Source organism: Poecilia reticulata, linkage group LG12, assembly GCF_000633615.1.
Source record: "Poecilia reticulata strain Guanapo linkage group LG12, Guppy_female_1.0+MT, whole genome shotgun sequence".
Lineage (NCBI taxonomy): Eukaryota > Metazoa > Chordata > Actinopteri > Cyprinodontiformes > Poeciliidae > Poecilia > Poecilia reticulata.
Genome location: NC_024342.1, coordinates 1,515,536 through 1,587,105, shown reverse-complemented (window position 1 = coordinate 1,587,105; position 71,570 = coordinate 1,515,536). Strand labels below are relative to the sequence as shown.

Genomic DNA, 71,570 nt, shown 5'->3' with positions numbered 1-71,570 from the left:
GTTTGTTTGTTTTGTTTAGTTGATTGCTGTCAACTGACTTTGTGAACTTTGATAGCCCTGATCGCTTTTGTTAGTTTTTGCAAGCTCTTACTAGCTCTTGTCCCTGTGAGGGATCTCTGAATCTCTGTTAGAGATTTGTAGTTTGTTTTTGTTTAATCTGTATGGAAAGTCCATTTTTGTTTAAGATATTTGGTTTACAACCCTGATTGTTTTGTGGATTTTCTTATTTAGTACATTTTTTTTTGTAAGTCCCTAACTTTTGATGTTAATTTTTTCCTTTTTTTTTTTTGTCAAAACCGTAATAAACTCCTACATTGTTAAACCTTACCACCTAGGTTTCTTTAATGTTGCTTCCCTTTCCCCTGGCCGAGCCGGGTCGTAACAAATACCTATAAGGCTGAGGAAGGGTGAGGAATTGTTTTATTTACTTTTAAATCCACCAATGGCCTTGCCATTGGTGGATTTAAAAGTAAATAAAACAATTTTAAAACTGACCCTAAAATGTTTATGCAGCCAGTGAAGTGAAATGAGGAAAATGATGTGAAGCAGCAGAGCTTAGTGAAATCTGAAGACAAAAAGAACAAATACAGACACAAAGCCAGAGATTAGCTGCTGATTTAAAGTGGATGTGTTTCCATAAAAGTGCGCAAATTGAAACTACGAAAATAAATTAGCTTAATGAAAACAGGTCCAAGCTTTTTGCTAAAAAAATTTTGTGCTAGGATGAGGGGAACTGAAAGCTCATGGTGCACCGTGTCAAACTAAAAGCACAAGAATAACAGACTGACACAGTTGGAGTCAACTACTAAAAAAGTAGCAGTAAAGACTCTTAAAAGAGCTGATTTAGTCCTGGAAGGTTTTAGACTGGAAAACCTCAAGAATGTTACGCTTTTTCCAGATAAACTCTTAGTTGGTTTTTCTCAGAAATTTTGAAATAAAAAATCAATTAGACATTGGCCTCAAGCTCGCAAAAACAACAATATCTGGTTACGAGACTGAAGAATCAGTCTTCAATAGAGGGAGTCGTATCATTAAAGAGATGAAGAAAATCTTCACACACTGTAGGGGAGGACTCCACACAGACAGTCTGTGGGACATTATGAAGGCAAAACACACAAAACACAAGGCTTAAGACAGACAGAATCTTTTCAGAGAAACAATTGCTTTCAGCAGCTTCAAAGTTTTCTGATGTCAGCAGTCCCTAAAAATTTTAAGTGAAACCTGCTGTTGGTTCCTTTCCACTTTCTCTCAGCTGTGCAGCACCAGTGTGTGACAGACCAAGTTGTCATTCAACTAGCATTTAGTCCCAGACTTCCTGTGTTTTAGTGGAGCCATGGTGTCTGGAAGTGACCGGCAGGTGGAATGAAAGATCCTCTGCATCATTCGTCATGCTCTCAGTGACACAGGTGTGTCTGACTGAAAGCAGCTCAGACCTGAGCAGCAGTGGAAGTTAAAGCTGCAGTCAGTAACTTTTATAAAAAATAAAGAAAAAAAAATTCCATATTTGCTAAAACTGTCGGCATGTTGTGACAGGATGGCATGAGAGAGATCATCTGTGGAAAAAAATCCAGCTTCTGCACCTCCTCCAAAAGCAACTGCTGTCTGAAGAAATTCAAAAACAACCAATCAGAGGCAGCAGGAGGGTCAATCATCCTCAGGTAGGCGCTGCTCAATGTGCTAATGGCAGATAAGTCGTTACAGGAAAACTGCTATCATCTGTGGCCATGCTAACTAGCATGCTCTGATGGGGTGAACCAGTTGCAGTGCAGCAGAGAGCAGGGGGGTGGCATGTGAGCAGCATGTACATGAGAGTGATTGACAGCGATAAGACCCTCCTCTCAGCTCTGACTTATTGTTTCTGTGTGTACTTCTGAAGTTAGTACCAAGAATACTGAGAGAAGGCAGAGCAACTAAATTTTTTCACAGATTATGTGTCTTATACTGTGACAACATAGAGATAATTTCAAGAAAATATGTAAAAAAAAAACAACAACCTTGTTTTTAATAAAAGTTACATCTTGCGACAGTGTGAGGAAGCGGTGCAAATTTGAACTACATTACAGGTGAGAGTTGCCGCAAATAAAACAGGAATATGATCAGGAAATGTTGCATCGCAAACCTTTGAAATCAAACATCACGTGTGTGTTTGCTTTCTTGTGTGGGACCAGACACAAGATTAAAAGTGTCTACAAGGTTTAAAAAGTATTTTGCTATTGGCTGATAGGACGGCACACATGAACATTAAAACTCAGACAACACGGCCATAACCAGGCCTCGGAGCCATGGAAGTGACTTCAAAAGGCTTATTGTATGGACCAGAACACACAACACACTGTGACAGCAACAGTCCAAATTCTACAGCCATTTTCACAGAACAACTAATATGGAGAAACAAAACACACATGGATGTATAAAATGAAGCCTAAGATATTTAAATGGCATGACTTTAATGAGCTGCAGCTGGTGGAGCAGCACCTGCCAGAGAGAGACAGACAACCTGGACCCAAACCTGCACCTGCCCAGTGGATTGGACTAGACCATGGTCTCCAATAGTCCTGCTGTTCTGAAGAACCCAAATAATCCTGCTGAACTGGCAACAGCTGTTTTCATCAAGTCAGCATCATTATCCTAAAATATTTGGATTACATGAGTTACAACATTTAATTTCCCTTTTTTGGATAAAACAAGTATTTTTGAATTGAGTTAAGCAGTAAGAGAGGTGAAAGGGTCAACACCAAGGCCCTCCATGCTGGACACCACATCTCCAGACAGATCCTGCTGGACTCCATGAATGCAGACGCAGAGGGAAGCAAACAAAAGGCCGCCTTGCAAAAATCTCACAAGGCGAAGGCGACTTCTGGTCTTCTGCTTCATAGTGGGGTGAAACAGAAATGAGCTCTTTTAGTTGGATAACCTTCATTTGAAATAAAGGTATTCAACCACAGGCAAGCATGGTGGAGGAAATATAATGTTACTGACCCAAAATATAGGCTATAGCAAATGAAATAAATAGCTGAGAAATATAATAACAAGGCATGGAGCACATCAGGTCAAAGATACAAGGTGAAGCGGTACTAGGAAGGTATAGAGAATACAGACACTTTTCTGATAAAAATCTCCATATTTACATCTGTAATGTTTACAGTACAGTGATCTGGGTAATAATCCCAGAGGGGCTCAGTGGAATGGCGAGGCTAACGCTGTGACACTGCATTTATTTACGCCGTCCTGCCTGGTCTCAGACTGGCTCTGTCGTAACACTTTGAGCTCCACTGTTTCACTCGCAGGCTCTCTGCCTTACCTAATGGAGTGGAAATGAGCTGATGAGTAACTAGAACAATCCTCCCACACCCTGCTGATCATCAGAGAGCATGAGGAGCCCTTCCCAGCCTCACTGACAGCCACCGGCTCTGTCAGAGATCGGGGGGGAAACATGGCCAGAACCAAACGGCTTCTCTAATTTATGAGATCGCAGAGTGCAACCGAGACACTGCGAGTTAAGTTTTGCATTTTTCATGTGTCCTCCAGTATTTTGATGATTTATCTGTGGTGATGAGCCCACCACGTGGGCGCTGAGAACCGCCCACGTTAGCGGTTCTCAACGTGGGCGGTACCGCCACCCAGGGGGTGTTCAGAGGACGGCAGGGGGCGCTGGGATGACATTTTTACAAAAGGGGGGCGCTGGGATGCCTTTGGGGGGCGTTTAGTCGAAGGTAAACTTTACACCTTAAATGCACAACAATACCAGTTTAGACTTTGAGCAACTTGGTAAAACTGTATTGTGTAACATTAAATCATGCTTGGCTACAACTGTATTGATGGTAGCTCTTCTTCTATTCAGTGTTTGTAGCTTCATGGCTCCACTCCGCATCAGTTCAGCATTACAGCTGCTGATGACGCTGCTGTGATTCACTTTGTCTGGTATTTATGTAGGCTACATATGTTTTGGCAGTTCTGTGATCATGTCAAAGCAGCAATTTATATTAAAAAGTTTTTTATTTCCGTTTGAAAGCTGCCCGCTACCATGGAAGGACAGCAGAAAATCGCTCTTATAAACATGTAATTACTAAAATCACGACTTTGTATCCCTCTGAAAAATGAACCCATTTAAATAAAGAAATCCCTCCATGGGTGATACCACAATAGAGAGCGTTCATTTTATAGCGTTAACACCGGAGCTGTAAGTGGTCCGGTATGAAACGGGTGTGATGGAACAACACAGCACTTTTAAATTTCAAAAATCAGAATGCAGAAATTGTTTCCGTTGTTTTAAAAGGTTTATGTCAGTCTGCCTTTCCCCCATTGATGTTTCCCGACTGCCCTGCACCTTAGGGAGCTAAGAAAAAAAACAAAAAACGCTGCGCACATTGCGCAAAACTCTGAAACATGAGAAGCGGGCAAAATGGAGCGACGAACTAGATGTAAATTATGGCATAAAAACAGAGAATCTGACGCTGAACAGTGAAAAATCAACACATGATGTGAAACACATGATGATTAGGAGGCGCAGCAGGTGATGAGTGAAGATTACTGATGGTCAATAAACGATCAAATAAATGTAGCAACAGGAAAGAAACTAAAGTGGACATAGCAATAAACCAAGAGAGGATAATATTAATCAAAGGAAATTAAATGGAAATGAATGAAGAACAAAATGCAAGAATAAACTAAGAAACTAAAGTAAATACAGAGGAATAAACTGGTATGGCAAGACCTTTCGATCAATAATTAATACAGAGGACTGTATGGAAAGAATAAACAGACACTATTTCCAGATAAAAGGTAAAATAATATTGTTGAAGTGCCATGGGCAGGGGCGCAACTACACATTATTCAGGTGGATGCGAAAACATAAATCGGGCAAAATTAAGTCGGCGGCTGCTTACCGTAGTTGCTAGACCTGTTGTGGCTCAATATTGGTCCATATATAAGACGCACTGTCGGCTTTTGAGGAATTTGAAGGTTTTTAAGTGCGCCTTATAGTGCGGAAAATAAGGTACTATTTTTACTTATTTGAGTTAACAAAAATGGTTTCTCAGTTTCAGTTTTTGTTATTTTGTTAGTTTTAATTGTAATAACCTGGCAGCAGAGCACAAGAGTTAAAAGCTCGTTTTGATCATTGACATGTGAACCAGCGTCTTACATAAAACACCAACCCATCGAGCAAAGAGCCGCCGTTATCTGACAGACTGGATCTGTCTGCTGAGAGCGTGCAGCTCCGCTCAGGCATGGTGGAAATGTTACAGGTAAACATTCACAGCTCTGGTTTGCTATATAAATATCATAAAGACGTCATAAAAGATTCTTTATACGACAGAAAGACTGAAGAGAAGACATGATTTTTTTTCTGTATTTAAATATACTCTTTTGACTTTACTAACATAATTCTTTATAGCTGACTAATTCATGCGTAAAATATTCAGATCCCTGATATACCCCCAACACAAAGCCCAGATCATATTTTACATATTTCCCCAAGGCTTCATAAATATATATCTGTCCACAATGGCTGAGCTGACACAGCTGACTATTCTGGGATACTGACGATCTGCACTGAGGGAGAAAAACAATGTGAAAAGACACGCAGTCTTCAGGTTATTTCTTCCATCAGACATATTATCACATTTTAATTTTAATGGGTCACCATATGCAAAAGACCTCAGGCCAGTCATATCAAAGGATTTACTTTAGCACTGATCACTGTCTGTCAGAATGTTGCTTCTAAAGTCTCCTCAGGTTCTCCTTTCCTCTGTAACAATAATGAGGTTAAAGGTGTTGAGGTGCTTCTGTGGAGAAGCTTCATGCCATCCAGTAATGTCACTCAGAACACCAACTTGTTGTCAGTTGTAATGGATTGAGAAAATCCACCGAACCGAAAGGTGGAATTCACAATCCAAGTAGATGTGCATCCAATTAACAAGTTTTAGCAGTAAGGTGCTTAACTCGGAAACAAAACTGCTGTGAAACGACAAGCATATTGGCACAATTATTATCAGTCTTTCTAAAAACAAAACTATGGGATGTACAGACCCAGATCCAATGGAGACCACAACTGCCTGTCAACAGCTGAAATCCAGGAATATTTAAGACCTCCCCTAAAAACACTTATGGCTGCATATTTTCACAGCAAATATGCCTTAACATGGAATAATGTGCACAGTGGAGCTTTGGCAGCTCCACTCAAATTAACTGAGCTTATAAAAGTCAAACGTTGTGACAAAGAGGGACGGAAGTACGACAGAGTATTAGGTACGACCTCAATCTTTAGTCACAAATGTCTGAATCAATAATCTCCATAAACGTCTGAGTTGTTTTCTTACAGACTTATGACTTTTCAATGCCAGATATTATCCTAGCTTTAATATTGTAAATGTATTCCTTCAATCAGTATTGTGATGGTTTTTTACTTGCAAATTTTTGACTTTTCAACAATTCAAGCTTTTCCTTGTAAATATGTAAATAATAAAGAGATTTTTAGTGAAAACATACTCCTCTGTAGCCAATTTTTCTTTTACCTACAATGGCTCAAATACTGACATATTGTCCTTTCACACTACTTTGTTGGTCTGTTACATAAAATCCTAAAGAAATACGTTAAAGTTTGTGGTTTAGACAGTTCAAAATGTCAAACAGTTGAGGGGTGCAATGTGCTGTAAAGTGACAGAGTAAGTAGAAATAGAAATATTGTGTATCGATCACACCAACCTTCACATGGGCAGTCAGTTCATCTGTCCAGTTTCTGGACCTGTCACTACTCAGGGTTAAGGAGGGAGACATCACACTCCTCTAAAGGTTATCTAATGAAAAGAGCTGTCATGATGGGAAAGAGAAACTATAACAAAATAAATACCCTGAGTTGTATCAATTTTCTCTCTGGAGTTCGGTTCAATCAATATTTGATCCCCGAGGCTTTATGGACCAAGCAATCTGTCTAAAAATAACAGGGACTCAGTCAGATGTATGAGGCACCATATTGATCCCAGCCCACTGACAGCTGTTGTGCAATAATCGGTCTGGTTTGGCTGTGAATGTCTATAAGTATTTGCTCTGGGCAATTAAAAAAAAAAAAAAAACTAGCAACGTAGACCAAAATGACCAAGACGGGGAATCTTCTGATCATCAGGAAAATAACAGCCAAAGAGTTCAGCATGAGTTATTGTTCATTAATGCTGTTAAGGAAGAATTTTTATGTTACAATTAAATTTAGCAAAACTCTGGCTCTGATTCTTCCTTCTGATCCCGGGTTCTCTCGCGTGGCCACGTGCGGGGACAAAAACACAACAATGCGTGTTGACGTCACAGAATTACAGAATTTAATCCAATCAGAAGAAAATATAAGATAGTATAGGAAACTGAAGAAACACAGATACAAACATTGTTACCTGAGACAAGAAGACAAAGAAATATCAAGGACGTCCTTGGAGAAAGAGCTGGTGCAGAAGTAAAATAAATCAGCTTTTTTCTGAATTGTTTCCCTTGTGCACAAACTTTTATACCTGTAGGTGTGTTTTCCTCTTTAATGTATTCAAATAAGGCGTATCTCTACTTGACCAATTGGAAGACATCTCTGGCCCTTTTTGAATTTAGAAAAAGTCCCGCAATTTGTTCACAAGATCAAACACCTTTTGTTAAATAAGGTGGAAGCAGACTCTCCGAATTCATGGTGGTTTATGGCTTTCACAGATCAGTGTGAAAAGCTGGAACTTCCTACTGATTGTTTCCAGACAGACAAAGAGCAGATCAGAGATCTTGACAAACAATCTGCTTTAACTACAGTAAAATAAGGATCAATAGGTCAGAATATGTTATATATTTTAAAACTATAATTATGGTATGTCAATCAAGTCATGATAAATTCTAAAACTAACTTATTTTAAATTTATTTTCTTAACACTATCCGGCTCTACAGCCATCTGGGCAAAGAGAAACAGATGCAGGAACCTCACAGGTAGCTGTGAAATTCTGGTTTCTCTTCTGCTCTGCCAGGAACAAACCTTTAATACTGTATTTTAATTCAATGAAAAGTTCTCCAAAAACCCAATTTGTTCTTCTGCACTCAGCATCTCCAAAGTTTAGTCCTGATATCAAACCAAAAGCAATAGATATAATATCAACAGAAAATAATGAAGTACAATTCCTGTTTCTAATTAGAAATTAGAAACAAATAAGAATCAAGACATTCATTCACCATAAACCTAAGTATTTTCTAATACTAAACAAAACATTTTCATTTGATTCTAATATAGTCAGAAATAATGCAATTTCAAATACATTCATCATTGACTAAATTAATTCTAAAACAGGATAATACAATTTTTAGTCAAAACATGTTATTAATAACTAAGAAAAATGTCTTACAAATTAAATGTTAGTGATTTTTTTTCACCATGTCAGATGTTAGTTTGGAAGACTTCTCATCCTGGTTACGTGAACCGACCAAAGTTCCCTTTCTCAGAGAAATTCAAGTGATAATGTCCTCCACCTTCCTGCATATGTTAATTTATGACCTCCTGTCTTGCAGATCCTCTATTCTCCTTTGTACTTTAAATACTTAACCCAGCAATAGTTCTTCGGGTTTTAAATCACTAACACAAACCTGTTCAAGATTAAGAAATTCGTTCTAAAAGGTTTAAACTGCGTTAAACACTAAAAATAGTCATTTTTCCTCAACAATGCCTCCCTGATAAGAATTAGGTTTTAAAATAACAAGCAGTTTGAAGGATTAAATATCCTGTAGATCACAACAAAACAGTGAAATGGACCATTGAAAATATTGACATTTTAGAAAACTTTAAGACTAAAATGTATCTCTGTCCGGACACAAACCTCTACTTGAGTTAACCCTGAGAATCAGGGAAATTCTGATAAAAGAGTCTGAGCTGAACCCGGAATCTTCGTCTCAGATCCAGGGCTGAACTGCAGTCCTGGAAGCAACAGCAGCTGTTCAGTTAGCAGTAGGTATGGGCTGGCATGAAATTATGACGGTACCATAACCTCTGGAAAAAATATCATGGTTTTGTGGTATTACAGTATTATGATAGCAGCTCTAAAATGCATTATTTTACATTTTCATTAGCATTCTTTGATGTGCATGCACAGAAGATTTGCTTGTTAAATGTTTGCTGAATTCTGGTCTGACCTTCGCCCGCCGACATGGCCTATTGCTGCCAGAGTTCTAGCAGAATAATCAGGACAGACGTGTGAATTTAATTAGAATTTCCAGTGAAGAAACGGTCAGATGGGGGTTTCAGGAGGTCACGCCATGTCTTCTCCTAACAACTACACCATTAATGGGGCATATTCCTTCTAGTCCCAGACTGGTATAATATATAACAAATAAAAGCAGTGGAAAATGATTCATAAAGATATTGACAGCTACAGACACAATATCACCATATGTTCCAGAAGCTCCTTCAAAGAAAAACCAACATTGAGGAGAACTTGTTTAGAGAGAAAATAGATTTAAATTTTAGGTATCTCAAACATCTGAGTTGAGTTAGACATGGAAAGGGAAACATATTGATGGTATGTAGGCTACTATGTAAAACATTAAAGGGTCAGTATCAAGTAAAATTGACTTTTTTTTAGTTCTGCATAATGTTATAATGTCCCTCATGCCTCAGTATAAATCTTTATCTATATGGGTGCATAATTACTGTGGAGGTGGTTCCGTGGCGTAACGGAGACGGCCTCACCAGCCTCTGCATCCGTCAACATGAGGTGCCTCTTCGGTTTTTCATACAGAGGCTACAGTCCTCAGTGCAGTTGTTCCACTCCCAGCCACAGACTACTTGCACTTGTCTTTCCTCTCTCTCTGCCTTACTTCCTGTTTACTGTTGAATAAAGGCCACTAGTGTCATTAAACCTTTTTTTAAAGAACTGTTTTAGATACATAAAGATACAACAGCACCGTCTCAGTGTGCCAAGCGACTCATTTGGTAATTTTCATCAGTTAGGTAAAAAGGTTATAATGATCAAATACACATGCTGGAGGAACTTCTTCCTGTTCCACCAAATTCAACCCTTTGTAGTTAGTCAGTTTCAGGAAGATGTGTGAGAACTCTGCCTCTATGTGCAACATTTACCATGAGGGTGAAGCTTGGCTGCGTACCTCAAACCCAAACTGGATTGGTTTGCCCCTAATAGCTGTTTGCAGACTTGTTTGCCGTAATAGGCAAACACGTCATGCTTGATGAAAGCATGATAATGCTTTCATTATCATGATGAAAGCATGATAATGCTTTCATCAACTGAAACCAGTTGTGTGTATGGCAGCAACTTATCAAAATCATTCAGTGCACTGATGATGGGCCGCACTTTGTAGATAGCATCCTCTGTTGCCTTTAAGTTATTCACCGGATAAATTGAAGCCATTACCTCCCTGAAGTGGCTTCTTCTCAAGATGGCTTCATTATAGACATCAGGATCATATGACCAATACTTGTGTCTCTGTGACAAAGACCCAGAGCCAGAGCTGAGCAGAATACATCAACATGAACAATTCAACAGGGTCAGGTTTAGCTTCTTTCATCAATCTGCTGCTGTCAGGTCATAGGTCACAAATTCTGATCCACTGGATGTGGCTGCTGGTTGCTGTGATGTTTTAAGAACCCTGTCTCTATTTTGAAGGGGTTTTTTGTGTTTTTTATTGCATCAGTTTCATTTTCATTTGGGCATTTTATTTTACTACACTGTGGAGTATTAGTATCTGTTTTTTTATGACATTTGGGGTTCCACTTTCCTCAGGGCTTTTACTTTTTTGCCACGATGCAGTACTCTCTATCTGGGCAGTCGCCATCACCGTCACTTTCAGTTGCATCTTTTTCAAATGTTGGAATGACTGTGACGCATCACATCATTCTGGGGTTCTTTCAGGTCTAAAAGATCGAAATCATGCAATAGTTTTAAGCTTTGTGGACAAAAAACACAAGATGAAAACAATTAACAGCCAAACCTTTGATACCTAGCATAGCGCTATGTTATGCTAGCGGCAATAAGTGTTGCAATGCTTACATTTACTTGTATGACAGTCAAAAGATGCATGCAAGTATAAAATTCTGATTATATATCAGAATAAAGAATGAAGACTATAAAGAAATGCACATTGAAAAAAAAGGTACTGAACAGAGAAGATTGAAGAGCCAATGTAGCAGCTAATTCAGTAGGTCATCAGCTTTACAATATTATTGAGTATACATGTTTTTTTTTACGATTTACGCTTGATGAAATACAGTAAATTTTGTCAAAAGAAAATGTGTCATTGCATCTATTGCATGTCACTTACAGAGTAGTCTCCTTTTCATTTGCCAGCCAGTCAATGAGATCAGTAGTGCTAGGAAAATACATTTCAAATATGCTAGTTTTTCAACTTAACTATATGTAGTTGAGGACAAGTTTGATTATATTGGTTTTAGCAACAGTTAACCTTGGTGCATGTGAAATATTAGATAGAGCATGAATATTTTGAGTAGATTTTAATGTAGGTAGATTTGGATAATGATTTTTTTAAAATAACGACTTATTTTCTTAACTGACATAAAATCACATATAACAGGGTTTTGAAAAGGGCCTTCAGTAGAGAATGTCTTCCCCTAATAGAGGAAACAGATGTGCTGTGCTAGGCAGTTCACAAAAACAAAAGTAATAGGGAAAAAACAGGATGGGAGAGATAACTTATGTGTTTACTACCAGGTCAAATTCTTTGGTGTTTTCTATGAGGTCAGAAGAACAATAAAATCTTGAGAAAACAAAACTAGTATTTGGGAATCAGTCCGGCAGGAAAACGAGTAAGGTCTAGGTGAATTAGAGTCTTGGTGCAAATGTTTAGGAAGGAAGAAAGGGAGAGACTCCAGATGTAACTGGCATGAGAACATCCTGTCTTGAGAGTGACCTTTGCTCTATCTTTCTCTTTATCTTTGGTTTTGAATAGGTCTCCCATCCTATCCAAGTAATTTGAAACTGCTTAGAGGTTTAGAAGAGGATGCATATATTAAAATTAGGAATACACCTCTTAATAAAAACCTCCACTTCACAGAAGCAAATCGAATTGCTTTGTTTGCAGCCACAAGCAGTTCCCAAAGGCGCCTTTGCTTTTTCTCTTATTTTTGTATTTTGTTCATTTTTTTTTACTTTTCTCAGGTAATTAATGTCTGTTTTATGGTTTGGACTTCTTGATGGTTTTGGGTGTAATGTTGATCTGTTTTTCAATGCATTTAATTGTCTGAATGAAACCCTATATATGTCTGAAGTTGAATGGCGACTGGTTGTTCTCTGTGTGGTTTCCGCTGTTGTACATGCAGAACTCTGAATTTGGGGAAATAGAGGAAAATAATGAGCAAAGAAGTTTAACATTTTATTCCTCTAATTCAACAGTAGCTTTGGAATGATTGGCATTATGGGTAGTTTTGACAGTAATACTGTGTAATATAGCATGGGAAGAAGAACTTCCAGTTATCAAACTCCTCTCCTTTGAAACCATCATTCAATTGTACTCCTAAAGGGGAGAGGACACTGGCTCTGGATGTTCGCCGTTTCTCCTACCGCTTCTCCTACCGTTTCTCCTACCGCTTCTCCGCGTAAATCAGGTCACATCGTGTGACTTAAGTCGCTCTGCTGTCATTTTCTGTGTCCTTGGATTCTTTCCTGCTCCGTCAAGTTATGCTGTGGATTTCATTACACTGCTTGAAGATTTGCTTTGGAACCGTGAGTCTGCTGTTAGCGGTTAGCTTGCTACTAGCCCCTTCCGGCCAGACTGGCTCGTCAATGTTGACCTACTCCGCCTCCCAGCTGCTCGAACTCAACCACCAGTCTGCCCCTCCTTGTGTTTCCATCCTGAAAGGACTCGGCCTATTGCGAAGACCTCGCTATGTTCACAGAGGCTCTCGGAGGAAATTTGTTTATTTTCGGTAGGCTGGGCCCGGCTCCATGGCTTCCTTTTGGTCTGCCGAACGTACTGCACATCCATTAAGTCATCAGAGCGCTGCATCTGTAGTCCCTGATATGGCAGGAGGTGCACGTCGCCCGAAGAGGCAGCAGAAACGTGGAGTTAATTCCAGTGTGTTGAGACCTTTGCAAAGCTTCTATCCCATCCAGCGTTCAGATGGAACTTTTCAATGTGCAATCCTTATCCAACAAATCTTGTCTGATTCATGATCACATCCTGGAGAAAAACTTGGACCTCATGTGCCTAACGGAGACTTGGCACAAACCGGACATGTATTGTTCCCTGAATGAAGCCTGTCCCTCAGGTTATAGCTACTTGCAGAGGGCCCGTCGCTTGGGCGGCGGCGGTGGTCTGGCTGTCAGTGTTGTGGTCAAGACCACCTAACCCGAGACCAAGACAAGACCAAGACCAGAGTGTATTGAGACCGAGACAAGACCAAGACTTTTAGGATTCGAGACCAAGACCGAGGGAAGTCAAGACAGAGTCAAGACCAAGACCATCGGCCCGCTCTACGTGATACGATAAAATGTGAAATATGATCAAAATTACTTCTCAAATTGATCTAAAAGGTCTATATTCCCATAAAAACACCTAGATACTTGATAAATTTTACAAATATTGCAGAACAAACTCTTTGTTCTGCTTTGGTTCCATCTCTGTGCTACAATCCGCGGTGGTCTCGTGCCATCCCTAAAAAGATAACGAAACCATTAAACATAGCACCATTCTCTCTCTGCACCATTAAACATAGCAATTAAACATACCATTAAGCATAGGTAATACTGACCAAGGAGCAATAAGTAACCAAGCACAAGGCGCTCATCGTGACTGTTTTCACTCTCTCTCCCGCTACATGAACCCAGGTAGTCTGACACCATGGCAGACATTACAGCTGTCACTTTCAATGAAAACAATGAAAGAGTAATGTGCATGCTCTGGGTGCTCTTTCATTCTTGTGTTTTGTTTATTTGTTAATTAAAAAATATCAATGTACATAATTAAATAAAATCCTCATAGCTACTGCAGTGTACGCAGAACATTACAAGAACAAAGAACAATGTTCTGTCAGGTCGCCATGCGCTGTCAGATTGCCATACGCTTAGCACGAACTCATGGCTATATCTGTCAGTCATTACCATATAATTTAATTTAATCAGCAACATAGAATCATGACGTAGATCGTCATACACTTTGTTATCAACATTTGTATCTCATCCTGACTTAGCAGTAACAGAAACACGTAATTGCTTGATTTTTAGTTGGTGCTTTTTGCATCCACTGAAAACAAAGATGTTAACAAATAAACTGGACAGTATGCTGTACGTTTAGTGATATTTTCACATTTGCGGTTTTGACCGGTCTTGAAATAAAATGCCGAGTCCTCAGCGCCCGAGACCGAGACAAGACCGAGACCAAATGCGGTCAAGTCCGAGACAATCAAAAATTGGTCTCGAGACCAGGACTGACCTCGAGTACTACAACACTGCTGGCTGTTATCTATCACAGTAATCTAAAACTGTCTCAGCTGGCTCTTCAGGACTTCTCCTTTGAAAGTTTGGCTTTTAATCTTAAAGCCCCGTTCCAGGCGAATATTACTTTGCTTTACAGGCCTCCGAAACCACATGTTTTATTTCTTTCAGAGATGCATGTCCTTCTCACTTCTTTTTGTGCCTGCTTCGGAAATTTAAATAATCGCATTGATGACTCATTTTCTCTTTTGGTGGCAGATTTTAAGTTTCTTTTGGACTCGCTTAATCTCATTCAGCCCCCACTCACAACAGGGAACACATTCTGGATTTGGTGATCACGACACTATAAGCATTAACAACTTATCAGTTTATGATCTGGGTGTTTCTGACAATAGTGTCATCTCATTAGAAATTCCCTCAAGTTTGTCTGTTCTGGACACAAAACGTTTTATTCAGTTCCGTGATCTGAAAAACATCTCCCTTGAGGCTCTGTCCTCTGACCTTCACTCTGTCTGCTATTAACCATCTATCAGTAAGTGATTCTGTGGACTATTAGAATCAATCTCTCCAGGAGCTTTTGGAGCTCCATGCTCCTCTTAAGTCGAGACTGGTGTCTTTCTCCCGTTCTGCCCCTTGGTATACAAGTGAGTTGCGGAAGATGAAAACCGTTGGTCGTGCCATCGAGAAACGTGTAAAAAAATCAGGTCTCTCTGTTCATAAACAGGCATACAGTGAACATCAGAAAGCATATGCCTTTTCCCTCAGGAAAGCGCGATCTCAGTACTATTCCAACATTATCAATGAAACTCTAAACAGCTTTTTTCTACAATAAATCACCTCCTTAATCCCCACAAACAAATCTATGCTGAAGATATGACTCAACAATGCAATTTGTTTCTGTCATTTTTCAAAAACAAAGTAAACTCGATCAGATCTCAGTTTCTTGGCATCTCTGATTCCCGACTGACCTCTACTTCTGTGCCTTTTGGGTTGAACTGCTTTGATGACGTTTCTCAAAGCGAGGCAGACTTTCCTTAAGGGAATGAAACCCTCTTTCTGTGCACTTGATCCTTTTCCCTCCTCACTTATAAAATCAAATCGCGCTGCGACACCCATTAATTACTCAAATTATAAATAAATCACTGAAATCCGGCCATGTCCCTTTGTCTCTTAAAATTGCCATCATTAAACCCCTTCTAAAAAAAACCACTCTGGATCCTGATTCATTTTCCAATTATCGTCCTATTTCTCATCTTCCTTTTCTTTCTAAAGTGCTGGAAAAGGCAGTTACTGCCCAACTCCAGCGCCACCTTCAAAGAAATTCTCTGTATGACAAATTTCAATCTGGGTTCCGTCCTGCTCATAGTACTGAGACTGCCCTGCTAAGAGTTACAAATGATGTTCTCATGGCTGCTGATACTGGCCACACTTCCATTCTTGTCCTTCTTGATCTCACTGCTGCATTTGACACTGTGGACCAAGACATTCTCCTAAATCGTCTGCATGTGGAAGTCGGTCTCGGTGAATCTGTTTTGGATTGGTTTTGATCATTTCTTTCTAGTAGGCTGGAATGTGTCTGCCTTGGAAACTCCAAGTCCCAGGCCGTTAGTGTGTCCTGTGGTGTCCCGCAGGGGTCAGTTCTAGGGCCTATGCTTTTTTCTCTTTACTTGCTGCCTGTAGGTAAAATCATTAATCGGCACAACATTTCATTTCACTGTTATGCGGACGATTTGAAACTTTACAATAGAACGGGATCATCTTCTACTTCACCTCCACTTACTGCGCTAACGTCCTGCCTGGAGGAGATTAAGACTTGGATGAACCATAACTTTCTTCAGTTGAACTGTTCCAAAACCGAGGCCATACTGATCGGAACGCCTCACCAGGTTCAATCCTCGACTCTTGACGAGTATTTCATTCTCTGGACAAGACATTCCCATTTCCTCCTTTGTTACAAACCTTGGACTTCGAATGGACTCCCATCTCACATTTGAAAATCACATTAAGTAGGGTGCTGTTGTGGCGCAGGGGCAAAGCACAACCCATGTATTGAGGCCTTGGTCCTCATGCCGGTGGTCACAGGCTCAATTCCTGGCCTGGTGACATTTGCCGCATGTCTTCCCCGTCTCTCATAACCCTCTTTCCTGTCAAACTACTTTCAAATAAAGGCCACTACAGCCAACAAAACCTTTTAAAAAAGAAAATCACATTAAGCACCTGTTTAAAACCTGTTTTTTTCATCTTCGCAATATTTCCAAAATTTGTTCATCTCTCTCCTGTTCTGATGCTGAGACCCTCTAACCCTAACCCATCCATTAATTTTTATTAATGAAAAGTGCATTATAAATTAAATTGATTATTATTATTATTAAATGTGGTACATGACCCCAAGCATCACTCATTCCTGAAGCTTTTGCAGACTGATGTGTTATGATCCACAAATGATTGTGTTTTGGTTCTCACTGGTTGGCATTTAGGTCATTGTAGTGTAATTTGTGCTTCCATTTGTTTCTAATGTGTCTGTTATTTGAACTGTTCTGTTACTAGTTAATGTGGTTTGCAAATTAAAAACAAAAAGAACATTTATTAAAGTGCTTTGGAGATACCCAAAACCTGTGACATGACTGTTATTGTTCAGTGGTTTTAGTCATTAAATTAACTTTTGCTTCCCTAATTTGCATTTAAGGTGATTTTTATTTTCGAGTCTGTCATGGTTTGTTGTTAGAAACACTATTAGGCACAAGATAGCAATTATCTAAAAGATTTCCAGTTGCTCTAATGCCTTTGTTATTTAGTGTTGGTTTCGCTGCTTAATGCTTCTCTAATTTCTGCTTGGCACAGGTTTTCATTTCAACTTTTGCTGTAGTTAATAAACATATTGTTACAAACACACAGCATGAATACCACACATTTACACTTCAATCTCACAGCATTGACTCAGTAAGGACATTAATCTCATGGTACAGTCTGCAGTTTGCCTTACAACAGTGGCTAGCCATACTTTTCAATTAATTTGGGTAATAATTATCTGAACACTTGGGGCAGAGGTGGAAAAAGTTACAAAATTCTGTATTCAAGAAAAAGTAAAGTTACTTTGATGCAATTTTACTTAAATATAAGTAAAGTTACCAGTGTAAAATGTTACTCTAAAGAAAAAGGTATCTCTTTAAATTTTTACCTTAAATAAAAGTTACTTTACTTTTTTAAGTGCAGAAAAAAGTTCTGCTCATGGATTTCACAAAGAAAATGAGAACATAATTGGTCTCAAACTGTCTTATTTTATTTTATTTTATTTTATTTTATTTGTTTGTTTTGTTAAAGGAGCCCAAAGCTCAGAATAATGGAGGAGCCATGTTGTGATGACCTTCTGAAGGCTTCTTAAAGGGACAGAGGCCCAATTTTAAGGCACCAAATTGGGAAGTAAATTTTTTTTAAGTTATGTTTGATATTTACTGCAGTTTTATAGCACAAGCAAGCAATAGCAGTATATGCCTGGAAAAAAATATAATAAAATCCATTTAAGATGAAAGTTGAAGTATTTTGTTAATTGTTAATAACTCTTGTGTTTATTCAATGTGTGCAAGGACAGCCAGGCATTCATAACATGAAAAAAGGGGAGCTGTTTGGCTGTTATATTCTGCCCTGACTTGTTAACTTTGATCAAAATTGTCAAACCAACCTTTTGATGTGCAATTTTAAACATAAAATGTTCAGGAAACAGCTTGCAAGTACAAAAAAATGAAATAAACAAAATGGAACCTGATCAAAAGTGCAGAGCTGCATTTCTGCTGAATTTCTTGTAAGATAACACCTGTTCATTTCTCAAGCCAAGACACTCACACGTCTGCGAACACACCCCCTCCTGCACACACACACATACTCTACACACCACCTCATGGGGATTTGCCTTGCGTCTCCCTCATTCAGTTATATCTACTCAATGTGACCATGTAAACACATTTTGGCCCTTGGGAAGACATGTGTAAGACAAGTACACACACACACGCACACACACACACACACACACACACACACGCATGCATGCATGCACACAAAATCACTGACAAAAGCTTCTTGCTAAACTACACTTTGATATTGATGGTCCTTAACTGGAGCTGGAATGAGCTAAAAGAAGACATTGTTGGAAAATGAAGCCCTGAACCTGAGTGTGTGTTAGCCTGTAACTTATGTTTCTGTATGAAAGTTAGTTTGTACTTTTACTAGCAGCTCAAGAATTAATACCCTTTTTCTGGCAACCTGAAAATATTCAAGTTTTTATCAACATCGTATAAGGTGAGATGCTATGAATTTTCTAATATTGTTAAGCCACCCTGGATGAATACAGAGACAGTGTTAAACCATACATATTTTACCCCACATTTCTTCCCAAAGATGCAGTGGTGAGGTTCTTTTTTTAAGTCAAAGATAAAGGCATTTGCATAACAAGATTCATAATAAATGGACTGAAATTATATAGTGAGTTTTTAGTCAAACTGACCACTCAAAGCAGTTTTACTCTAGAGCTGCATTTACCAAGCCGAACTCAAACTATCACAGTAATACAGTTTCTGACATGTCAGTAACTTCTTTATCACCCTGATTTATTTTTATTTATTTTATTTTTTTACAAAAAAAATAAAATCACAGGAACACAGGGACCCAGAGCAGAAAAAACAGGACTGCAGGATAAATGAACAAAAGGGAATCAATGGGAAAGTAACAGGGAAAAAACAGAAGGAACCAGCAAGAAGTGACCGAGAATAAATCGTATTTGTACTGGGGAGGCTGATTACTGAACAGGGAACAGATGGCTGATTAGAAACAGGTTGCAGGTGTGAGGGGAGAAAGCAGAAGGCTGAGGAGACAGAAAGAGAGAGAGAGAGAGAGAGAGAGAGAGAGAGAGAGGGAGAGGGAGAGAAAGAAAGAGAGAGACGCTTGTGGAAAAAAACCCAAAATTATTTGAGCCAAGCTTGAAGAACAATTCCACCAAATACTAAGGAATTGCAGGGAACGCATCTTAATTTGATTAATGATTTTTAAATATCTAAGAAAATTATTTCACATTATTCTGGTATTTATAAATAGGAATAATTGTAGTAACCTTAATGTACCTAAAACAAGAAAAGTTGCATAAATACATAAACATGGTGTATGAAAATGTAGTGCCTGGTTTTTTCCTGCGTTCTCATCATGAACTGAGGTTGCAATTTATCTCACTATAAATGACTCAACTGTTGTCATTCCTGAATTACTGTTTAAATGTGTATGTTAAAGATATAAAAATGCTCACAGAAAAACATATAAATGTTGACATTTATTTTTCATTTCTAAATAAAACCCAACAAATAAGGGTGCACACCGAGTGTCATAGAGCCCTTCCTGAAAACTGGGATCAAAGTCAGATGAAATGAAACGAGCATTATTGGAAAAGAACCACCATCCACATGCTGGCAGTCAAAAAAACAGCTGGTGGTTTCAGCCGTGTGTTTTCTTACATCTGATCTTCCCACTCAAGCTCGGACAATGAGCATAAGCCGAAGTGATGGAGTCATGTTCTGAGTAATTTTTAATTTTTTTTTTCTGGGTGAAAACAGCCAGCCAACACAAAACAGAGCAGGGAGAATGGCAAAATTATCTTTAGAATATTTGGCATAGCAAGTATTTATGAAAAAAGCAGAATTCCTCCACAGCAGTTGATATCCGTTGATTGTTAAATTTGATCCAGGGTTTCACCTAACTATGTTTACCTCATCATTTTACCACCATGTGCAGTGAACATTACACCACCACAGAGCTGCTGCAGTAGCTGATATTCATGTGTTATGAGTGTGATTCCATCAGCACATTTGCATCTCAAAGTAACACACACTGAATCGTCTGATATGGTTTTACTGTACGCTCTGACTGCCAGCTCCAGTTGCCTCACAGGGACAGCAGATCCTCTCATCTCACCTCAAATTTGTTCATCCAACTCAAATATTTACAAATGGGACACAAACAGAGCACTCATCTTCTCAGGATTTTTCTTGGTAGCAGTGTGATACATAATATTAGTGCCCATAAAACAGGACCTAACGAGTCCTTAGTGATCATGCACAATATAATCCTTCAAATTCAAACTGGCTGTTTCTTTTTTTATCGTCAGAAGCAACAGGTTTTGAGCTCAATCTCTTGATTGACTGTCAGCAGGAAACCCTCCGAAAGTTGAGCTGTTTGCTCCAGCAGAGATGTGGAGCTTACATTCTGTGGCATCGAGCCACAGCGAAGAATCCACTCACCATCAATTAAACACCAATTAGCCTGTAAAAGCCGCTCCTGTTTCAACTTTGCCTTCATTTGAATTTTCTGCTAATTGGGGATCAGAAGTTTCCCTCCCAGGCAGGCAGCGAGCGGCTGTGTCGGTCAGTGATGGAGCGTCTGGCGGCCGGAGCGCGCGCGAACAGCCGGGAGAGTCCACAGTCTGCGTCCACTGCACGGACACAACGAGACAAGACAAACAGGACGGAGGGCGGAGGACAACATGGACAGGTGGACTCACCGGGTCGAGTCGCCAGGTCGGGACTGGGTCTGCTCACCGTCTCAAAGAGAGCAAATAGAAATTGCGCACGCACGTGCAGGGTAGCTGCCGCACGCGCAGCCTCCGTGGAGCCAGTACCGGGGCTCCGTGCCGTTTACAAGGGAGGGAGGTAAGCTTTGGGTGAGGCTGTGGAGTTCTGTCAGGTTCGGTCCTCTGAGAGCGGGTCTGAATTTACTGGGTCAGGTTCGGACAGACAGTGAGGTAATAACAGTCAAACCCCCCTCCAAATAAATCCCACACAGGTGCAGTTTAAAAAGTGGAACTTACTACAGTTCTACATTTCAGTCATTTCATTTGTTCTTTTTAACTACGGCCAACGAAAACCCGAGATATCACAGGAAACGGGAATATTTCACTTTCAGAATCTGAGAATGTTCGGCACAGAATGTGATGCTATAAAATGATTGTGAAGACTGCTGACATGACCATTAGAGATCAGAGGGTCAGTCCTCAAGAAGCTGGTCGTTCACAGAACTGCTGCATCCGAGCATGGTATTGGAAAGTTGAGTGGAAGAAAAAAGTTAAAAAGTTAGAAAAATACACAAGAAACAGGAAAAGCTTTGAAAGGATTGAGAAGCAAAGCCCACTGAATAGCTTGAGGGAGATTCGCAAAGCATGGACTGCAGATGGAGTCAGAGCGTCAAGAGCCTCAACACACGGACATCTCCAGGACACGGACTGCAGCTCCTGAGTTCAGCCAATCCTGAATCAGTGTTAGGAGCATTTTAACCGTGCTAAAGAGAAAAGGGGCTGAGGGAGAGTTTAAAGAGTGGAGAACATGATGTTTGAGGTACAGCATGATGCTTCAATTTGTTTTTAGTTTACATGGAGCAATCCTAACTGAATAACCTCTACTGCAGAGGAGACTTCAAAGTCCAACAGACTCAGACCCCTGAGGCTCAAGGAGTCACAGAAGATCAGATCAGCAGGACTTTGACTTCTTGAACAGGAGGGTAATTATGACCCTAATTAGACCTGCTGCAGTGATGAGGAGGTCAGAGATGTATGAATAAACTGCTGCATCACAGATCCCACAGTGTTAGTGTTTGATGTCCATCACTTCAGCGCACTTTTATTTATTGTCGAAAACAAAATATCCCACTTTTTTCTCTCAAATGTAAAATGTAACAGTGCATCTTATTTTTGTACATTGCAGTCACACCTGAGCTAGCGTCCGTTTTGTGTTGTGCAGCCAGGTCTGGCTTTGCCTTCTTTAAATATAGCAGTCATGTTTGGTTTGCAGTTCCACCTGTGGTTCTACAGCAGTGACAGCTAGCACTTGTTGGGATCTGGGTTTCACCATTTTTCTCCATCAGATGGCGTCAGGGAGCACAGCTGGCTGAGTAGGTTCCAGCAAACATGCAAATCATCTAGCCTCATCAGGTCAAGAGGAGTCTGCTCCCAGTCTGTCAGTGCCTGAGTGCTAACCTACAGCAGTAACGCCGCTGTGACTTATCTTGCTCTGTGCTCCTTCTTCAAGGTTACTCCCAGTAGTGTACACAGTATTAGTGTACAAATAGTACTGTGTACACTAATACTGTATTGGGTTAAGAAAAGAGCGGCTAACACTTCTGCAGACCCCTCACATCCTGGACACAATCGGTGTCAGGTCAGTGAATCGGAGCTTTCTTTGCTAAAATCAGTAACCATAGAGACAGTTTGTTTTTGGTTTTGATGAACACTTTGCAACCAGAGTTGTCAGCTACTGTGCTTTCAAATAAGATCATTTACAGTACCACAATATCCATTTTTTTGTTTAAGAAAAAATGGCTTCATACACCTACAGATACATAGTGCTTATTTCATTCCTTATTTTCTTTCCTCTACAGTGTATTGCTCAAACCTTCAGGGGCAGCGGCCACAGACGCATGTCTTCTGGATGGGCTGTACTGAAATAAAGTTGATTGTGTTTTGGTACAGTAACGATAAAAGCATTCTGCTTCTGATTACATTTAATGTCTGTACACTGCGAGCAAATAAAGCAGAGGTTAAATTCCTGGTTTGTGCACACAGTCTTTTCCAAGAAAGTTGATTCTGATTCTGTACCTGGACTTTGTGTAAAGCAGCCATTTCTAAGCAGATGAAATTTTTTTCAGAATGTAGAGACATGAAGACACAATAGTGACTGGTGAGCAACTCAGAGTAATTTACTGCAATTATGAATTTGAAAATCTTCATGGCACAGCGAGGAGAGGTTAAAGCAAGCAATGAAGCACAGACGACAGAGTTATATAACAGAAGATAGCACACTGTGTTCTCCTCAGGTTTTGTCCTGCACCATAGTGAAATATCTGACTCTCAGAAGTCAAATATCAATAGGTGTGTGAGTTCGGGACAAAAAATATGACAGATGAGAGAAACAGATCAGTTTGAGCAGTAATTGCTTTTACACCAGTTGTAAGGCAAGTTTATTATTACACAGCACAAAAAAGCTAACTCTACGATGGTGTATCAGGGCCATTCTGGACAGAAACAAAAGAGTACATTTCCACCAAAATCTCAGAAAATTTCTTAAACAATTGAAAATTTGCTAGAAAAAACTGTAAAATTATAAGCTTAATCTCAGACATTTTCTAGAAATTTCTAAAATTAATCTAGACTGTAAATCTTAATCCCTTCACTTCATATTTAGCAGAGTCACATCATAAAGAGCATAGATCCTTTGTAAGACACTGGTACCACCATGGAACATGACAATGTTGCACAATCTGCACTTCAGTTCAAGTGTCTGACTCTACGCTTATATGAAAAACGTGTTAAGAAACACTGACCGGTATAGCAAGATAAGGAACTGTGATGGCAGCTTTAGACAAGATGGCTCTTTCTACAAAGAGAATGTCATTATCTGGAAATTGAGTCAGAGTCTGCAGAGAAAGGGTTGATTATTCTGGTTGGAGACGCTCCTGGTCATTACCTTGACTGCTCCACTACTTGTAGCAACTCCATAACCCCTCTTTAAAAAACAAATAGCTGAGCTGTTGAAGTTGGACATCTGAAGACAGAGTTATGTTTGTATAGATGTTTTGTCATAGTCTTTCTTTTGTCCTGAAATATATTTCCAAATTTGTTTTTTTAGGTCTCCACTAGTTTTATTCAAAACTTAATTGAACAAAGACATTGGTAATCTTAGATGGCTTATTTGATGTGGGGTCCATTCAACCAACTTTTTAAAAAACACTGTATGCATCTTTATGTGGACTTTCTTTACTTATGAATTATTTAACAATATTTGGGTTTTTTGGCTATTGGTTTTATTGTTTCCTGCCTGGTGGGTGGGCTGGTCCTGTCCTGGTGTTGAGTCAGGGATCTAATATGCACAGGCACACACAACCACACACAACCATACAGACGCACGCATGCACACACACACACACGCACACACCCCTACACACACACACACAGGTGATTAAATTAAAGTGTTTCCAGATATACTCTTTGTTGCACTTTGGTTACTTTTACATATATCTCGTATTAACTTGTGCCTTGTACTGTTCAGTGATGTTGTAGTTTTTATTATATATTTATGTAGTTCGTTGTTTGGTTTCTCATTTTTTCCCTCCTTCTGCAGGTGTAGAAGCTGACTACTCCACATTCTAAAAACAGATTACCACATTTACATATTTAAAGAAACAATAAAGTCCTCTTTTCTATGTTTTATCGTGAAAAATTTTGCAGAGAGAGCCTGTTGTGAAAGAATCAAACATACACATCTGGTCTCAGGCCTAAATCAATATTCTGTGGTAGTTCGATGTGAGAGGTGCACCGACCGCCAATATGTTTGCCTCCTGACTGAGGATCTGAACAAATCTTCTGAAAAAGAATTGAGTAGGGCTGCTAGGGCACACGCCTGAGTATTGTCCTGCCTTTTTTCTTTGTTCCATCTTTCTCTTCTTGTCCATTTCAGACTCAAAGTCTAAAAATAACATAATTGACACTGGTAATTTGCTGTCCACTCAGGGTTGCTCTCACTATATATCTGTGGAAGTCTGGCATCTAAAACAGTTAAGCACAGTGTGACATGATCAAGTCCCATATGAATTTTAAAACTGCCAAATGTGTACTGAGTTTAAGTCATATTTGGTTAAAAGCAGAATAATGACTTTACATGTTAATCACGGGGTTTCCCTCAGAGTGTCATAAGCCTGGCGGGCCTCCAGGCTTTACTTGTGTCTCCACCAGGCTAAGCATCATTTGTTTATTTATTAAGGTTTTTTCTCTACACCTTTGTACATTGTAAATGTAAACAGTGTTAAAGAGTCTCTGGTGAAAAGTTTGGAAGCATGATGGCAACAAAGCATGGTCAGTATGTGTTCACATAGGGAGGTGTTTTTTTTCTATTGACCATCTTTACTGCAAAAAATGTAAATTTATTTATGTGCCTTTTTTAAAGACTTTAAAGTTGATGTTTAGGTATTGTTAATAGTGTCTTTCAATAGCTCATATTTACCTCGTCATATTCTCAAAATTTCTGACAACTTTATTTCAGTATCAGATGTAATCCACAGTGATGTATTCATATTTAAACTGTCCCTTTGTGCATTGTAAATGGATATGAGTGATCGCTTAGTTTATCTTCAGAGAGGAATATTAGACCATTTCTCGTGAGGATTGCTCTTTGAAAGTAAAGTGACACTGACTGATGGTAACAGCAGTCTGCATGGAGGAGCCTGTCATTACTGCTGAGCAGCAGCTCTTATTCCAGGTGGATTATACATGATTTAACTATGCACCAAATACCTGATTTTTTAGTGTTGTGCAACAACAGGGTAATCGTTTGGTTATGAATAACTATAAATAATTGCTTAGGGAAATTATTAACAAAACTAGTAATTTACATCAAAATTACAAAGCTGGGCTGCCACATAACTATCAGGAAAATTATAGCAAAATTGTTCAGACTCGGTTATTGTTCTATAACCACCTGCCTGGGAAGGCTTTGGTATTAAAATAATAAATGAAGGCAGAAGTCCAGCACTGGTGTTTTTCAAACAGTAAGACTTGGCATGTCTCAAAGAGTTACCACAAAATCTGAGCCTTAAGGGGCAGTATCATGTACTTTATTGGCACATAGTGATATTTTATAGCACATTCAAGTAATTATGTTACATTGGTTGTTTAAAAAGATGCTGTATGCAGTGGATAAAATAATTTTACATGAAATGAAATCTTTGCCAGGTGTTTGTAGCAATCAAAGTAATTCATTCTGTAAAAAAGTAATGAACACGCTCACTGATTTTTATTTAATACTTTGTACAAAAGCCTTTGCTGGCAATGGTAAATATTTTTGGTTTGTTTCTGTCCAATGCATGAGTTAGTTTAGGTTTTCACCAACACCTGGTGAAATTTTATGTTAATAGCACCTTTTTCTGAACACATCACAGACTGTGTTCGAAAAATCTGTGATATCAGATTGTGCTGTGTTCAATACCTAATTTTCTTGCTGTATGTTTTGAAAACTGCAAAATAAATCTACCTGCAGGTATAAATAAAGTAATCCGTACTAATCTTCAGACCTCTTTGGTGAGACTTACCTGCTGCAGGTGAGGCATCCAGTCCTCATATCCTCTTAACACCAAACTGCAGAAAAATGTCAACAATCCATCCTAAGTTGTTTGAAGTTAATTTTGCTTGATATTCCTGGAGACATGATCGGTTAGGCAACAACAGAACCAGAAATAATAAGCCCTGCTTCTCAACAGCAGCACTGAACAGTCTATGCATCAGAATATCATTTGCATGATTACAGGCATTAATATTATTCACATAATTATGACAGGATTACACGCACATTGCATTTTAATAAGGCTCCTAAACTCCGAGTAACATGCACAGTCTCACATTTTCCACTTAACTCAGACGGACAAAAATTGAAAGCCAAATATTAATCTGAGCTACTTTGCCAGCATTCCATGGAACGTGTCCCGGTAACCCTGTGACTGTCCTATGTTTTATTAAAAAGATAGTAAAAAGGAGAAAAAACACTTTTTTTTCTTTCGTGTGACATATGAAATATCAGAATTCTCTTGTTGGAAATATCTTCCAGCGCTGCAGCAGAGGTTGATAACATCTGTCACCTCAGAACAGCCGTCAGTCCCGTCTGTCTGCTGCTCAGCTCCGTTATTAAAGAATTACTTGCTACTTTTCTGTTCCAATCGCTATAATATATTATTGAATTCATTAATTTTTGATTCACGATCAAAACTAAATTTAATATATGAGATTAAAAAAAGAAATAAATAGTTTAAATAACTACAATAAATCAAACTTCTTCACTCATTAACAACACAAATTAGACACTAAGAATAAAACGCTTTAGACATATTTAGCTGCTCTGGATCAGATTATTAATGTCATGTAAATGATGTGGAACTGGCACAGCTACAGCAGCAACAAAGGGAATACAGTTTGATTACAAGCTGAAAAAAAACCCTGCTAAGTGACCTGACTCTTTAGCCAAGAGGCTGCTTCAAACTGCTTCAGTTTGTGATTTTTAAAAAGACACATTTTATGCCCAGGTTTTATTTATGGTGGGTTTTCTAGTTTGTTGGTCACAATGACTTGAATCCTGTCATGTCTATCTGAATTCTCCAGCTTCTCCTCACATCAACAGCTTGACAGTTAAAAACTAAGAGATCCAACAGCCGTCAACGTCTTCCCTGTTCCTGCCAGTTCCCATGATGCTCCTGTGCTCTGGCCCTCCTACCTCTGCTGGCTGTTCTCTCCTTTGCTGCCTCCTGCTCTGACTCACTCGCTGTGAGATCATTCGTCATCCATGTCTTCCCTTCCACTGTTTTCATGTCACAAGCACATGTTCAAAATGGTTTATCTAGCATTATTTTATTGGATATAAACAAATAAATTTTTTTAAAAGTTGTTTTTTTTTTCATAAAGAAACTGGCTGTTTGTAACTTTCCTCAGTCTCATGAAGGCGGATTTCTGACTTCTCTTTGAGATGTTCTGGAAACCACAGAACATTTTGGGGGTTTTTGCTCATTTTCCTCTGAATATCCCATATTTTTTGTTAATGTTTCTCTCTCAAGTGTATTTTTCCTCTGTCCCTAAAACTTGCTTGCTCCTTCTTGTAAGTATATTTTCTGAAACGCTTCATTTGCTCACTGGCAATCTGGGTCACCCGTGTATTCAGCCGTCTCCTCACTGAGCTCCAGGCCTTTTGAATCGTTTCCTTCTGGCTGTCGCTGACGTCCTCTGGGTGTTTCTTCAGCTAAGTATGTTGGCTGTAAACTTCCCACATCTCCTTGAAGGTGAAATCTGCAGAGCCCTGTTGTGCAGATATTCCATCGTCTGTTTTGGGCTTCAGTAGAGTGGAGATCTGTAGAAAGCTTTTGACATATTCAGTTTCCATTTCTAAACAAATGAGTAGTCGAAAAATGATTAGAAACACCATTTCATGTAGCCCACATCATTTGTCACAAGCCAGTGGAAAGATGCATTTATATATTGTTCAAATGGCACCACAGGTTTTTTTTTTCATATTTTATATCACAGCCATAAACATCCATCTTCTTTCACCCTTGTCCCTTAATGGGGTCGGGAGGGTTGCTGGGGCCCATCTCCAGCTAACGTTCCGGGCGAGAGGCAGGGTCACCCTGGACAGGTCGCCAGTCTGTCGCAGGGCAACACAGAGACACACAGGACACACAACCATGCACACACACACACACACACACCTAGGGGCAATTTAGACAGACCAATTAACCTAACAGTCATGTTTTTGGACTGTGGGAGGAAACCGGAGTACCCGGAGAAAACCCACGCATGCACATGGAGAACATGCAAACTCCATGCAGAAAGACCCCAGGTCGGGAATTGAACCCAGAACCTTCTTGCTGCAAGGCAACAGCTCTACCAACTGCGCCACTGTGCGGCCCCCAGCCATAAACAATATTTTTTAAACAATAAAACATTTCTAAATATTAGAAAGAGAAAGCAGCTGAAAAAACATCCTCCTCCTTCTATTTCCTGTCTTCTTCTTCGTTGTTTTTGCCAGCAGTAACATCCAGCTGTTGATCACGTGACTAGTGATGGGAAAAAAAAATTTTCCATTGCAGTTTTGCTAAATAATTCTATTTCTATACGGCCGGATAAAAAAAACCTCCAACGCAAAAAACGTGAGCGTTTCCATTAAGTGAATTTATGTTTGTCATTTTAATTTGCGCAGTTTTATGGTTAATGGAAACACGGCCACTGACATTTCTTTTCCACTTTTCCGAAAATACATTTGGTTGCCACAGAAGTAGAAGAACCACACTGAGAAACAGCAGAGAGCAGGAGGTAAAATCTTTATTGTTTCCTTTTTTTCTCCTCTTCCAGTGTTACTTTCACACTCCTGCACATTGTGCGACAGCCACCTGCAGCTCGGTTCACACTGAGACCAACACAAAGTCATCAGCGGCACAGAAAATACCACGGCCAATCAGCAGCAGCCTTCTGGCATTCCACTGAAGAGCCTTTAGAACTATACGCTGTCATGCACAGCTTGGCATGGTGGGTCTTCCTCACTGATCACTGACTCACAGCCACCATCACCTCGCCCGCACTCACAATAGCAAGGTGTTGCTCTTTCCCCAACAAAGCCTGGTGGCAAATTAAAATGCTGACATCAAAAAGACACATAATAGGACTTGGAAAGAGCCGTTTTTGTTCAAAATGCCACCTCATTTAAAAAGGTCTGTGTCTGATAATGTCGCAGCTGTCCCAGTTAAAAGCTTCCAATCCGAAAGGCAATTATGGAGCCGATAGAGGGGGGTGATGGCTGGGATAATTGCAGTGATTTAATTGTCTGTTGACCCAAACAGAACACTCAGTGAAATGTCGCACCTAACAGCAAGCTGTTTTATGATAATGTGGCACTAGATCATATTTCATAGTGGTGTTGAAGTGTTCCTTGACTAGAAATGGAGGCAAAATAGAGGGAACGAATGATTTACTGTGAAATCAGCAACTTAATCTCTACACTTTTTTAAACTCTATTCATTAAACTTGAAATCTATGATTCATACACTCTAATAACCCCATAAAACTATTGCTGCTAATATCAGCTCAGATGCTCAGTAATACCATATTCACGTTAATGCAATGCCACGAATATGTGAACTGACCAAGAGTCAAGCTTCTGGATGACAGAAGCTTGACTCTGAAAGGGAAATTGACGACATTTGACAAAAATAAATTTGCTTAATGGAAACATGGAATTTTTGTGATAGGATGAGGTGTTTATTCAGTCATATCGAAACACTTTTTCCACATCACGAGTCACATGATCAACAACTGCATGTTACTACTGCAGAAAATGACAAAGAAGACAATGGGAAATAGTCGGAGGATGTAGGTTTGTTATTTGTGTGTGCAGCAGGCTCCACCAGAGCTCTCACATCAGTTCATAAAAACGTGTGTGTAATTCCAACTTGGTGAAGCTCTTCTATAAAATCGCCACATATAATTTCTCCAAAACACAGCATATGCAGCCTCTTGACACTCCAACACCTGAATAAGACACTGACATCTCCTCCGATTGGCTGATAGATGATGAGCTCTAGCATCATGGCTGAATTATGAATCCTCCTGACTACTAGTAGTTAATTTTTGTCCTCTGTAGAGGAYATTTCTAAACTTGAATATCTCCCACCCCCTGCATTCTACTGAATTAATTCCTTTTGGTATCTACAGAGGACATTTAGGGCTTTTCAATGATRCCACATGTGAAGGGGTGGGRCTTTTGTACSTHCCTTTTTCTMATTCATAAAAATGACGTTCATCAGTAGAAGCACATTTTATGGGGAGAGACAAAGTAAGTGCATAAAASTTTTTATTGTGCAAATTTTGATTTAAAATTTTGTTGGCATATTCTAAATAAGTCTCTTAGCAGCATATTAAAACGTTCTATGAATTATTTTGACTGTATTTTATCGTAGTGTTTAAAAGTTAAAAAATTGTCCTGTGTAGTGGACATTTGTAATTATTTTCCTGTATCCATCCACCCACTCATCCATCCATTCGCCTATCTCCAGCTAATGTTCCGAGCGAGAGGCGGGGTCACCCTGGACAGGTCGCCAATCTGTTGCAGTGCAACACAGAGACACACAACCATGCACACACACACACACCTAGGGAGAATTTGGAGAGCCCAATTAACCTGACAGTCATGTTTTTGGACTGTGGGAGGAAACCAGAGTACCTGGAGAGAACCCACCATACACAGGGAGAACATGCAAACTCCATGCAGAAAGACCCCGGGTCAGGAATCGAACCCAGAACCTTCTTGCTAGGCAACAGTGCTCAGTTTTGTCAATGTGAAATTCATTCTTATGTTGATGTTTGGATATTTTCTTTGGGACAAACTGGTTGCCATCAAGGTTCAATTTCAAATGTATGGGGTTCCGATGTCCACTGTAGTGGACATATCATATTTCAAAAATAAAAACTTTTTTCAAAAAAAAAATGTTTTCAGTATTCTAATTACCTTACAAAGATTGTGGAATTAAAAAAAGGGTGATTGGACAATATTTTTTTTCCTGGTAATCAAGAATATATCTCATGCAACTGTTTATATGTTGCCATGATTTTTAACGACTTATCACATGAAAAACCTTATTCACATGTGATTTTAATTTCATGTCTCATTTCATTGAAACATCACCATTGTGAAATTCCATATTAGCAGAATATGGACAAGTTAAAATATTTGTGCACATTTATAATGGATATTCAGCTACTGTGAACTCCATCCCCTTGACTCCACCTTTTACATTTCTTACATATTTCAAAATTAAAATCCGAATCATCTAACTTATTAGCAATCAGCTAAGTAACAGTGATGGTTACAACTGTGATTGACTTAAAGCTGAAGTCTTCCAGAATTTTCAATACTGTGATTTTCCATGAGAAAATGAAAGCTCTCGAGTGTTGGCGCTTCTAGAAAGCACAATATACCCACCACCTTCCTCTACTAATGACATTCTCACTGTCCCTCACCACTGGAAGTGACTCGTCTACGACTTTTAGTGGAGATACTTTGTTCTTCATAAATTGGTCATTTGCTGGACAAATTGCAGCTCTTTGTGTCCGTAAATACAGAGACTCAGAAAACAAGCAGAGTCTCAGGAAGCTAATTTAAGCCGGAGCTAGAGCAGACTGTACCGGGAGGCAGCAGAGCGCTGCTGTTCCCCCTCAGTTCTACTGCCTGTCATGCATTCAGCCCATAGCAGAGTTCTCAAAAACACATTTCAGATATTGACACAAGTTACAAAGTGGGAAAACATGTCAACCTTTTAGCACATCAGCATGTATGACATCAACTTTCTTCTGTCAAATTTAAAAGAGAACTTGTTGAACTGATGCAACATACATCAGAAGCTTACATTCTTCTCAAATAATTGTATCAGTAAAAACTTCAACCCAAACATATATATATATATATGTCATGCAATCAAGAAATGAGGAAGCGGTGCAGGGCGATGTGGATTCAGAACATTCCAATGTCCAGTATGTCCAGACCAAGGTGATTAGAAACAAGTTTCTCCCAAAGTTTTCAAACCAATCAAACTTTTTCAACCTGTGCAATGAACGTATGTTTATGTGAAGACTTTTTAACAGCCTCTAACATTTAATGTGTGGGCTGACAGAGGATTTATATTTGATTAACTGATAAATATAGGGATGCACGATATACAGGCATATACAACAGTATCCACCAGTGTTGGTTGTTTCCTAACATATCTGTACCAGTCATTAGTGCTCTTCTGACTCTTCCTTCCTGGACGTGTTTGTTTGTTACATCCACATGTAAGTTCAGGAACCCCAACAGGAATCCACAGCATGAAGCTGTATCCAACTCTGCAGGCTGAAGCAGAAAGGAAACGATAACTGGGTGTGTGTGGTCTCCTGCATCATCCGCAGGACTGAGCACGCTGGTTTGTGTAGACCAGAGGGATGTGCACTGCATTCCAATTAATCAGCACATGGGGCTCTGAGTGGCAACACACACTTATTTTGAGCTTTTAACTTGCTGTACATGTGCAACGTTATGCACATTACCCTCCAAATGTCACAGTCGCATAGGAATGTTTTGGACAACAGGGAGCTCTATTGTGCCGTTTTCTTTTTAATAACAACACTAGAAATGGGGAAGTAGGGCAGAAATATGAGATAAATGATTTTGGAGCCATTTTTATTGCTTGATTTTTAACTTTTAGCATCGGCTTTAAGTAGTAGTGCATTTGGAGATCTAAGAAACTGATGTTACAGTGGAATAACTGTTTGAAATATTCTGTACCTGTAGGATAAGAAGATAAAAGCGTTGTTTCAGCGGTACTGATTAGATTGCTGCACCATTTCTGATGACTCTTCTGTCTGCTTTTGAAGTTTTTGATAATGGGACCTTTTTAATTGGTTTCTGTATCACCAACTGAAGCAAATAATGAATGTTGTGGATTCTGTTCCAGCTGCATAATAATTTCTCTGAGACACAATGGAATAATTAAAGATGCTTTTCTCCTCCTGTCGCCTGTCTCCAGTGATAAGACATCCAAAGATCAGCTTTTCACATTGGAATCACTGGGATGAGAACATTTGCAAGGGTGGTTTTTGATGTCTATTATTTATCTCCTTTCTGCTGGTTGTCAGCTGCCTGCTATACAACGGACTTTTATGTGGGTTTCTGTTACACAAAATAAATCAAGATGAAGCACTGAATAAAAGCTCTTTTGAAGGAGCTTTAGGGTGTATTCACACCAGCCATGTTTGGTTCATGATAATCAAACTGCAGTTTGTTTCCATAGAAAGTCTGGTGCATTTTGCAGGTGTGAATGCACAATCAAACTCTGAGGTGGACCAAAAAATGAACTCAGTCCCGTCTACAGACCTAGGTTTTAGTTCAGTTGAAGTGAACTCTGGCGCAGTTCAAATGCACGAGTGAACGCCAATCTGAAACATTATATATTTTAACCATTCGCCTGGCGGCTGGGGGGAGCATGATAGAAGAATGTGCCATTGAGGCAATTTTCAATGGCACATCCATTGTGAGGTTTTAACTCTTCCATTTGAGGTTTAGGAGCTCAACACCTGGATGGTTAGGCAGACCGTCACCAGAATGAGACTCTGTTTGACGGTAGAGGAGAGATGAGGGGTTCAAGAGTGACGGCTAAATGCAATCAATGTGTTCACATTGAGGGAGGTACGAGGAGGAGCATGTTGGGTCACTTCATCACTTGCCTTCTTCAGCTCGGCTGGCTCACTTTTTGCATTATCCATTTTGAACAAATATAAATCCTTTATTTTCATTCTTCATTGTCACACTTTCTAGCTATGATCTAAGACTTCAAGTTGTACTGATGGATGGAGAAGAGACAGTGAGGGTAAGGCTTATCCAGCTGTGTCAGACATACGCCTCTGGTTCAGTAACTGTGCTTCTATTATTCCTTTCACATGGCTTTGTTTAACAGAAGAGTTGAGCAGGTGAATTTAACGTACAATGTGAGATGCTCTGTCTCTGGCATTGAACCCACAACCTCTTCTTTCTCTCACCTTCCCTTCGCCTAATCTGCAAAGAAACCCAGTTAAAAAGTCGAGCTGCAGTCTCATTAACTGCTGAGATGAGGCTGTCCCAATCATCACACATCAAAGTTGGAACCTGCCAGGGGTGGGATGGTGGAGAACTGTTGCCATGGAGACCAAGTGCAGTTGCAGCCCAACCTGGTTTTTAAGAGAGAGCTTGTTTTGTGTGTGCTGTGAGGAACCTGCGTGTGCTCTTTCAAGCTCTCAGGTTGGTTTTTCATCTTCCTGCCTGTTATGTAACGCTCCAGTGTCTGCTTCTAAATGTTGGCATCACTTGTTTCTCTAAGATGAAGCTGAAATGCTAAACAGCAGAAGATGGAAAAGGAAAGAGACACGGTGATGTCAGAAATTCACCTCCGCTCTTGTAACACAAACGTGAAAACGTCCCTGTATTTAAATGGAATGTGACAGATCAGATCAGAATAAAGGGGTGCGTAAAATATGAACTGCATGTTTTACGAATTAAAATCTGAAAAGTGTGGTGAGCATTTGTGTGCAGCATCTCTGAGTCGATATACTTTGTTGAACCACCTTTTGTTGTGGCTACAGCTTCAGGTTTTAATGGAAATCTGCTAGGCCAGATGAGAATGGGTTTTTTTGTTTGTTCTTTACATCTCAAATTTAGTCAGATTAGATGGAGAGCATCGGTGAATTTATTATATATGTGGAATTTGACTGTCCCATTCTAATACATGAACATGTTTGCTCATGTAGCAAACCATACATTTGATTTAAAGTTGGTTTCTAACTGAAGGTTTGTTCTTGTTTTGGCCTGTAGTTCCATCCACCTGGCTCCTCGCTCCATGCTGGATTCTTCCATTGCTTCATGGTTCCTGGTTCCCTGTACCTTACTAGGATCCCTCATTATTTGTAAATTATTACCTTTATTGTTTAATAAAACCTCAACCACCCCTGACATTTTGAGCGAGAGGCGGGGTCACCCTGGACAGGTCGCCAGTCTGTCTCAGCACCAGCGGTGTTGGTTTTTCAAAATAAAGTAAATTTTAGCATTTTATGACATTTAAATTCATTTCAAACTCTGATTATGGTTAGAACAAGTTTTCAAATATAGTCTATATACATGTATGTGTCAAAAGCCTTATTTCATTTAATATAAATTATTACAAAAAAATGTAATTCTGAAGGTGCAGAGCTTCTACAATGTGCACAGATAAAAGCTACATTAGCTAAACTAATTTTGCTGGTTTGGCAGTAAGTGCTGCAGTAAATATCTGATATATATCTTATCACAGAGGTCAGCAGAGTACTTAAAAATTGTAATCGAGTAATAGTTGTAATATACATAAATTGTTTATAAGTTAGGAAGGAGGTTGGGGCTGATTTTGTGCTGTTTTAGCAACTCCATAGCAACTGCCTGTCAAGAGGGCTGTAAGGTTCAAAGTTCATGGATGTGTGATGTCACTTGAGAAGTAAATATTCAGGACATTTAAATGTGGAGTTTAGATATCTGTCCCTTCATAGTGCAAAATGTCGACAGAGATCTGAAGTAATCAACATGTCATCTATCAAAACCATGTGAATACAAAACAAAAGATTACTGACAACAAACAAAACACTAGCAACCTAAAAATAATAAACATTTAAGCAAGAAAACAGGGAAAAAAAACTCCAACCATAGAAGCTGATATTTACAATACACAATACAATATAATGCAATTTTACTTATAAAGCACTTTAAAACAACACTATTGGCCAGCACAACATCAAAAGTCCTGTTTTTAGCTTTTCCCATTACAACCAAAAAGATTGTATAGCAGCACCAGTTCATATGACATCAGAAATGCCATTATTTGTCTTTTTGACTCGTCCAATTTCCCTGACAATGGCGACGTTGAGTATGATGACAATTACATGAAGACATTTTGGTATCAACATGCCTGAGACAGATTTTTTGAAACTAATAAGCCCTCTGGTCACCTTGTTACCTTTGACCTTTTGCCCGTGACGCATGATGCAGTTGCCTCTCGCACATTGAGATAAGGCGGCTAACTGGAGCTCAACATAGCGAACGTTCCAGGTTACAGAACAGTTTTTGGTGAGAAAAAAAAAAAGTTTTTGGTGAATAAAGTGGAGTAGACTTACTACTTGTCAGATGACGGAAAATGTTGAACATATCGTTTCTGCTTCAGCTCGGAGTCGCTGTTTAAACAGAGAGGTAATGAAATACAACAGACACTGACAGGCCTCTGCGTCTGCCTTTCTCTGAAGAACTACTGAGCGGGAGGAGACAGCCAGGTGAGGAGGAGCTGTTCTTATCTATCGATTCAGTGTTTTTATCATACAGACATTAGGCTGTTGTTGTTGTACTATTAGCTAGCTGATAGCTAACGACTTTGCTAGCAAAGCAAGATAACTGAAAAGCTTCTTCCGTGTACCGTTAATGATATCAGTCATTCTTTAGTAGTTATTATGCAATAAGGGAACATCGCCCATCCAAAACCGATCATCTCCATAATGGATATATGTCCGATCTTCTAATTTCCTTTGCTGCATAACGTACATTTCATTTATTCTGGCGTTAGGTAAATTTATCTTGAAGGAAAATAACACTTAAATAAAAGTCCAACAAGGATATTCATTTAGAATTTAAAATAACTCACCCTGAATTACCATGATAGATACAATGAATGTAATAAAAGTGTCATTAATGAAGGGGAAAAAAACTCAACCCAGACTTTAAAGTAAGTTTAGGGTCTGGTTCGCAGAGTTTGAAGTATTTTTTTTTTCCCAATTATTCAATGGGGGGAAAAAACTAACCTCAGTTAAGTAAAATAAAATTCTCATGGTGACAAACATTAACAATTAAATATTTGCTTTTGTTTTTTTTCTCCAGTTCCACATTAAAGTTTGATGCAGCTCTGCTTTCCTGAATGGACCATCTTCATCTCCACTGCAGCAAACAGGCAGCTCTTTTATAGATTACAGTCACTAAAATGTTGCATTGTGCCCTTGTTTATATTTTTAATAGTGTCATTCTGTAAAGACAAAATATGTCTGGTGGTCCAGCTCTGATTTACATATCTTGCTAAATTGCGGGTTTGAATATTGTAATACTTTCCTATAACAAAATAGACCTGCAGAAAGAAATTACTAATAAAATATCTTACATATGCATAGTGTTATGGTTCCACATAATTCCCAGAGCTCAGTGAGTCACCAGGTCTTGCTGGGCGGCCGCGTCATCTGACCGCAGCTTTCACTCATTTAGACTTCTCTAGTCCACTCACCTCGCTCCTGCTAATTTATGAGCAGTGATCTGCACTTAAAGACGACCTCTGACATATTCGTCTGCTGCCATCTGTTTGCCCCCCGCTGTGTGCACCAGCGTTCCTCAGCAGCCTGTTGGCAACGTGTTGCTCCTTGCAGCCTGTTTTAATCTGTTCCTGCCTCCAAGCATTTATGACCAGCATGTCGCCTGCCTCCTCCATCTCTGTCCCTCTGTGAAAATAAAATGCTGCTGACTTGCAATGACTTGCTGATTATTCGACCCCGTGCTGCAGGTGAAGTGACACAGACTGTTGCTCTGCAGCTCAGTTGGAACATCAGCCTCTCTGTGCACCTGCCCCCACAGCTCTGCACTGCTTTGACCTAGAACATGGTTCTGATCCAAAGCCTCACCGGCTGGTTCTCTGTGTCAGCTGCGTCCGCCCGCAGGCGTGAAAACTCACACTCCATTAAAGAGACGAGAGGACAGACGGCAGTGCGGGTCCACTTGGGCCTAGCTACAACAAAGTCCCAGTCTTTACTGAGCGTGCAGCATTAGCTACTAATGTTTTAGCTTTCTCTTTGTTGCTGTTTGACATTTAGCGGCGCCTTGCTGATGTGTGAGCTGTTTGCAGGCATAAGCCACATGAGGGCAGTAAAATATTCAGCAGGAGTCTTTTAGCTGCAGCTTCCTGCTGGGAAGTTTGTGGGAGATCAACAACAGCTCTGTCACTTGCACTCGGGGTCGCGCTGGGGGTGGGCTCTAGATCTGCAACTGGTTTTAATTCAGGGTCTAGCTGCAGATTTTTCTGATAATTTTCTGTTTTTCTCGTGTGAAACATCTAATAAAGCTCTCACATTCTGAGGGGATTTACGTCTCTGTGTTTCTTCAGTTTCTTTCTCTTTCTCCTCCAGCTGACACCAGCCTCTACATTTGCGTCATTAGTTATCCCTTTCTGTACAAAAATGCAATGTTTTTTTTTATTGGTCTGACATATTTTAATCTGAAATGTTGTGTTTTCATCTACTGTATGCAGAAAATGATCAGAATTAGTAAAAATAAAGACTTGACAGTGTCACTCTGTGTAATTACTACATGTGTTACAGTCGAGGGGTTCCTAAACTTTTCCAGGTCATGACCTCAAAAACAGCATCAGCTTCTGATCTGTGATCCCCTTTGCAAACCCATAAACAATACAAATATTTAAAGAAACATTGACATTCAGAATGTTTTTTTCCACTGTATTATTGTTATGTTTGTTTAGCATAAATGCTACTGTACACCTTCTGATTTTAGCAGTTTTTAGTGTTTGTCCAGCTGAGTCCTCCACAGAACGGATACTGGAGGATCTTTCTGTCTTTTTCTTGACAGAGACTTTAGCATTTCACACTAGCTATGCTAGCTTGAAGAGCAAAGCAGCTTAATGCTGTGTTCAGACTAAAGGCATTTCATGCAACAAAAAAGCGTCTGACGGTTCAAATTAGATGCGTCAAACACTTGACCACTTGCTCTAGATACGCATCAGGAAGAGTTGTTGTTTTATGTTGCTGGCCTATTTGTGCAGAGGTGGATAAAATTGAGAGAGTGGCTTGGCTGTATTTACTTTGACGTGCGCTGGGAAGAGCCTCTTGTCTTTTTTTTCCTTCCCCGGTTACTTTGAGCAATGATGGATGAAATATTGAGAGAGCGTCTGTTCTGAAAGCAACAGAATGTTGTTGTGTTTGGACTCGGTTGAAATGCGTTCAATGCTCAAAATGGTCGAAAGGCTTCAGGCGTGCAGTGCTAGACTTTGCGTGTAAACCAGACGCCCATTCGGTCTGAACGCAGTATAATACATTTTATTGGCAGCCAATCAGAAGGTTGAGCAATGCAAATCATATTTCAATAAGTTATTCTAAGTTATGCTTCACATTAATGACAGTTTAAATACTATTATAAAAATATAGAACTGGTGGTGTGCTGTGGCGGTGCAGGGGTTAAGCACAACCCACATATGGAGGCCTCAGTCCTCGATGTGGCCGTCGCAGGTTTGATTCCCGACCTGGTGACCTTTGCTGCATATCTTCCCCCTTCTCTCATTTCCCACTTTCCTGTCAATTAACTATCAAATAAAGGTCACTAGAGCCAATAAAACCTTAAAAAATATATATAGAACTGAAATGTTATCATATAAAAATGGCTAAATAAATTTTTTTATTAGTTTTGCATTTTCATTTTTATTTCTTTACTGTCTCACTGAAGTGAATGGACTTTAAAATAACATTTTTGATGTACTTGTGTTCTGTAGCTCTTGTCTTTTATGAATTACATTTGATTTATGACATCTGTTACTAGCTCAACAACAGCATCTGCCAACGTCTTTGTTGACATGTTTCTCTATGATAGATGTGTGTACCTTGGTCTGATAGCCACTCAAGGGTCACAGTCAGGGCCATTAGGCAGCACTCAGCCTTGCTGTAATATTTTTTGACATTCCTTCATCTCCCAGTGGCTGAGATATGAACCAAGTTTACTTGAGCTGTGGATTTTGATATTGGATTCTTTGAGCTTGTTGTTGTTTTCTTGGTTTCCCCTCCACATGTAGACACGATGAAGCTGCTCTGTTTTTTGTTTTGCTGCCTGCAGCCATCAGCAGGGACAGCACTGAACTGACATCAAATTTCTCTAACAATCTTCTGTGATCATGCAATGAGCCACTGGAAATGAAAAGCTCTCCGAAACGCCATAGCCTCTGGTGAGCTATGGTTCCCATAGCAACCAAAAGGACAGAGATTCTCAATTACCCAAATCCTTAAAACCTATTAAAAACTACAGTCACTGTTTTAGTGACGGTGCTGCATTTGACAGAGAAACGGTGGCATTGTCTGGTACTGCTACCAGGATTACTGTGTGTTATTTGGTGATCAAATCTAAGCATGTAAAAGATCACATGTGATCACATGTGGGGAACCTCAGGGTCCTGTTCTTGGTTGTCTCTACTTTTTTTGAACCATTACCTGAAATTATGGAACACATTTTACAATATATGATGGCACAACTTTATATTTGTGCCATCATTGGCCGTTGTTCTCTAGAATTACTTCAGACATTTATAAGCAGCTCCAAAACCAGGACAGTCCTGCTTTACAGCCCAGGTGAAAAAAAGTATGCATTAGTATACTAAATTTTAACATACTTTAGTATACTTTTATCGATTTACTTAAACTGTACTATTTTGGAACAACTAATTTTGTTCTTAGTATACTTTTTAAATATATTTCAGAGCTTTATTATTGTATTTTGATATTATTATATTTTGAGTGTAATAATTCTGTCTCAGATTTATATTAAAAATATATATTTCATATACTTCAAATATATTTTAAATATATATTAGTAATGTATTTAAATTACACTTAATTTTTATTTTTGATTTCCTGCTATTGATAATAAACTACAATTTTAATTACTCGTGAAAGTCTTTATTCCTACGTACCTATTTTGTAAATGACATGCATAACTACACTACAGTACTAACATTGTTTTAGGCTAAAATTACATGGAAAGATTAATTACACAGTAGAACTTAGTTATTTACAATCTTGGAGTTAGCTTGATTATAATCCATTATTCAGCAAACATAGTTTACTCCAAAGTCTGTGGAACCCAAAAAGTAGAAGTGAACAAAAATGTTTTGTTCTTTAAAAAAAAAAAACAGACAAAAAGAAAAGGAGGAAACAATTTGTCTTGACCAAATAGATCAAGCGACAAGAATTCAAAAATTGACAGTGACAAGGGAAATGTATGTAAAAAGACTGAAACATCACCCAGAGGCTTGTGGTGACTCTGGAGCTGAGCCCTGGTCATGAGTGCAGACGTTTGGCTGTGAGAGCTGCTCCTCTCAGCAGCCTGGCTGCAGCTGGCCGAGCCTGAAAGACGACAAATGGACAGCAGCCCACATCCTCCATGTTCACCAGGTAATTTATGAGATGATTTAACTGACACTCTCTGCTTCCCTTTCAGGAGCCAGCGTAATTAAATTGATATCAACAACACCCAGCGGCAAAGAGCTACGACCGCTGCAGCATCTGTGGTTTCAGACACACTAACACCTGAGACTGAGAGCTGGACAAACCTCCGCAGACGCCAGTCCTTCTGGAATGCTGGAGGAACTTAACTCTGAGTGACAGGAAGTACCAAATACAGATGAACATCATACAAGCTTTTAGTGTAAAACCAATCCTCTCCTCCACTTCAGCACCATGTTGGCCTATCAGCTAACCTCATTCAGCCCCCAAAATATTGAAGCTTATCCTTGTAATGTGACAAAATGTGGAAAAGTTCAATTGGTGTTTATAGTTTTCAACACATCATGAATTTCAGAAATGAGCTGGAATGGAGCCATTTAAAGACAGACAAAAAGATTAAAACGACATATTGGAATTATAAATATGTAATTGTGACCATATTGTTTTGTAGTGTTATTCTTAGGGAGGTTGTTGTAAATCTCTACATAGGTTACACTCACAACTACCAGCTAAAACTTTAATGTGTAATAAAGAAGTCTAGGTTCCAGCCACGGAGCCCACTCTCGTTTTGGGTGGTTTTGGAGCCTGGCTCCCCCTCAGTGTCTCATTAACCATTGTTGACTTCTAAATCTGCTGCAGCCTGTTTCCTACCACCTAATGAGCTGTGCAGATGTCTCTGCGTCTTATGGTGCTCCTCTTTGGTCTATGTCTTTTTCTGCAGGGCTCTCCTTTGAGTTGGCAAGTATTCAGACACTTCCAGTTAACTTTGAGTCAACCCTGTGCGCAGAGAGGGAGTGCACCAGCTGAGTTATTGTAGCTCCACTTTTCCAAAAATATATTTCACATCATGTTTCACAGAACATCATGAAATGTCTGTGAGGAACATCGGGAGGGGGCGCTATTGCGCAGGATAGTGAATTTGAGTTTTTAACTCATAAACCATAGACCCTCCCCTAAAACCCTTGGGAGATTCTCCATCGCTTTTACTCTGGCCACACCCACTTCCTCCTAACTATATATATTTGGCTATAACACAATAAAGACAAAACCCAGTTTTGATTACATCTCACCTATGGACTAAACAATATAGAAAAAAAAAGGAAATAAAAAAAAACTGTTCAAGCAACAAAACAGTGACTCTTGGTGATCACAACCTTTCATGATTGCAGAACAAACACTCAGATCCTAACGGGGGATGGATGACATGTTGCCCCTTTGGTGACTTTTATGCAGTTTTAGTTTTAGTGAATGTCAGAAAGTTTATGTCTGGAAAACCACTTGGCAGATTTACACCAAACTCTGCACAGATGTTTAAGACCACACCCTGAGTCCATATCCTGAATATGATTATGAAGTGGACATGGCTTATATGCTACCTCATATTGGACCTTTGATCTCAGTGCACTCAAATGTTAATATGGCAGCTACACCTGCTGCTGACCGGATCTCAACCTGGTGAGCACTACAGCGGGACGAAATGAAATTGGCTGTGCTCGTGTTGCAAATAAGACATCAGATCTTAACAGATAAACAGGATGATTCACCAGTGGGCATAAAATATAATGCAATAGTCAATTCAGATGTGCAGGTTTTGAGTTATATTGTGAACAACAGACAGAGTGCTGCCATGGTGAGCAGAAGCACTGAAAACCGAATAATCCATGATGATTACAAAGATCTTCTATAATAAAAAAAAAAAGTCTTTCAGATTTGAAGCACTGAGGTAAATTCAAAGGTTATTTAAACTTTGGATGAGAAACTGTCCAAACTTTCCACTGGCATATGAGTAGGCAAAAAGTTTTGGTAGACAGCGCTCTCTGCTGGTAGACTGAAGAACAACACAAACACGCCACAAGTGAAATCCTCAGTGATTTGATTAAAATGACAGGCTCAGTTCATTTGACCAGTCCAAAAAATATTACCAGCAAGAATAGAACTGCAGACTATGGATCAGAAAGAGGCATAATATTTATAATCCATAAAGATTATGGATCTTAAAAAGTATGTTCTATTATGTTCCATTGAGGTTCTGTATGACCAACATGCGATTCGTCAGGGCGTTTACTTGAACCATGGTCATAATAACAGCTGCCCTTAGGAGTCTTCCTCCTAAGATTGCTTCAACTCGATATTTAGAAGCACATTTTACTCCTTTCACAGCTGATCCTGGGTCAGAGTATCAGACAGTAACAGGAAAATGTAGACTATAACTTTAGTTCAAGTTAAGCTTTTTGTAGTTTAATGAGAACCTGTAGTTGATTCAGAACTTTAGTGTCCAGCAGTCACTGGTTTCATTCAGAACCAACGGGATCCAGAGGAAACTGCATCAGTAGCTAGTTTGACAAGTCATTAAAAAACAAGCTGATCCTCTACTTCCTGTTTTCTTCTTTGTGGTTTGCACCAGTAGTAACATCCAGATGTTTTGACTTGTGATGCGAAAAAAAAATTTTCCATTGCAGTTTTGCAAAATAAACCAACTTATTCCAGCAAAAAAAACTTTTGGCGCAAAATTGCCATGTTATAATTTTATTTTGAAAATGTCAAATTGCGCAATTATATGGTAAATGGAAACAACTATTGTCTTCAACCTGATTTAAAAATAAAAAAAATCTGAGCAGAGACAAATGAGTTCAGAACTTTATTGACTGAACAATAGGAGTGGTCCGAATGTAACATCATACAGTACAGTCAATGTAAACTGAAGCTGAAGGTCCCAAAACAAATCTGAGTTGTTTGGAAATGTAACATGTGAAGCCAAAATTGAGGTTAAAATGTAGATCAAGTGCTAAAACAGACAAAATAAACATCAGACCAGGAAATACACCAAGCCCAAACAACAAAAAGACAGCGTCTTCAAGCACAGTGAAAACTTAAAACACTGAGTTTTCTTGGTCTAGAGATAAAATTAACATTTCAAAGAGAAGCCAAATTGGTACTGTAAATACATTTACTAAAAGACTTAGTTTTAAGTTAGTGGGAGAGGTTATGGGGCACCAGTTTGTAGTGGGCACCACAGGAGGGGCAGCGCTGGGGCTCGCCCTCATGAAGCCAGAACCAGATGATGGCAGTGTTGTCTTCCTCACCTGCACAGAGAAAATAAAAACATGAGCCAGAAGTCTGGAAGCTGAGGCTGCTGAACAGCTGAACTGTGTTTTTAGAGAGCTGGCTTCGTTTCTGCCATGTTAGAAATGTATTTAATAATTCTGTTATTGTGACTTACAGATGCAGCCCACAACCCTCTTGTTAGTGATGGAGGGAACCAGGTGGGGGTCGTTCTTGGAGCCAGCGTAGCTCTTAGGCTTCATCATGTTGTAAGGATCCTGCAAGGAGAAGAGGAGGAAGATGATGATGATGATGACAGTAGGACTAACGGTCCTGCCATCCAGGAGCTTGGTCTCAGCTGGGATCAGGGTTCTGTGTTGGCTGATTCTGAAATAGCCTCTGACAACAAACATTATATCAATAAACAGGTTTCCTTAGTAATGGATGATCTAATTAAGATAAGAGCAAGTAGCGCCATGGAAACAATGCACTGAGAAATAAGCTGACAGCTGGAATCTGAGGCTAGATAATAAATCTAATAATAAATTTCAACAGAGCTGATCCATGTCACTAAACATGGAACTCTGATCCAGAATCGCTCAGCATTCTGGGTGATGTAGGCAGAGGAAAGACTTTAGCTGCTCAACCTCTCTTGGTGAGTGGCATCAGCTAACTCACTCTTTGGTTACCTAGCAACAACCTGTTGCACAACCTGCACAGCAGCAGTTTCGGGTTTCATCGACAAGCCTCATGACATAAAGAACAACGGAGTGGAAAGAAAACTGTGGATGAAACAGGAAGTGACGTCACTAGCTTGGCTGTGTTTCTGGTATTTAAAACAAAAAAACTAATCAATAATTATCCGTATTGACTGATACAAAATCCTTATATCGTGATAAATTTTCCACCATATTGCTCAGCACGACTGGAATCTGGACATTTTCAGCTTGAACAGCCCTGAGGGCAGCTGGTCAGTGCCACACCAACGCTCCACCGGGTCAGACTGGACACAGCTCTGTGCTGAACGGGGAAAAGTTTGAACACAAGAACCAAACATAAAAAGGTAAGACACTGTGTTACAGCTGCTGTTCTCTCAGTCATGGTGATACTGCCTATGATCCCAGCATATAATTAATAATCACTCAGGCAGGAAAACCAGGCTAAAAATATTTCATTGTTCTTCACGAAAATCCGAGATCATTCATCGGCCACAACAATCTAATTACAGAAACTCCAGAAAACAGGAAAAAAAAAACTAAAAAACTTCACAGTCAGGTACGGTGGTGGAGATCTGGGCTTCTTGTGAGGCCCAGAGACCATTACAATAAATAACAACTGTTTGGGGTCATGAACCTGAACAATTGCTATCATGCTATGATGGTTATAAACTTGGTAGGTCAGGATTTGAAATGCAACACTAGTATGTTGATGTAAAACAAGATGATCAATAACAGCCAGCGACATCACTGCAGTGTCAAAACAAGGACAATGTCTGAAGATTCACTGTTGTGTTCCTGAAATGAGTTTAACACATTTTAACGTGCCTATTAGCATGTTTTTATAGAGACAACTGAAATCAGACGTTTAAGATACTTTTCAGTTTATTTTTAAAAAGTTAAATCTACGATTATAAACTCAACTTTGATCAACCGGCACTTCCTGGTAATGCTGTACCAGGAAGTGATCTCACTTAGGATCAAAATAAAACTTGAGCTGTTTTAATTATCACTTCAATTTTTTAGAGGTACTGTTTAAAAGCCCATCCAGGGACAAGTGCTGCGAATTAGCTGTTGCTATTACACCATGACTCAAACATGGGACTGCTTTCTGTTCAGATTGTCTATGTCGATGTCTGTCTGTCCCCATCAAATTAATTTAATAATAATAATCTTCACAACTAATGAATGATTAATTTAAGAGGCTTTTTCTTCAGTACAAAACCTGAAAAATAAGCAGGTGGGATATATTTCCATCTCTTAAAGGAAAGACTTCTTCTAACCAATTATTTCACAGAATATAGTTTCATCTAAGTGTAAAGCATAACTACATGATGTAATGTGACGTTACCTTTCCCTCCTTCATGGCCTTCATGATGACCTTCTCCAGCCCAGTGGCCTGCTCCTCATCAGTGGGAATGCCTGGGAGCAGCAACATGACAGAGGAGGAAACTCAGAATGTACCACAGAGCCGCTCACTCATAATTTCACAGAACTATGAATAAACTACAAGAAACTATCAGTCAAATCCAAACCATTATGTTTATAATAGCGATAAAAAAAATTAAAAAAAAACACGATAAGACCCGAGTAATCACTTTTCTGGGAGATGGGATTGGGTCATGAAGGTAGCAGCTCTGAATAGAAACAAATGTAAAGCAGATGAATAACAGAACCACCGACCCTCAGTTATCTAAACAAAATGTGACCTCTTTGCAGTCACTGTTAGCCTAGTGCTAAGCAGCAGGTTAGCCCCTAGCTTTGTTTAAGAACATCTGGATATTCAAAACCAGCTGAACACAGACAAGCAGAAAATGAACTTATTACAACCGAAGACATTTTGCGGGTTTTTACTACAAGAACCGAACGTGTCCTGGCAGAACTTGGCAGAGAAAAAGCGTTCCGCGGTCAGACGGACTAGCCTAGCTAACACTTCAGTCTGTTATCTAGATGGTTGTGTGTCCGTGTCGGCCTCACCTCCAGCCGCCATGCTGCGGCTCAGAGCCGGAGCCCGGACAGCCTGGCAGGTTGTCACGGCTCTCAGCCCGGAGCGGAGCAGTAACCTTGCAGCCATTTCTCCTTCAATGTACTGTTGTCAGATAGTAAAGACTGATGGACTTCTTCTTCTTTTGTGTTTTATTGGCGAATGGCAACCAACTTAAGGTGCATTTACCGCTACCTACCGGACTGGAGTGTGGTCATCAATGATATTCAGAGGGAATTTAATAATTCACATATGGTGAATTATTGTGTATGAGTGTACAAATTTACACACACTCATAAACACATATGTATGCACATGCATACACACATATACACTTTTAAATACGATTAAATAAACATGTCATTAATGGACTACTTCCTCCGAAGAAGCTTTTCTTCTAATTTAGTTACATTAGCGCCCCCTGTCGGTCTGGTCCATCATAGTACTTCCAGGGCTCTTCGTAACCTCATTCACCACCTTCTATATTCTGTTTTCATTTTGTGTTATCTAAAAAAAGTTTTATTTTTAATAATGATTTTCTCATTATCCACTTCTGTTCTTTAAATTTCCCATTGACTCCGTTCTTTTCCCCTCATTCTCTCGTTAACGTCACATATTTATCTTCATCAAAATATAATACTTTCTTTGTCTCCTCACCTATCACAATTATTATAAATAAATAATATTATACTATAAATAAAAATTCACTTATGTATGTATAACCTACTCAGTCGCCGATCTGTTTTCGCATCCACCTGAATAATGTGTAGTTGCGCCACTGATTAGACCTTCTCTTCTGTTTTTTTCTCTATAGTTCTGTTACAGATTTTATTTTTTTTACAATTGCCTTCCTTTCTTATCTTCATTCCATCTTTTTTGCATTTCTATTTCTTTTCCTTTAATTATTGATTTACCCTCTCTGGAATCTACACTATTTTCTTCCCCAAATCTCTTTCAACAAGTTTTTTTTATGTTTAATTTCGAATTCAACAGAACTGAGTATCTATTCTGCCCCTGAATAAATTGTATTTCTGAAAGATCTGCTATTTCCTGTAGCTTGCAAGTTTTCTATGACTGTCTTGGAATTTGTGCAGTTTCACCTACATCTACAGTAACTTACCCCACCCAGTGAAGGCTAATAATTATCTCTGTTGTAAATACAGATAATCGATTGTTTCAGCATACATACTTCAAAACCTGGAATAAATTATAGAATTTGAATTTCTACATACATCAGTATACTTTTTAAGATGATTATACAGGCTACATTAAACATGTTCAAAACTCCTCCATTGCAGTGGAATTAAAACTATTCTGTAAAAAACAGGTTACTGCCAGAAACTGACATCTGGTTCTCTTGCCATCTTTGTCCGGAAAGCTTAGTGAGATGAAAGCTGCACTGAGGAGCTTGTGGAAAACCAGGACATATCTCTCATGTTGAAGCCAAATCCAAAACTCACCTATTCCCTCTTGTGGACAAATGTGTTAGTTTGAATCCATTTTATTATAATAGTTTGACAGTAAAATCTGATTGTAGAATGTTTGAGGAATTTTCTAATATGCACTTTTTTATTCCTGGCTTCACAGTGCAGCTACCAATACTTCCTGTCATGTTTTTGCATGTGCACCATTAACTGTAACATTTATCAGATAAAACATGTAATAAATAGTGCCAAGGAGACATGCATGAGTAGGAGTTCTCAATGTTTATTGGTTGAATAACAGCAGTAAAGTGGACCCACTATAACAGCGTACAGTACATAAACCAGAGTAAACTGCCTGAGTCTTCCAAACACATTGTATCTGTGTGGAAATTTAACATGTAAAGCAAAGACTGATGAGGTCAGCAGGTAGATCAAGTAGAACAACAGAACAAGACGAGCGGACCAGGAAGGACGCCGAGCTGGAAACATCCTGCAGGACGTGGATAATCTCACTCTTCTTGTACTGAAGGAGGAATGAATATTGCGACAAAAAAAAAAAAAAAGCTGTAAAAGGTACAGATGAGTGCTGAAGGCGTAAACACACACATCTGTACAGGTTACAGGGCTGCAGGCTAGTGGGGCAGCTCATGAGGCACCAGTTTGTAGTGGGCACCACAGGAGGGGCAGCGCTGGGACTCGCCCTCATGAAGCCAGAACCAGACGATGGAGGTGTTGTCTTCCTCACCTGCACAGAGGATGAAGGCAAACATCGTTACGAGCGTATGTGAAATCGCTCCCCACAGCGAGCTGCTACAGGACGACTTACAGATGCAGCCCACAACCCTCTTGTCAGTGATGGAGGGAACCAGGTGGGGGTCGTTCTTGGAGCCAGTGTAGCTCTTAGGCTTCATCATGTTGTAAGGATCCTGTAAAGAGAAGAGGAAGATGCCGATTATGCGAAAATGTAAAATAACTTGTTTTTGTTCATGTTTTATTAATCTAACCCCCTGCTGCAGATTCATACAGCTGACTCTACACAAGAACCCCACCGAGTATTTTTAAAAATTTGTTGGGTTTTTTATGTCACTTTTCTGCACTGCTGATTGTAACACTCACCGTTCCCTCCTTCATGGCCTTCATGATGGCCTTCTCCATTCCTGTGGCCTGCTCCTCATCAGTGGGAATGCCTGGTGGAGCAGCAAATTATTCACTCAGGTAGCATTCATTTTAGTGACATATAGTGATGGTGACAACATTAATGAGATCATTCAGCTGTTTTTTTTGTTGTTGTTTTTTTTTTACCTCAATTGTTCTGCTACACTTTAATTACTATGATTCAAGTAAAATCAGGAATTCTGCCCTAAAAAGTCAGATCTTAAAAGTAACAAATTCTGTTTCTGTATTCCACCTAAATGACATTTATTAAAGCAGATTTAAAAAAAACCCCACTGAGATCAAAACCTCTTTCAGAAGAGTGACCTGGGCAAGAAAGGCAGCAGCACACATCACCATGGATAAAACAACAGAAGTAACAAAAACAGACATTAGAAATATATAAATGCCAACAGTTAGACAATGAAGGGCAGTAATAATTTAAGATTTAAAACAACTGATACTGTTGACAGTGTATCCATTGTCAGTTTTGTAAAACTTTGCAAAATGCATTCAGTGAAACGAGTTCTGACAATTTTAGTCGACACAATATACCACTAAAACATCATCATTATCTGTTCTCTCAAATTGCAACAATATTTTCTGGAAATATAGTTGCAACATGTTGAGCACCAGTCATCAGCTATTTGCTCTGTATTCAATGTGACGTCTCTCATGAAACCAAAATACTATTTGAAAACCTATTTCATTATTTTCAAAACCAGCCGAAATAAACTAAAGTTCCTACTTGTTTTGATAAATAAACGACGTGGCTTTATAGAACTAGATGAAACTATATTAACAGAAATGGGCAATTTCCCTATGAAGCCCGAGGTCTATGAAGGAACAAACAGAAAGCGGTCCGCCGCCATGAATTTCATTTGTTCTAACTACGGCTAATCTCTCATTTCAGCGGCTTTTCTGGGTGTTCCTGTCGACCAAAGTCCCATCCTCACCTCCAGCAGCCATGCAGCGCCTCAGGGCCGGAGCCCGGGCAGCCCGGCAGCTCGTTGTGGCTCTGAACGCGGTGCGGAGCAGTAACCTTGATGCCATGTTTTCCTGGTATTCTTCGTCGTTTTGTTTGGGCGGACTAAACGACTCAAAAGCGTACTGCTGCCACCTTCTGTTTGTTTTTATACCAATCGGTCTGTGGAGGAGGTCGCGGCCACCACAATGTGGCTTCACAATGTTGAAGATGAGAGAAGAAAAATGCAAAAATAAAAATACTGACTTAGTTTTTTTTCTTTACAAATACATTTTTAATTGTGTTTTTATCATAAAACCTACTCTGTTTTTCAATCATTATTATAAGATATGATATAATAATTTATTGAAATGTTATTTGCCACACTCATCTTTCTGATTGGCTGCTAGTCAAATAGCATAGCTAGCAAATGCGAAATAGACATGTTTCTGATAAGAAAAAGACAGAAGAAACTGTCCAGCAGTGAATAGAAGTGTGACATTTGTTTGTTTACATATTTTGTAGCATTATCTGTGTATTTACAAAGGGGGTCCAAGGTCAAAAACAAATGTTGTTTTGGGGGGGTGGCACCAAAAAGCTTAGGAACTCCTGGGCTAAGATATACAGTTTAAAGGAGTAATGTCTCCTTTAAACTGTTATGCAGTTTCTGCCAGGAGACATGTTGAAGTGTGTCTGCATTAGAGTCATGGTGGACAACTTCTATCATTTTCTGCGGTCTAGAGATGTCCCAGAGGAGGATATTATGCACACGCAATGAGACTAGTTAAATATTACTAATTATATGGAATAATTTTAAAACCAATGCTTCATAACATACTTGACTATCAAGTTTAGCTATCAAGTTTGATAGCCTTAGCCAAGAGCTGCTTTGAATGTTATCAAGAAAAAATTGTTTTATTTCTTAAAATTTGATCACGCATTCTGCAATTTTTCTTTTTAAAAATGTGTTACTATGGCAACGGTACAACAAATTATGTGACCCATTGCTAGCTGTGACAGCAGTGATAGTGTGCATTTTTCTGTATGCACGTCCTCTAAACCTGGAAGAAGAAGATCATTTAAGGTCTTACCATCGCATTTACAGATAAAATATTTTTTTATGATCAGCAAGTATTAAATTGAATAACTCTTGATTGTAGAGAGGACGTGGCAGTATTTTCAAAAGAAGAAAAAAAGGGAGATGGCAAGAAGGCAGAAGAGAGAAGAGAAGACATCAAGAAAAACTGAAATTAGGTGGCCTCATTTTAACATTGATGAATACTAACAACTGAGAATAAGAAATGGAGGCGGAACGAGGAATGCAGCAATGGATAAAAGTACAACCGTTTCTCAAATTCTTGAAATGGGAAAGGAGTAGTTGTTCTGATGGGAACTCCACCGAAGGGTGTAATTGAAGAATATCTTTTTGAGGTTTGTGACTTCAAAAATAATTAGATTCACAGTTGTAATTATCTCCCGGTATGGATATAAAGTATTTTGACAAATTCACTAACATAACATTATGTATTATTTTATTTGGTCAGTCTCCAGAATAATAAAAAAAGAGTCATAGAATAAATTATTTTGGAGTTGGAGGAGCTACAAAGGAAAGGGGAAGCCTACGATGACAATGTCTTTTCTAACAACAGTTTCTGGACTACAGTTTGCTACGGACTTCAAATTCCTAACATGTCAAAGAATTGCTATAGTCTACAGAAGTCATATTTCACACAAGCTGAGGAGAACATTTTGTATGAAGATGTATGAAGCAAAATGCTAAGATGTATGAAGTCTTAACGCTTCATACATATTAGCAGAAGACGTATGAAGCGTTAAGCAGAAGGTAATTAGCAGAAGGTAGTGATGGGCAAATGAAGCCTCATGAAGCAATGAATCTTTCCAGCCCTTTGCTTAGCAAAAAGGTTTGTTACTAGATGCTTCATTCATGACTCACTAGTGACATCTGCTGGTGAAACTGAAACAACCTAAAATTACTAAATGCAATATTGTGAAAGTTTTCATCAAACTCATGTTTAGTAACAGGAGAATCAATGAAACCATGTTTAATTGTCATATGTTTTAGTTATTAAACTGATTGCAGCCAACCTAATCCAACTATACGTTGAACGTCAGAGTTGGGGTTGTGTTGGGGTTGTGTTGGGGTTTCTTTTATGTCAGACTGATTTGACAATAAATACATGTGATGTTAGTGTCTTGGGAGTGCAGTGCTTGTTGGGGCGTTCACTTTTTCTTGGATTTTTAATTGGCTCTGATCCCTTATATTTGGCCACATGTTGAATTTTAGTTCTGCAACAGGATTAAATCTGTTTCTGCTGTGATATATCTTTGCTAATCAGACTACAAATAGTGGAACTTTCCAGAAGGTGAGAAATTGGGAGGTGGAGGGATTAATTATTGTTATCTAAGAAGAATTTTATTGCGAGCAATAATCTCAAAGAATTCCCAGAAGTCAGAGATTTTCCTCTTGCTGGCTCCATTTCAGACAATCAAGTTTATTTGTGTAGCACATTTCAGCAACAATGCAGTTCAAAGAGATTTACATCATAAAATCACAAAAATATAAAGTCATTTAAAAAAACACTCTACAATTGAGAAAACCAGTAACAAACATTACATTTTGATGAGTGCCATCATCAATACACATCAAATATGTTAGTCAATGTTAATTTTATTTTGGCCACTGAAGACAAATATTCTTCTCTGATGTGTGACCAAATGGACAACAACCCATGAAGCAGCATCGCGCTTTTATTTTGAAAACCGACACGCTAAATGAAGCAGTCACGTGACCCATGCAATAGAGACAAGTGAGGGATCGTTTGTTGCCAGTCACGTGGTTTTCAGAAAGACAACACAAGCCTCCAAGCGGGGCTTCATCGGATACGCCGCCTTTTTATTCGGTAAACACCTCGAAGCCTGGCTTCAGATAGCCCATTACTAGCAGAAGGCTAGGAGCTCAGAACTGGTACCAACTGGAATAACCTGAAAAAATAAATAAATAAAAATAAACAGGCACAGGGAACAGACACGACAAACCACAGTATTGACAAGGAGCGGCAAGGAAACAGACTAAATACACAAGGAAGGTAATCAGGGGCAGCTGGGGACAATCAAAGGGTAGATGGGACAACACAGACTCAACTGAACACAGATAAACCAAATCCTTACCAACATTAACATAACACTTTATTTTGATTTAGTAACAGGGTTGTTTGAATAACAAACTGAAGCATTAAGAATTACAAAAACAAAACTGTTAGGAAAAACTTCTTTAACCACTAACATTGTTTATATCAGATTTGCTGGAGTCGTATTTGAACTTAAACTATTTCTTTCAATGCTAGTTTATACGATAACTCATCAAGATTATGATGATACAGAAAAGATACGTTGAAAAATTGGCAAATAAAATGTGAATGAGGAACAAACACTTTCAAATTAAATGACATGGAGCCTTCTAAAAACTAAATATTACAAGAGTTGACTCCACTTTTACTATCAATAGCCTTCATACATCTTTAATATGGTTTCATAGGGTTTTGTCTCACAAATACAGTATAATGGAACAAATCATCAGAAACAACTGATGGTGAAGCTGGTTCAACAAGTGGGTAGTTCAAGTATTTCCAAATTAAAAAATATATCACATTGAAATAAAATGTATCTCTTTTCCTCTTGAAAATATTAGGTTATCATAACATTGTCTTAACAGCATCATCACAACTGGCTTGGGGTCCGGGCGAGCCAAGATTCTAGATGACCTTCTCAATATTTTCATGAACAAATGTGTTGTGGAGTCTGAATTAAAAATGGAATTCACTGATGAGATGACTGTGGATAACTGGCGTTTCCAGGGAAGTCTACGCTGCTTTCTGGAAGAAGGAGAGATTTCCAAAACTAAGACTAGACTTTTCAGAAGATCGGTGGCATGCACTTGGAAGTATTTGGGGACTGATTGACCATGGAGTAGTTCTAGTCTGGTATTCATTATTGCCTCTCTACGTGGTTTTCAGTCGGTCGAAGAAGCTTTGATGTCCTCCTTTGCAAGATATTTTCCGACAGTGTACAAATTACCATTAAGAATGTCCTCGATTGAGAACGGGAGGAAGATGAGGGGTAAAATTTGTTGGATTTTTTTCCACAGATGGTGCTCATAGCATTGTCAGGGAAAGACCAAACCAGCTATCCAAATCACGGCTCATAAGCTGTATTACAAGAGCCAAAGTATATAATGAACTGCTTTTCTGAAACTCTAAACTTTAAAATAAAAATAATCAAATATTTTTGATTTACCGGTCGATCTACGTTCCCACCCTCATCTATGGTCATGAGCTTTGGGTCATGACCGAAAGAACGAGATCACTGGTACAAGCGGCCGAAATGGGTTTCCTCCGCAGGGTGGCTGGGCTCTCCCTTAGAGATAGGGTGAGAAGCTCGGTCATCCGGGAGGGACTCAGAGTAGAGCTGCTGCTCCTCCACGTCGAGAGGAGCCAGTTGAGGTGGCTCAGGCATCTGGTAAGGATGCCTCCTGGACGCCTCCCTGGTGAGGTGTTCCGGCCACGTCCCACCGGGAGGAGGCCCAGGGGAAGACCCAGGACACGCTGGAGGGATTAAGTCTCTCGGCTGGCCTGGGAACGCCTTGGGGTTCCCCCGGAGGAGCTGGAAGAAGTGGCTGGGGAGAGGGAAGTCTGGGCCTCTCTTCTGAAGCTGCTGCCCCCACGACCTGACCCCGGATAAGCGGAAGAAAATGGATGGATGGAAATATTTTGTTATGTAAAAGTTAAAATCTTTTAATGCAGGTTAAATTGCCAATGTCTAATATTTACAGGTGATGGTATACACATAAACAGTAATCTGTATTTTATGCAGGAAAGCTCAATCATCACAGATTGAGCTTGTGTCAAAATGTTTCATTTTGACACAATGGTGTCAAAATGAAACATTTTTGTTACAGCTTACAAAAATGGTTTTGGTTCAGTTTCCAGTAGAAACTGAACCAAAACCACTGGGTAGTATTTGGTGTTTTGGCAGTGAATGATCAGTGAACTTCTTCAGCAGCACAGTCCCAGTCAACCGGGCTCCAGCCGGCTGACCTCGGCGCTCAGCAGCAGGTTTTTAGCGTTTAGCTGTTCTTGAATATGACACTCAAGAGACGGAGGAAGCTCTACACGACCTGAAGACCTGGGATGGGGAAATCTATGACAGTTCTCCAGCAGAGCAGTTCAGTTTTGCTTTTGACAGAAAAGAGGATTATGGAAAGCTATGCTCAGAAATTGTGGATAAAAAAGGAATCAACATTTTTGCCAGATTTAAGTAGACTTTTAAAATAAAACCCTTGCAAAAAAAAAAAATTAGCTTGTTTTCATAGCTGGAGCCTGTCTCCATATGAGATACAGGTAAGAAGGGAGACAGTAATTGGCTTAGCTTAAGGAAGTATGATTATTATTACTATTATCTGGTGGCATCATTTTGCATCCTGTTGCAGCATGTCAGCCACTTTTCTGTGGTGCCTACATGGCAAGGGGCTGTGAGTGCCAAAAAACTCATTTTCATTAAGTAAAAAGTCACATTAACTATCAATGCTGTATGATAATCCAGCTGTTGAAGGCCTTTCCTTGGACATAGTGACAGCCTCCACTGTGTCAGATTCAACTACTTTTGCCATCTCCATCAAGTAAGTTCAGTCACAATAGTCAAGGTGTTGCTTGGTTTATTAACTAATAAAATAGTAATTGAAAAAAATTATTTACAAACAGGCAATATAACTAGCACATTTTCCAAAAACTGGCATTGGCATACCCCAAAACGCCAGCAGCGGGCATGGCAGCTCCGACACTCTGGTGACCTAGTGGCAGCTCTAGTGGAAGCTAGTATCAGCTGTTAGAAAAGCTGTAGCATCTGACATTTCATTGCCAGCTGTCTGTGTGTATATACATGTTTGTTTTGTCTTTTTTTTTTTTAAATAAAAGCAAAAACAAAAAAACAATTCATATGAAAAAGTATCGCTATTGTCGATACTGGTGCTGTATTCACTTGGTATCGGATTGATACTGAAATTCCCAGTATCACCCACCTCTACCATAAAGTAAGCAAAGCCTTGACATAATGACATGACACTGGCTCCGCCCATGCAGAAGTAGAGCAAACCCTGACAAACAGTGTTATAATAGCAAAGGTAGTAAAACTCAATGCGTTACCTGATACATTTTTTGAGTCGCCTTATCAGCCAACACCGAGGTAAAGACTGAGGCGGGCCAGAAATTTCTTCGAGTCCTACTCTGTAAAGTTATTAGCAGGTCGTGTTTGTAACCTCGGAAGGTTACTCTGATGCCGGCCTCTTTGCCAACTGGGCATCAGGGAGGGGGGCATCATTTCCTCAGAATCTGAGCTAGCTCCGCCTACAGTCAGCATTCCCTCCCCCCTCACTGGATGTTTCACGCTTCCTTCGGCTCATCTCCTCCTCTGCTGATTCAGGCCCTGGAAGCCTTGGGGGTCCTCCTATTGCTTAATCTTGATTTGATTATCAAAATGCGTCATGACAAAAAATGAGGTTTACGATCGGTGTTCTGTTTATCTGTGCTACCCATAAATCCGTCCTACCTTGTGGTAATGCGCATGCACACATCAATGCTACGTCACATACTGCTTACTCAGCAGATATCTAATAAATACGTCCAACCTGTGGAAGTTTTGTTTCATGTGTTTAATTTGATAAACGATTGCGGGAAGCTTTTTTTGATTTATGTTATACCTGGCTTTCATTAAGCTACTGTATTACTTCATGTTTTAGTTTACATGACAGGCAATTTGGTAATATATTTATAAATTGCTTTAGTTCGTCATGATGTGTTCTGTGGCCCTTAGTTGTTTTTGTTAGCCCGGCCACTTGGGAGTAATTACCGAGTTTCTAATTGTATTGTCCCCAGTTTAAGTTCACCTGTGTCCCTTGTGTTTTGTGGAATCCTCTGCGTTCACTAGCTGTACTTTCAGTTTAGTTTGATTTTCTGTCATCTGGATACGTACCAGTTTGTAAAATAAAGCTTCTGTTAATGCTTTTTACGCTCAGCTGAACTACCTTCATTCACCGCAATGTCTAAACCTGACAGTTTGCCTTTTGAAGTGTCAGTGCCACTGTAAACAAGTCATTGTTTTGCCGGATGTTTTTGTGGGCTGTTACTTATTATTGTATTTGTAGATATTGAATAATTTAATTTCAATAAAAACTTGTTTCCCCTGTCTGATACTGTTTTATTCTTACAAACACCTCTGTATTTAGAATATTTTGAAAAACATAGTGTATTCTAATACAAGGTTTAGTGCTATCTATAGCTTTTGTTGAGAGACAGAAACAACCATTGCTTCAAAAACACATCTCTCTACTAGGGTCTTAGATGTTTTAGGCAAGACACAAAAATGAGCCACAAACTAGAATGTAAAATCACTCACAAGACATTTATTAAAATAATGCCTTTGGCCAAAATGGAGACAGAACTCACCCACGAACACGGACAGCAATGAATCCTTACAGGAGGAGGTCACATCGTCTGAGTACGGGTGAGGACGTCAAACTTTTATCTCTCATCCTCACACCCCAAGACATTGCGAACCCCTCCAACTATTCCCATACACACAAACTATACCTGTCAAATACTTTCCTGCATAAAACACTCCACTCTTGGCTGCTAATCATTTAAGAATTAGTGTTTTCTTCTATGTATACTAGACGTTACACCTTTCTACCAGAAACTTCTGCTTGTTAGAACATTCTGTACAGCTACATGCTGTTCTAGCATAATTTGGGCTCCTTATCCAAATATTGCATGCAAATAAGGTTATTCATCTTATCCTTAGCTGAAACATTTCGAACTATAATGAGAATACAAGTTTGTAAAGGGCTTAACAAAGTGAAGCAATATAAAGCATTATATTTGATATTCAAAAAAGTGTGATTACAATATTCAAAACTCACTCAAAGCATGAATATATACTTTATTACATTTTATCTATCGACACTTTTCATTTTAAAGGGGTAGGATATTCAGTTGATGGAAGTGAGCTTGTTGTTTCGTCTTGTATATAAATTGTTCCAATGCTAAGCTAAGCATAATTCCTAAGCTTCCACTTCAGTCCCGTCACTCAAATAATGTTAACAGATACTCAACATTAACACAACCCGCTATAGTTTTTGGTTTGTAAACATTTCAGTAGCAGTTTTGGACACATAGCACCAGATGCTATCTATCCGTGCTACGGTAGGAAAATCTGACGAGGTAGCACTGATAGAACACCGGTTATCTTCATGCTGACTAATGTAGTAGTTGCTGTTGATCAGTTTTATTCAAGTGATAATGAAATGTTTTTGGATATGACGGTCAGTAACTGTTGGTCTTTTACCGTTTTTTTACCGTTAATTTACTGACTTTTTTTTTTACACAGTGCAGTAAAGAACACAATATTAGCTAATAATATGTTTGCCCTAAACTTCTTAGTTTTTCATGGGGCTCTGGGCAACTTGTCTGCTGATGCTATTTCAGATTAGTTGTATTTTTACCCAACATTGTTGTTCTGCAACCAAGAGTGTTGGTCACATTTGATTTGAACAAGAACTTTAACAAGAAACAGGCAGTTTCCTTTAAGGGAGCATTGTAGAGTGAGACTGAAGATTGGTAACATTTTATTCATTTATTTTCCAAGCGGGTGGTAAACAAAGACATGAAAAAGTTAATAATCCATTTTCATATCATGACTGCCACTGTTTAGTCATTGAGGAGCTCCACGTAGTTGGCAGGGAACAGGCCGTAGTTCCCATCAGGTCCAAAGCCTCTCCACCAGCCTTCATCCAGCATCTCTATCTCTGTTATGATGTCATCCGGGTCAAAGGTGATCTCAGTGTCATCAGCTGTGGACGACAGGACAATCCAGGTAAGAGGGAAAAAATGGAAAGTCCAGATGCTGTTATCTTTCATTTAACTTTTATAACTTGCATACTTTTGTGACTGATCTGTCAGATAACATTTAAGCAATAATCTGGATACACACAGATGAAACCAGGAGTTTACATACACTACTAAAAGGACATCTCAGTTTGAGTTCACCTGGAGTCACCAAAATTATTTCTATTTACTAAATGCCAGAATAATGAGTTTTTTTGTTTTTTTTTACATTCTTCAATGTCTGTAAGGTTCACATCAACTGAGTCTGCCTTTAAACTGTCAGATGGGAGGAAGGAGTAGAACCAAAGTGCAGACAGCAGAACGGGACGTCATACGAGCCACGATTTAATGAATGGAGTCCAAAACATTTACAAAAGCTGGAAACCAGAACATGAGACGAGGGGCAACATGGAATAACACAGCAGGGAGCAAACAGTGAGGGAGTTTAAACTGTAAACTGTAAAGGGACTCTGCAGCAGCGTCACAGTCATCTGTATCAATGCAGCTCCAACATCAAGACAAGCATGATGTGTTTCCTTACCAGCCTGGTAGTCGTACAAAGCCCTGGCCTTGTACCGCTGCTCTCCATCACCTGGATTATTATAGTTCTGAGACTAAAATTCAAAAACATTTCATTATATTTAAAGGCTCCATACACAGAGAAATATGTGCAAATGATATGGAAACCATGACAATAAGCTGGAAGCACATAAACCCCATTACTGTCATCCAGACGGGTCACAAAGACTCGGGGGTGTCCAGGTATGATCCATCCTCTGACACACAGAGCAGACTCACCTCTGTCTGATCCTGGTAAATATTCTCATACAGATGGTCAGCAGTGCCAACTGGATCTGGACTCTGGTACAGATCCTGCTGTACTGGACTTTCAGCTGTGGGAGAATGACAGGAATGAATGAACATGGCAACAGAGGAATTACAGAGAAAACGTTTTCAGATACAGAGGACAGTTCTCTGTCTGGTCGTACTGTCACCTCAGAAAGGTTGTTAGAAGTCTGCTTTAGGTAGAACCTGGAGAACCAAAAGGCTTCTGTTCTCATTGGCTTGGAGTCATGCTTAAAGCTGCCTTGCAAAATAATTTATATCATTTTTTAACAACCAGAAATGATACTGTATGTCTTGGGAGAAACTGATGTTTGCTTATGAATAAAATATTTAATTTGGAACTCTGATCATTATAAATATGTGAATAACATGGTGTGAATCTGTCTTTGAAAAACGAACTTCCACATTTTTTCTATGTGACATCTATGTAAATATTGCTGTTTAACTTTTAATGGTGATGCTGCAGTAAACTCATGAGTAAGCATCAGTTGTCCATAGCAATTTCTTTAACCAGTTGGCTCCTTCAGTGTGGAAATTAAAAATGTTGTTTTCTTTTCTATGAGATGCCATAAAAACGTATATTTTTTCATTCTTCAGCAGACTAACTGGGTTTAGAGTTTCCTGGCACTGGGAACTCTAAATTTACAATTTCTGACTAATTGAATTGGAAGAAAACCATGTACGAGTTTGGATTTTCTAAAATGAAGCCTGAATGGTGAATGGAGTGAACTGATATTGTGGTTTTCCTGTCATACTCACCAATCACACATACACAAACATTTATTTACTTACCATTAAGACAGCTTATTGGTAAGTAAATCCTTATTGTCATTATTCAAGAAAGAAAGCACAACAAAATTTTTATTTTAAACGTGTGACAACAGGAATCTGGAATCAAACCTACAACCATCCAGACGACTGACTGACTGACCTCCTACTGAGTGTTAGCAGTGTTGAGCTTTATAGCTCATGTATAACAGAACTTGAAAGGAAAACACAAATGATGCATTTTGGGGTGTAAAAGGTCAACATGATGTTTGGTGATGTAACAGCCATCATACCTGGAGTCATTTCATCTGCATCATCATCAAACTCATCTGACCCCTCTGCCTCCTCAGTGGAACCGCCCTCTGTAATCAGACAGGAGAAAAACGGAAACATTCAACTCAACACAGTACAGCCTCGGTTCGCTAACGGTGGCGCAGCTGCCATAAGTAGCTGGGATGCGTTTAGTGGAAGCCATCTTAAAGGAAATGTAGGTCTAAAAATACTTGCAAAAATAAAACCACCAGATTAACTGTGATGTAGAGATAATCAGCAGCGACAGCCAAAAAGACGAATTATCCAAACACAAACTATTCAAAAAGAGAAGTTCAGTGCAGAAAACTGCTGCAGTATTTCTGGCAGCAATTTACTGACATCTGAACCAGGCTAATGATACCTGAATGGAAATGATCATGATTAAATTACTGCATATATAGAGCTCAACAGGAAGTGTGTCTGACCTGCAGGCTGCTCATGTGAAGTCACCGTCTCTTGGAGGGTGGGCGAGAAAGCTGCAGCTGAGGAGAAGGGGTTGGTCACTGGGTAGTGGACGTCCGGCGGAGGACTCTGAGGCTTCACCACTTCTTCAGGCTCAAACAATTTCTGAGACAAAAATATACTTTGGAGCTTCCCTGAGGGCAAAAACAGGAACATCAACCATCCATTCTGCTGCAGGTGGTTTAGTGTCAGCAGAGGTACTGTAGAAGTTACATTTACTCAATTACATTTACTTGAGTAACTTTCTTTTGAAAAAAATAACTTTTAGGAGTGTTTTTACTACACTGTACTTTCTACTTCTACTTGAGTAATTTCATTATGAAATCGCTCTTAATTCAGTAAAATCTTTGGATTCTTTATCCACTGAATGAAGAACAAACATGTTTTAACCAAAAATTCACCAGGCACAAACACAGACCTGCAGTTTTTGTTTAAGTTTTATATTGAAAGAAATTGATTTGGAACATTATTCTTTTGCTTGATTTTGTTTTTTTTTTGTTTGTTTCTTATATGAATTATTGTCATTTTGGTCATTAAAATATCACAATTTCTATATATTTTGGTCCATCTGATGATGTAATTTTTAAATATTAAATGGTTGATAAATTTATCACTTACTCTGGAATTGAAAATACTTTTTACCAGATATTTTTTACTCTTCCTTGAGTCATTTTTTGGACGGCTACTTTTTACTTTTATTTGAGTAAAAATATGTTGAAGTAGGGCTACTCTTACTTAGGTACAATGTGCTCTGCCCCCTCTGAGTGTCAGTTTGTTGTGTTTCTGACCTGGTCTGGATGTAACAGGAGACAGTGAGTTGGCCTCAAAACTCTGCTCCTTCTGCTTGAAGATGTCTCTGGGATTGAACGCTCTCTGAGAAATCAGTGACTTTGCCTCCTGTGAATGAAAGAAAAGACACATGACCTGTTAGAATCTGAAAATCTAAAGGAGAGATCATCTACAATGGTACATTTAGATGTAAAGAGAAACAGCCAATCAAAAAGCTTTTAAATTGTCTAATACCTGCAAAAAAGTGCAGGATATTAAAATGACTTTAGAGTCTGATGCTTTAACCACAATTTTTACCTCCGATTTCAGAGTGTTCTGAACTTGTCACTGTGGTGTAGTTTTCTAATCCTGCTGGATAAAGTGGTATTTTGAATTGTTAAAGAGGCAGTACTATGTATTTTTCCTACACATGTTGCCATTTTAAGGAGCTCAGTGAGGGAGGGCTGCTCTGTGAGGCAGAAGCTTAGAAACTGAATCCCTGAGGAGGAGCTTCGCCTTGAGGGCGAGGCGAGGTGCAAGCAGGTGTTTTGCACAGCTGAATGGTTGCCATGAAGATTAAACATGCACAGAACTATCAAGGTAACACACCAGGTATGTTTTTGATTAGGGAATAACTTTGTAACATGATGTGGAGGTCAGAAAGTTTGATTTTACATAATACTGCCTGCAAACATTTGGAAAAACAGCAGAATCCAACTTGGACACCTACAGTTACTAAATTACCTAAAATATTTACTCATCTGCCTTCACACACATGTGAAGACACACTCCTGATCCACAGGGTTGAATGTGACGCTATGTTGCATAGCATCCACATGGTTTTATGGGAGCTCTTGACCATTCTTCCAGAAGTGCATATGTGAGGTCAGACATTGATGTTGGACGGGAAGGCCTTGTTGTTAGCTGCAGTATTAACAGTTACTATCATTGTAACTAGAGAGCTAAGCCCAACTCCTGAAAGACAACTCCACCCCACAGTGCAGTCTGGTAAGTACGGTTTAGATGGCGACTGCCAAACCCAGACAGTCGCATAATTCATTAGTACAGAGTACATGTCTCAACTGCTCTAGAGTCCAGTGAGCCTGATGGAATCTTTAGTAGTGAGGAAATTTCAAGACTTATTCCACACATTTGAGAAGCAGTCTGCATGACTACCTGCTGGATTCTGTACGCCTGTGTTCATGGAAAGGATCTGAATAACTGGATTCAGTGGTTAGTGAATACAAGTGTTTTTAATGAGCTACAGCCAGTCAGCCATACTTACATTAGCTTTCTGCACAGATGCTGCAGCGTTGATTCTTGTTGCCTTCTTCGAATTTTCCTGCTCATTCTACAACATGGACAAGAACATTAAATCCATTATCTGCAGAAGAACATAAGAATTAAAAAAAATTTAAATATCATATGTAAAATATCTTGAAACTCTCACTCTGAACCAAGAACTCTTAACAACAGGAAACATTGACTGGGGGGAGACTAATGAGGAAGAGATAATCCACACACAGTGGAAATGTAACACAACTATTACTTACTGTACTTGTTTTGTTTTCACATCCTCAGTTTTCACTTTGATACTCTTTGCCTTTCTAAAAGTTTATAAGTCACTGAACGGTTCACCATTAAATTCATTAAAGACCTGTTGCTGTTGTATCAACCACCCAGGCCTTCTGGTTCAAGTCTACTTTTCATCCCCAGAGAAATCAAATGGCAGCAAAGCTGAGATGTAGAGTGTAGATGGGATGTTTTAATGTCCAGTACATCGATCAGATGTGCTGGATGAGCAGATACCTGAACAGCTGATAAATGGCATTTACCATAGGTGCTTTAGATTTAGGACAAGGACAAGGGCAGATGGAAACCTCCCAGAGAGAACCAACCTGGAATAGTCCTTGAAGACCTTCAGTCACATCCTTCATGTTTTCACTCACCAGTCGCTGTTGCTCCCTTTCTCGTTCCTCTTCATCTCTTTTTTTCTGAATGGTCCTGCCATGTACAAACATACAAACATCCCCACTGAGTCTTTAGCTGCTTGGTTTGCATGTTACTGTGTAGTTCTAATTCACCTCTCTAGTTCAATCTGATGAGCTCTGTCCTTCGTTCTTCTCTCCCTCTCTTTTGCCTGTTTCTCATCCAACTCCCTCCTTTCCTTCTCCGCATTCTGCCTCTCCTGCTCTGCTCTCTTTCTCTCCTCCTTTTGACGTAACTCCTCATCCCGCTGAGAAAAGACATTTGTCACATTTGTAGAGGCAGATGCTTGTGTTGGTTGTGTATGAAGGAACAAACCTGAGCCTGGACCCAGAAGTTATCCTTGTTGGTTTGCTGGATCTCTTCTGCAGCATTGATTTTTCTGTACACAGAACCCTGCAATATAAGCACATTAGAAACTGGTGAACATGTGACAATTTCTACATTTCCTCTAAAAATGTACTCAGCACAAAGATTAGTATGTAAAAACAAATGCAAAAGCAATGTAGGTGTTGTGGTCAGTTTTACACAGTGTCAAAAGTTTGGGGAAATAAATACCGTATATATATGATATTGGTAAATACTACCAACAGCAGTTTTATTATTGGGTATTGCAACAGTGTCTCTACAGGTCTGACTAACAAATCAATCCTCCAGCTGCGGCTGATCCAGAACGCTGCTGCTGGAGTTCTGACTAAAACCAGGAAGATGGAGAACATCAGCAGTTCTACAGTCCTTTGACTGAGAGAATAGACTTTAAAATACTGTTAGTTTATAAATCACTGAACGGTTTAGCACCACAATACATTAAAGATCTTTTGTTGTCTTATCAATCTTCCAGACCTCTCAGATTCTGGTTCTGGTTCTGCTCCGCATCCAGAACCAGAACCAAACATGGAGAAGTAGCATTCAGTTTCTATGCACACATCTGGAACCAACTTCCAGAAAACTGGAAAACATCTGAAACACTGAGTTCCTTTAAATTTAGACTAAAAACCCACATGTCCAGACTTGCTTTATAACCATAATAAATGAAACATTGACCAATATTTTGATGTACAGTGATTATGTTGATGTTGCACAGATCAAAATGTATTGTTTGTCACTGGTTTCTCAATTGATGACTGTATGTTTTTATGACTTTTTATTTTGTGTTTTTGTGATGTGAAGCACTTTGAACTGCCTCGTTGCTGAAATGTGCAATACATGATTGATTGATTGCTTGATTGATTGATTGATTGATTGATTGATTGATTGATTGATTGATTGGCTCAAATTGTCATATTAGCTCATTCCTAATAATCACTCTTCTGTGGAAAATGAACCTGCAACAAAACCAGTTGTGGTGACCTGGCGTTCTGTCCAGCGTGAACCAAGCCTCTTGCCCAGTGATGGCTGCAGACTGGCCCCATTGTGTCCTTCTGGCTGCCTAGTCATTTCCACCAAAGCCCCAGTATAAAAGCTCATTGCTACTCGGCGTTCCTCACTAAAACTCATGTATTATATTGATTTCTAGTGTCTACATCAATGTTAATACCAGGCCAGTATCAGTATTGGATTGATACTAACACAGTCAGACTGTTGTTTTAGTTTAAGGTTCTGTTTTGAAACTTCCGCTTATTTTTTATAGTAGTTTTTTAACGCTACTTTTAAAAGAGATTTTGTTCTAATTTTCTCTCAAATTAGAATTTTTTGCATTTTATCTATAAAAAAATACGCAAACACTTGCTTAGTTTTTAATATTAATAAGTTATTAAAGTATTTTGTTGACATAAACTTTGTCTAATATATGTCTCAGGTTTTAATAAAATAATTCAAATGAAAAACCACAAAAAACCTAAATGTCAGACATTTGATAATATATCAAAATAAAATAACAAAAAGTGTATCAGTATATTGGCATTGTATTTACTTGATATCAGATCTTCATCAAAATATGCAGTACTATACCTCTATTACCAACCATTCATCATAAGGTAACAGCTTAACTCACCAGTCGCTGTTGCTCCCCATCTCTATTCTCTTCATCTCTTTTTTTCTGAATGGTCCTGCCATGTACAAACATACAAACATCCCCACTGAGTCTTTAGCTGCTTGGTTTGCATGTTACTGTGTAGTTCTAAYTCACCTCTCTAGTTCAATCTGATGAGCTCTGTCCTTCGTTCTTCTCTCCCTCTCTTTTGCCTGTTTCTCATCCAACTCCCTCCTTTCCTTCTCTGCATTCTGCCTCTCCTGCTCTGCTCTCTTTCTCTCCTCCTTTCGACGTAACTCCTCATCCCGCTGAGAAAAGACATTTGTCACATTTACAGATGCAGATGCTTGTGTTTGTAAGACTGTTGGTTGTGTTTGAAGGAACAAACCTGAGCCTGGTCCCAGAAGTTATCCTTTTTGGTTTGCTGGATTTCCTCCACAGCATTGACTTTTCTGTACACAGAACCCTGGTATACAAGTAAAGGAGAAATTGGTTGAACATGTGAAAATTTCTACATTGACCGGCAAAAAGTGCTGAGCACAAAGATTAGTACTCAAAAAGAATAGTCAAAACGAAGGGTAGAGGTGGAGTCATCACACTTGAAGCAACAGTCAGTCTCTCCAGGATGTTGCAATGTGTTTTGTGATTGTTGCAGCCTACAGTTACTGATTTTGCTCCACCTTTTTTAAAGTTGCAGTCAAAGTTGCAAATCCCAAAAAAACAACAAAAAAACAAAAGTTGGAGTTGCAGCATGCAGTATAACCTTTCTTAAACTGAAAGGTTATGATTTAGTTAGACTGTTTAAAATGCAAATTATATCTCTAAGTACTATCTTGAAATATCATCCTTAATACACATCAAATCATGTTCTGAGGAGTTCTCAATTTCAAAAGAATTCCACATTGGTCATTCAATTTAACATGAACTGTACATACTGTATCCGCAAATTCTACAGAACACTTCAAAATCTCTTTTTCATAGAAAAAGAAAAATAAGTCTGAGAATCATCCGATCTATGGATGAGTACATTTTTTGTGTAATTTCCTTTACTTAGCGATTTATTCTAATTAATCTATATTAGGTTGATTTAGTTAGACTGTCTATAACTGGCTTTATGTTTAGTATTTGGTTGCATCAAATCTAAATGTTTCAACTAAGCCTAAGCCTTCCAATGGAACTCTTTCTGAAACTCATGGGACGATGGCGGTGACAGTAGGAGGGGTTAATACTGCAGTGGCAGGTTGCTGGTTCGATTCCGGCTCTTGTGTCTCGTTGTGTCCGCCTTGCCTGTTGATGCATAGCAGCCAGACTGCCTCAGGACTGCTGTGGCCACGCCCATCAGCATGTGAAAGTGTGCATGAATGAATGTAACGTGAAGCGCTTTGGAGTCCTCTGATCTTGATAAAGTGATAATAAGCACAGGCCATTTAACATGTGTTAAGATTTCACCGTGTCTGTGATAAAGTCTGAACAGCAGCTGTGAAATTGCTGACAAAGACGGAACCTATGAGGGTCTGATAACATAAGAATTTAAAAAGTGTAAATATCATATGTAAAATATCTTGAAACTCTGACTCTGAACCAAGAACTCTTAACAACAGGAAAGACAGTATGTCTTTGAGAGTTTTGTGTCTCCTCACCACTGGTCCTCTTGGTGCATCGATGTAATTTTGCTGTTTGTGAAAGTTATAGTTGGCTCCGGAGGCTTTTGCGACTTTAGTCAAAATGGTCTCTGGCTCCACGTCCTCCTCTGTGCGAGCGTTTATGGTAACGTGAGCTCCCTAAGATCAGTCACATCAAGACGTTAGAGGGAAGGAGACAGGAAGTGTAACTGCTTTCAAACCATCCCATCACAACATAGCAGAATCCCACCTACCTTCAAAAAATTTGCTATGGCGCTGAGATGGTTGGCACACATTCCTTTAAGAGAGTCCTTCACCCCTTCACCAGTCTACATACACAGACATTCATAATCTACGTGTTTTTTTCATCAGGTTTTGCATTATTATTGACAGAAAATGAAAACGTATGTCACAATGTTTTTGTGAATTAACTGGAAAGCTAAAACCAGCCTGTCTTGCTTTTCAACTTTAGCTTTTTTGCCACACTTTAACGTTTTGACACATGAAACAAAGTTTTATCTAAGACAACATAAGATAAGCAACAAATGGAGTTTTCAAATTATGACTTGGTTAAGTATCCGATCCAAACAACCTGACTCAACATTAAGAAGCAGATCCTCCTGTTAAAGAAGATGACTTAGTGGTTTCTGTGCAGGAGGAAGCCGAAGATAGAGGTCAGTGACTTTTACTGGTAGGCCACTGTATTTTTTTGAGCAGCCGTGTTACAGACCCTGTTCTGAAAAACCATTTATAGTTCATGTATGTCACTGCTAAATAATTAAATGAAAGTTTAAAAATCTTTCTGTGTAAATATCTCATGCTTGGAATCCTGGCTGCAGATCATAGAAAAGTGCTGTGTATATGTGCAATTATTTTTTTTCTTTTTAAAATTAGGTGTGCGCAATAGTTAGAAAATTACAGTAGTAATGATTTTAATAACTTCTCCTGTTGTATGGGAATCTGTGTGGGTGCATGTGTGTGTGCTTGTGTGTGTGTGTGTGTGTGTGCGCGTGTGCGTGTAGGTGTGTGTGCGTGTGTGTGTGACTCACCCAGTTTATAAGGACATATTTAGGCAGGCCAGAGTTAGGATCTGGGACTCGACAGAAGGCATACATGACCTTCCCACTGTTCAGCTCCTCCACCAACTCCTCCAACCCTCCACCTGAACACACACCAGAACAGGAGTCTGTTATTTAACATGACCTTATGTTTCTCTAATACGGTGGGTCCCAACACTGGACCAAGCAGGACTACTATCCTGACGGTTTAGATGTTTTCCTGTTCCAGCAGACCTGATATAAAGCAAAAAACATTTAAATTGCAGATGTAAGGTGTGCATCAGTAATCAAACACCTAAGTCCCCGAGTACCAGGGCTGAGAACCACCACTCTAATACAACATTAAATTTCTGATGCATTTATAAGATAGAACCTTTTGATGTCATCGTTCACAACTTATCCTTCTATTCGTTGATTGGCTCAGTCATAAATCAACCGGAGACAATCCGAGTAACGGGGGGAAATCCAGACTTTGCTGGAAGTGAGAACTTTTTAAGTGGAATTGCACAGGAAAGTAATAGACAGGCTCTTTCAAATGTAAGATCACCCCAAACAAATCATCAAACATCAATAGGTGTAGTTAAACTCATTTCAGTCTGAGACCATGGATCCCAACCAGATTAAGAGGAATGTTCCATTCTATTTACTTTTAACCCAACTTGAGTATCTTGGTGTTTTGTTCAGGAGTGATGGGAGCCTGCAGAGGACAATGGATAAAGGAACTGGGCTTTGTCTGTAGCAATGTGGGCACTGCTCTGACCTCTTTTTGTAAAGAAAGAGCTCAACTAAAAAGTGAAGCTGAAGTGTGTTCAGTGGGATTGTGTTCTCTTGTTGGACAAGACACCTCAGCAATCTAAACAGGCAGGTTTATGAGAAGTGACAATGTACTGAAGACAGAAATTTAAAAATGATGGTGAGTGAAGCAGCTGCAAACTAAGGACTGATATATAAATAAATAGATTGTAAAATTCTAACATTCCAGTTAGAAGAAAAATAAAAACACATCCAATGTGATTTTTTTGATTATTTCTGGATTCTGTCCCTCACAGTTGAGGCATAGCAACAATAAAGTTTACAGATCTATCCAGTCTCTGAAAGTGTGGAAGCTCAGTGGTCCAGCAGAATCAAATACTTGTTTTTCCTATTGTACATCACAGCGATGTAGATCCATAGATCATCATGAGCTCTCACCTCCTGTCTCTGCCAGTCGAATGTCGTTACTTTTGCCTTCATAGGTAAACAGAGCCCTGAAAGCACAACATTAACAGATGACTCAACTGAAGAAAACAAGAAGGTCTTGTTGCTTTTGCTTTCAACAGAACCAGCTTACCAGTCCGTGTCCGATTTGGCATCCACCACCTTCTTATAGGCGGCCATCAGAGCTGAACCGTTCTTGCTCAGGTTGACTGCCATTGTAGTCCAGGTTTCCAGAGTCCACACAGGTTGCCAGGGAATCTGATGCTGTCAGAAGACAGAGCAAAGCAGAATGAAAACCTCCACACTTTGAGGAAAGAAACTGACTTTTGTGATCCTTCAGAAAGATTCTGATCTACGGTGATGTGTCCGACCAGTCAGGTTGGTGGATTTAAACCTGAAGAGTTGCATTCTTACACAAGTTCCTCCCCTCTGACTTCCACACCTCCTCTCATCAGAGAAACACATCTCTTTTCCTCTGACCATTAGAACACATTTTGCTTACACTGAGTCAGCTTTGCTAGACTGTAGATATAATGTATCCTGAAAACA

General features: G+C 39.2%; 4 protein-coding genes and 1 long non-coding RNA gene across 9 annotated transcripts in view; 1 reads left to right on the top strand and 4 right to left on the bottom strand.

Annotated features, from left to right (window-relative positions):
• Positions 1-21,039, bottom strand: part of npy8ar (neuropeptide Y receptor Y8a) — a 48,024-nt gene extending 26,985 nt beyond the window's left edge. Inside the window, exon 1 of one of the 3 annotated variants that reach the window (XM_008423149.2) lies at positions 20,951-21,039. The gene's annotated coding sequence lies outside the window, so the exon portion shown is untranslated. The other 2 variants (XM_008423150.2, XM_008423152.2) reach the window with 2 other exon arrangements.
• A 1,473-nt stretch (positions 21,040-22,512) lies between these two features.
• Positions 22,513-22,986, top strand: LOC108166781 (uncharacterized). The gene is made up of 2 exons (XR_001777156.1): positions 22,513-22,598; positions 22,819-22,986. It is a non-coding gene; the product is annotated as an uncharacterized LOC108166781 (long non-coding RNA).
• Positions 22,987-44,419: 21,433 nt separating this feature from the next.
• LOC103473152 (cytochrome c oxidase subunit 5B, mitochondrial-like) lies at positions 44,420-47,828 on the bottom strand. The gene is made up of 4 exons (XM_008423146.2): positions 47,530-47,828; positions 46,904-46,974; positions 45,015-45,114; positions 44,420-44,877 (listed from the first exon to the last, which is right to left on the bottom strand). The coding sequence occupies exons 1-4, from the start codon at positions 47,624-47,626 to the stop codon at positions 44,765-44,767; spliced, it is 381 nt and encodes a 126-aa protein (XP_008421368.1). The 5' UTR covers positions 47,627-47,828; the 3' UTR covers positions 44,420-44,764.
• Positions 47,829-49,223: 1,395 nt separating this feature from the next.
• On the bottom strand, positions 49,224-51,216 carry LOC103473151 (cytochrome c oxidase subunit 5B, mitochondrial-like). The gene is made up of 4 exons (XM_008423145.2): positions 51,069-51,216; positions 50,077-50,147; positions 49,787-49,886; positions 49,224-49,705 (listed from the first exon to the last, which is right to left on the bottom strand). The coding sequence occupies exons 1-4, from the start codon at positions 51,163-51,165 to the stop codon at positions 49,593-49,595; spliced, it is 381 nt and encodes a 126-aa protein (XP_008421367.1). The 5' UTR covers positions 51,166-51,216; the 3' UTR covers positions 49,224-49,592.
• An 8,538-nt stretch (positions 51,217-59,754) lies between these two features.
• Positions 59,755-71,570, bottom strand: part of LOC103473149 (drebrin-like protein A) — a 19,501-nt gene continuing 7,685 nt past the window's right edge. Inside the window, exons 1-19 of one of the 3 annotated variants that reach the window (XM_008423140.2) lie at positions 71,436-71,540; positions 71,155-71,285; positions 71,016-71,071; positions 69,816-69,928; positions 69,021-69,095; positions 68,785-68,925; positions 67,533-67,610; positions 67,301-67,452; positions 67,166-67,220; positions 65,491-65,568; positions 65,271-65,422; positions 65,136-65,190; positions 64,472-64,537; positions 63,207-63,315; positions 62,382-62,552; positions 61,938-62,006; positions 60,829-60,923; positions 60,572-60,644; positions 59,755-59,996 (exon numbers count right to left, since the gene is read on the bottom strand). In XM_008423140.2, the coding sequence (XP_008421362.1) occupies positions 59,854-59,996; positions 60,572-60,644; positions 60,829-60,923; positions 61,938-62,006; positions 62,382-62,552; positions 63,207-63,315; positions 64,472-64,537; positions 65,136-65,190; positions 65,271-65,422; positions 65,491-65,568; positions 67,166-67,220; positions 67,301-67,452; positions 67,533-67,610; positions 68,785-68,925; positions 69,021-69,095; positions 69,816-69,928; positions 71,016-71,071; positions 71,155-71,285; positions 71,436-71,504 (1,881 nt within the window). In that variant the 5' untranslated portion in view covers positions 71,505-71,540 and the 3' untranslated portion in view covers positions 59,755-59,853. Of the gene's footprint in view, positions 59,997-60,571; positions 60,645-60,828; positions 60,924-61,937; positions 62,007-62,381; positions 62,553-63,206; positions 63,316-64,471; positions 64,538-65,135; positions 65,191-65,270; positions 65,423-65,490; positions 65,569-67,165; positions 67,221-67,300; positions 67,453-67,532; positions 67,611-68,784; positions 68,926-69,020; positions 69,096-69,815; positions 69,929-71,015; positions 71,072-71,154; positions 71,286-71,435; positions 71,542-71,570 lie in introns of those variants that run through there. The other 2 variants (XM_008423141.2, XM_008423143.2) reach the window with 2 other exon arrangements.

Excerpts from the sequence above, each read along its gene's own strand:
- LOC103473152 (XM_008423146.2), bottom strand. The coding sequence starts at position 47,626 with ATGGCTGCAAGGTTACTGCTCCGCTCCGGGCTGAGAGCCGTGACAACC. Across the intron at positions 45,115-46,903 it reads AGGCCATGAAGGAGGGAAAG|GATCCTTACAACATGATGAA; the intron begins GTAACGTCACAT and ends TTCTCCTTGCAG. Across the intron at positions 44,878-45,014 it reads GAGGGTTGTGGGCTGCATCT|GTGAGGAAGACAACACTGCC; the intron begins GTAAGTCACAAT and ends TTCTCTGTGCAG.
- LOC103473151 (XM_008423145.2), bottom strand. The coding sequence starts at position 51,165 with ATGGCATCAAGGTTACTGCTCCGCACCGCGTTCAGAGCCACAACGAGC. Across the intron at positions 50,148-51,068 it reads GCGCTGCATGGCTGCTGGAG|GCATTCCCACTGATGAGGAG; the intron begins GTGAGGATGGGA and ends CTGCTCCACCAG. Across the intron at positions 49,706-49,786 it reads GAGGGTTGTGGGCTGCATCT|GTGAGGAAGACAACACCTCC; the intron begins GTAAGTCGTCCT and ends TCCTCTGTGCAG.